Consider the following 70,908-nt stretch of genomic DNA (forward strand, 5'->3'; position numbering starts at 1 on the left):
AAAAACATTCACCCCCAAACTGTAAGTGGAATAATGATAACAATGACTTCTAGAATTATAAAACTAAATTTCTATTTAAAAGCTATTAGATGGTATATTTAACTTACTGAAACACATAATTTTAAATGTTATAAACCTAAATATGTATTGAAAATAAAGTTATTTTATTGGATAAGTAGAACCAGAAAAAGAAGCTTAGGCAATTGTCATGAGGATTTTGAAGAGAACATAAATCCAAGGCATGTATAAACTAGAATACTCTGCAACCAATATTTTCTACATTATTAGAAAAATCTGAAAGACAGCAAAAATAATTTTTTGATCAAAATTATTAAGCCAGTGTGATGCATACAAGGAGTCATCTCTAGAAATATAACATAAATATTTTCCATGCCATTATATGTCAATGTTTAGAAGTCTTTAAAGTCTTTAAAAGTATTCAAGATTTATCCTTATTGTCAACTTAAGTTTTTTTTCTTAAATCTGGCACAGAGACCACTAATCATCTAGACCACTAACTTATCTCCTTTTTAATTTTCCCCTGACTTAAATTTCAGCAAGAAAGAAGGTTCAGGGATCTGTGAAGGAGAAGAGAGAGAAAAGAGTCAAAAATGTATTTGAAGAAATAACAACTGAAATTTTCCCGAACCTGAAGAAGAAAACAGATATCTAGGTACAGGAAGCACAGAGGTCCCAAATAAGATGAACCCAAACAGACCAACACCAAGACATATCATAACTAAAATGGCAAAAGTTAAAGACAGAATTCTAAAGGCAGCAAGAGGAAAACTATGACTCATACACAAGGAAACCCCCATACCAGCTGATTTTTCTGCAGAAACTTTTCAGGCCAGAAGGGAATGACATGATATATTTAAAGTGCTGAGAGGGAAAATCTACAACCTAGGATACTCTACCCAGCAAGATTGCCACTTAGAATTGAAGGAGAGATAAGAAATTTCTCAGACAAGAAAGTTCAAGAACCCCCATGGATGCTATCCAGCGGGATCCTGGATCCGGCAGCTCAGTGACTACTCCACTTTGGAAAGATGCACTATGGCATTTGTACTGCAAACCAGAATTCCTCTGTCTTTAGATTCAGACTGCACCTGGAACTGGGTCAAGACAAGACAAGACTAACTGCCATGATTATAGGGCAGCCACCCCACTGACAGAACCAATGCAGACGATTCTGGGAAGCTCATGAGAACTCTCCCCTCTTTGACTCATGTCCCACCAGCTCCCTTCATCCTCCCACCACAGGAAAAGATGCTTCCCTTTTGTGTCCTGTCAGAACCCTTTCTGCTCTCTGACGGGCACAGAGAGCCAGGCAAGAGCCAAGGGGAGATGCACTTCCCTATGGGTCTCTCCCAAGGAAGGTGGTTCTAGAGCTCAGGCTGACCCAAGACCCCACTGCCCACCAAGACGACCCGGAGGAGTCCCAGGGTGCTTCGGAGGGGCAGGGGGGCTGACAGCCTAGCATGTTCCTGCAAGCCCAGGGTGCACTTGCCCTGCACTTAGCAGGGAGGGTCATAGAACAGTGTCTGAAGCTTCTCTACAGCCTGAAGAGAATGGATTTCAGGTTCTTGAAGGGGCAAGGGGTCCTTTCCACCAGCACAAGGCCTTTCCCTGGCCTTGGAGGACAGGTCTTGCAGAAGTTGGTTTTGAGGGAGACGCCAAGGGATGCCAAGAGATGCCAAGGCAGCAACAGCTGCCCAACCAGTGATCTTAAGTTGAGACATCTGCAAGTTACTCTCAAATGGTGGAGCAAGTCATGTATACAGAGTGAGAAAGCAAACATGGGAAAATGTTAACTATGCATGTTGGAGTATAGAATATATGATGTTAGTATTTCAATTTTTGTGTTATGTTTCAAGTATTTTATGTTTTTGTTTTTTATTGAGTTTTGGGAACTCAAGTTCCAGTTTCTCTTTGGATGAAAGCAAGATATTAAATTTCTGAGATGAAGGAAGAATGAAGGTAAGTGGCTGCTCAACCCTGGCATCTCAGCCCCTCCAGCCTGGGCGACACTAAGGAGCCTGGGGCAGGGCCTCACTATTTCTTCTGACCTGGCTCCAGGAGCCTCTCCTGATAAGCCCACAGGTACTGCCTCCTTTTTGCGCCTCGACAACTCAATTCGTGGAGCCTGAAGTTCTTTATCTACCTATCTTTGGCTCCAGTCCCCAGTGCAGAGTTGGGTTCTGTCTCTTTTGTTATGTCACGCAAATTAAAAAAAAAAAAAATAGGAGTATGGGAGATTGAGATAAGCCAATGCAAACTATAGCAAAGAGTTTGATTTTATTTTAAATGCACTAAGTTCATTCTCATCTCTCCCTAGAATTCCCACTAATATGTAAAATATCTCACCCAGAAAAATAACCTCAGATGTGCAGATGACACCACCCTTATGGCAGAAAGTGAAGAGGAACTAAAAAGCCTCTTGATGAAAGTGAAAGAGGAGAGTGAAAAGGTTGGCTTAAAGCTCAACATTCAGAAAATGAAGATCATGGCATCTGGTCCCATCACTTCATGGGAAATAGATGGGGAAACAGTGGAAACAGTGGTAGACTTTATTTTGGGGGGCTCCAAAATCACTGCAGATGGTGACTGCAGCCATGAAATTAAAAGACGCTTACTCCTTGGAAGGAAAGTTATGACCAATCTAGATAGCATATTCAAAAGCAGAGACATTACTTTGCCAACAAAGGTCCGTCTAGTCAAGGCTATGGTTTTTCCAGTGGTCATGTATGGATGTGAGAGTTGGACTGTGAAGAAGGCTGAGCGCCAAAGAATTGATGCTTTTGAACTGTGGTGTTGGAGAAGACTCTTGAGAGTCCCTTGGACTGCAAGGAGATCCAACCAGTTCATTCTGAAGGAGGTCAGCCCTGGGATTTCTTTGGAAGGAATGATGCTAAAGCTGAAACTCCAGTACTTTGGCCACCTCATTCGAAGAGTTGACTCATTGGAAAAGACTGATGCTGGGAGGGATTGGGGGCAGGAGGAGAAGGGGACAACAGAGGATGAGATGGTTGGATGGCATCACTGACTCGATGGATGTGAGTCTGAGTGGACTCCGGGAGCTGGTGATGGACAGGGAGGCCTGGCGTGCTGCAATTCATGGGGTCGCAAAGAGTAGGACATGACTGAGTGACTGAACTGAACTGAACCCAGAAAACATGTCTATAATGGCACCATTTCATTAGTGGAAGCTCGGAGAAGGCAATGGCACCCCCACTCCAGTACTCTTGCCTAGAAAATCCCATGGACCGAGGAGCCTGGTGGGCTGCAGTCTATGGGGTCACAAAGAGTCAGACACGACTAAGCGACTTCATTTTCACTTTTCACTTTGATGCATTGGAGAAGGAAATGGCAACCCACTCCAGTGTTCTTGCCTGGAGAATCCCAGGGACAGGGGAGCCTGGTTGGCTGCCGTCTATGGGGTCGCACAGAGTTGGACACGACTGAAACAATTTAGCAGCAGCAGCAGAGACTCCTTGACAGCAGGAATTTCACCTTTGGGAGTAGCTTCTGAGCATGCTCAGACTTGGGGCACATCCAATGTTCCCAATGGCCTGGCTCTAGGTTTGTTCACTGTGGGTTCTCCTTCCCTTCTCCAGATCACATTGTGCAGGCAAGTCAGCAGTAAATCCTGCTTTATGGCTGCCAGTAATAATCGCAGCTGGTGCTGGGATTAAAAGCAAACCTAGACTCAGTTCCTGTCAAGTTAGATGGCAGATATTGCAGTTTGGATTGAAGGATTTCAGACACAATGTAGACTCCTAGCCTGGCTGACAGATGGTATGTTTCCTTCAATATTTTGTAGCTTTGTTCTTGGACAGCTTGCTTCCTGACTGGATGCAGTAGGAAGCACAAATGGGATGTGCTGACCTTTTGCAAAAAAGGTTTAGTTTGATCAGAATGTAGAACACTAAACAAGATAATTAGCCTATCTTCTTCAGAAATTCAAAGACATCAGAAACAACAAAAACATACAAGTCAGGAGACAGTTCCAGGTAATAAGGACAAAATTTAGAAACTTTAATTGGAACATGGGGAAATATCAGTACCATAACACACACAATTCTTAACCTCTCTCAAATATGTATAATATAGAGGCATATGTTAAATGTGTCTAATCGCTATATCCATACACATATAAGCATGTAGATATGACAGTTTTTAAACAATGGGAAATTTTATACCTCGAGCATATATGAGGTAATGTTATTGAAATAATGTTAATGTACTTAGATTTGATCATTGATTATGGTTGTATAGGACAATGCCCTTAATATCAGGAAATACATGCTGAAGTGTTTAGCAGTGAAGCAGGCTTTTTGTCTGCATTTAATAAAGTGATATGAGTGTGTGTGTCAGCCCAGACAGAGAAAAGGAGAAAATGACTGTTAATTGCTCTATTTAGATGAACAGAATAGAGATATTTGTTGTATGAGTCTTTCCAATTTTCTGTTGGTTTGAACATTTTCAAGGTAAATAATTGTGGGGGAGAGGGGTCAGAAATGATTATAAAACACAGGAAGCTGCGAAGAGCTGAGCCCTGGACTAAAAATTGGCTCTCAATCGGTCTCTCCCTTGCAGAAGGGTGTGACAATGACCAATGCCACATACTGGTACAAGAAAATGTAAGTCACTGGTGTAGGGTACAAACCCATGTAAAGGTCCCTTCCTGCCACCCAGGATTTGCCCTCCTTAGAAGAATCAGCTTTCTAACCTGGGAATCTGGTAAGTTGGAGGCTATCTTACATGTTTTACAGCTTCTGAATGAGATGTCCTGATTTTATATTGAAAAGTAAAAGACAGACAGAGGGTATGAGAAATTTATTTTCAGAAAAAAAAAAAAAAAACTCCACATGAGAGTGGAGTAATTTGAAAGCTGCCAGTTCCATCTAGGCGGCTTCCCTGGTGGTTCAGGGATGAAGAAGCCGCCTGCAATGCCAGGAAACATGGGTTCAATCCCTGGGTCAGGAAGTTCCCCTGGAGGAGGGTGAGGCAACCCACTCTACTATTCTTGCCGAATCAGATGCGACTGAAGTGACCGAGCAGCAGCAATTCCATCCAGGTATGTTAGATCTCTCTCTGTGGGTCCGAAACACAGACCTCTAGGATGGACTTTTGCTGAAGTACAGCAGTGAACAGCAGACTCTCAGGATCCTTCTCTGTAGAAATACTGGTGGATATGTATAAGACTGCTGCTCTGCTTGCAGATGCCCAACCTGGGGGCAGAAATTTTTGCCTGAGTACCTTGGTTCCCAGACAGTTGGACACAATGAATATTTCCATGTAATATTCAGTTCAGTTCAGTCACTCAGTTGTGTCCAACTCTTTGCGACCCCACGAACTGCAGCACGCCAGGCCTCCCTGTCCATCACCAACTCCTGGAGTTTACCCAAACTCATGTCCATTGAGTCAGTGATGTCATCCAACCATATCATCCTCTGTCATCCCCTTCTCCTCCTACCCTCAATCTTTCCCAGAATCAGGGTCTTTTCAAATAAGTCAGCTCTTTGCATCAACTGGCCAAAGTATTGGAGTTTCAGCTTCATCAGTCCTTCCATGGAACACTCAGAACTGATCTCCTTTAGGATGGACTGGTTGGATCTCCTTGCAGTTCAAGGGACTCTCAAGAGTCTTCTCTAACACCACAGTTCAAAAGCATCAGTTCTTCAGTGCTCAGCCTTCCTTATAGTCTAACTCACATGTAATATTAGGTACTCAATAACTAGGTGCTCAATAATAATTAGGTACACCTAATTAGGTGCTCAATTAGGTGTAATTTTGGAATGAAGTATGCATTCAGCCTTGATTTCTATCACTCTGGGGTATAAATGTAGTGGGCACATTAATGTTTGAGTTCTTTGCTTTAAGCTGAAGAAAAAAAGTTTTATAATTTTGATTTGTATAAAAAGATGATAGCCAACAGAATGCGTATAAAATAAGCTTTATTTTAGGATCTTTATAATCCCACAACCTCCCAGGAAAAGGGACATGTGCTGAAGAGCTGATGAATGGTTTGCAGTGACATTATTCTGACGTATTCTCCATCCAAGTCCTTGCCATTTGCTTCCAACTGCTGCTGACTCTAGTTATCCACAGGAGGGAGATGGGAGGGAAAAGGGTTAGATTTTTCTCAAGATTATCTGTGAATATAGGCATCGGTGTCCCTTGGGCAGTTATATTTGTAGGCTGAAGGGCTGAGACTTCTGCAAACTGGAGTAAAAATCTAAAGTAGTGTGAAATCTTGCTCTTCCTCTCAGATTTGGATTTTTCCTGTTTTGTTGTTTTTCTCATCAACTGGGGACTATGTTCTGTTGAAATAAGACAAAAATTTTCACACAGTTTCAGCATTAGTTGTCACCTGAAACAGAAAACAAAACAAACCATAAAAAAAGTGAGGATTTTCTGTCAGATTCTGCTGATACCTAACTGAGGTTGCAGTGAGAGCTAAGAGAGGAAAGATGCCATGTGCCACCTGAATGTGTTACGAGGATAAACTGTGGCAGTCAGCTACAATCTGGAAAGAGAAAGCTGTGCTAGCAGATGAGAGGAAAGTCCTCTGAAATATACCATCTGCCCTGTGGTGTGGAACATAGGACTCCACCACCCCAAAACATTGATGGCCCTGCTTAAAACTGCTGCATGTGGTTTAGCCAGATCCCTCCCCCCTCCCCCCACCCCTACCCCCATTACCTCCACCCTCCCCACCCCCCACCCCCTCTCACCCTGCTCAGCATCAGTTTACTCTCCATTCTACTCTTGTGGAGAAAAAAGGAAGACCTTTCACACCTCTCAGGAGAGAGGTGCCTAGCTTCAAGCATGCGCATTCAGAAACAGTCTGTTCTAGGACTTCCCTGGTGGCGCAATAGATAAGAATCTGCCTGCCAGTGCACAGGATGTGGGTTCCATCCCTGGTCTGGGATCCATATGCCAGGAAGCAACTGCCCCGTGCACCACAGCTACTGAGCCCATGCTCTAGAGCCCTCAAGCTACAACTACTGCACGCACTAGGGCCCTCGAGCCACAGCTACTGAGCCGCTGTGCTGCAACTCCTGAGGCCCATGTGCCCCAGAGTCAGCAAGCCGCAACTACTGAGCCTGGGTGCTGCAACTATTGATGCCTGTGCTCCTAGAGCCTGTGCTCTGCAACAGGAGAAGCCACTGCAACGAAAAGCCCAGGCACCACAATTAGAGAAAGCCCGCATATAGCAGCGCAGACACAGGGCAGCCATAAATAAATACAGCAGCGTGTACATGTCAAAAAAAAAAACAAAAAAGGCAGCCTGTTCTAGGAAAGAAAGGCTGTTTTAAATAAGAATCTGGCTCCTAAATCCATGCCCTATCCCTTTTAAATAGAAAGGTGGTGCTATTGTGAAACCAGGAGGGTCCTCAGACACTATCAGTGCCTTGTGACTTATAATAAGAAATACATACTTGGTCTTCATCCCTGTTTCTGGCATAGAACTCTGAAAACCCTTGTAATTTCCTAAGCAATGGAGGGATAAAGGTACTTGTGTTTATATTAATAAAGCAACTTTTGGAAGCAAGTATTGCTGGGGGCTTCTTGCCAGGAAGGTCCAACTTGTGATGAGAGGGTTGGAACTTCCGGTCCCAGCCCCTGACCCATGGACGGGGCAAGGGGCTGGAGATTGAGTTCAATCACTGTGGCCAGTGGTTTCATCATTCAGGCCAGTGTAATGAGTTTCCATAAAGTTCAAAGGGTTTTCAGGATTATGAGAGCCTCTGGGTTGGTGACCACACGGAGGTACTAGGAGAGTACTAGGTACTAGGCTTTCTCTGAGAAGGCATGGAGGCTCCACACTTTCCCCCATGCCCTGCCCCTGTGTATCTCTTCCATCTGCTGTTCTGAGTTATATCCTTTTATAATAAACGGATAGTGTAGTAAGTACAATGTTTCTCTGAGTTCTGTAGGAACAACTCTAGGAAATTAATTGAACCTGAGGAGGGGGTGGTGATATCCTGATTTCTAGCCAGTCAGTCAGGAGTTCAGGTAACAATCTGGGCTTTCAACTGCCCTCAGAAATGGACAGGGTGTGGAGGTGTGGGGTTATCTTGTATGACTGAGCCTATGGAATTGGAAATCTCCCTTACTACGTCGGAATCGGTTCCAGAATCTAAATATATTCAAGCATACTTCCTTTGCCCCTGAGGAAACAGTAGGTCAAGAGGTTAAGTAGTAACTAAAGCTACATGACCTGTAAGTTGAGAAACCTAAGACTGGAATTCAGGCTTAAATAATAGAGTGAATTTTGTAATTAAATGGTGGGTTTCCTAGAGCCATTCCTGGAGCCTGGAGTCTGCAGACCTGTAGAGGGAGCATCTTTCTAGATAGAGAAAACTATGAGAATTATGGATTGTGTAATAGTGTTGTTCTCCACATCTTTTGTTTTGATAGCCAGATGTGGCAAGAGAAGAGAGCGATCTGAGGGTGGTCTTTCCTGTGGGTTTTGACCGCTTATCTCTGGAATATGACTCAGGTGAGGTGGAAGGCTCTGATTTTCTCCCCTGATGTCTGTGTGTTCACTGTACAACTGGGCAGTGGATTCCAAGATCTGCCTGTAGAAGTGAGAAGTGCATCCTGTTCCAGGAAATAATTACTGTTGAGTCGAGTTACACACATTTGCTTCCAAGGATGCTCTCTGCAGTTCCTTGTTCTGTGCTTCTGCCTCAGCCCAGAACAAAACCAGGACTCAAGGGTGGGACTTCAGTGTGATGGGGCAGAAGCTTAACTTTCACCACCTGATAGTCTGTACTAAGATGGAACCTTATGGGGAGAGAAGCCACCTGAGGGGGGATGGACACTGGTGCTTAAACTCAGGAGCCATGGGTTCATGAGGAACCTGTCTCGTCTCCTGCATTACTGAGGAACCATGATAAGTGGATCCCTAAAATGGGCAAGACTGATGATATTCTCGGAAAGCCCGAAAAGCCTAACGGGTACCATTTAGAAACTGTAATTAGCTAGAACATTTCAGGAAAACTAAGATGCTTCATCTTAAATAATGAAGTTTATTTGTGCTGAAGCGTGGCAGAAGAGTTTCTCATGATCCCTTCACTCTCTGCACTCTGGTTTGCCCAGGGTTCCTCAGCTTGCATATGCCAGTGGGGGCCAGAGAAAGCGGGGTGAGGTGTGGACCAGGGAGAATGCAAATGAACAGACACACCAGTGACATAAAACTTGGTCCCAGAACTGAATTCAGCCTAATCACTTTTTCAGGGTTAGTTCTTATGGTCTGCCTTCAGAGATGATTTCAATCAGTCTAGACAGAGATGGTGAGCAGGTAGAAGCTACCAGAGCTTTATTATTCAGTCTTCTGGTTGTTGGGGGGTTATTCTCTCGGTATTGGGAATACTCACTGGCTCAGTCTACCTCAGAGCTGGTCCTGCACATCACACACAGAGGCAATGCTGCTGGGAGGCCGGTGGGAGTCATGGTGACTGGAATGTGTCAGATACTTTTCATCTAGTGAGTCCTCCAGGACTTCATTCACTTCTTCTCCCTGGAGCCCCATGCTGAGCCTGAGTAAGGGATGGAGAAAGAGGCAGACAAGACAGGAGATGAAAATAAGGCAACCAGCATCAACCTGACAGCTGGTGCTCATCTGAAGCTCATGGAAGAGGCACCAGAAACCAAAAGACCTATCCTCTCAGAAAAAACATAACAATCCACTTCTAACTGGGATTTCAGTGTGCATAGAATAGGGGTAGGAGACAGAGTAGCATATATTCAGTGCACTGACCTCTAAATGTGGATGAGGAAGGAGACTCAATGACTTCTCTAAAATATACTCTGACACACAGGACACTCAGAGTCCTATAATACAGACATTAAAATGCTGTGGACAAATTTTATTCAAGAGTATGTGAAGGGGTCCATTGAATACTGGCTCCTGAGGGAATGTAACCTCCTAGGACTCTTGTAGCTTTTAGATCTCTCTCTCCATATATATATATATATATATATATATATATATATATATATATGAATGTATATTTATACATATGACGTGATTGGCTTTATTTTTCAAGATATTTCTGGCTATGAAACATTGGCCAACATATCTCAGGGCAAGTGGGCAGAAACAGGCATTTCACTTCAGTTTCTAATCATACGGGTTTTCAGAAAATAGAGACCAGGTTTCTCTGGCTGGTTTATCTTTAGGTCAAAATGACTCAGTTAACTAAACTTGAAGAATTACTAAGAAATGGCAACTAATACAAGAACTTCAATGAGAACAGATAACATGGGTTAAAGGACACATCATTTTATGATGAATGAATGAAATAGGAACAATCAGCAGCTTCTGGTTTCTCCTGGATCTGGGACCTTTGGCCTCTGGGTCTCTTGCTTCTGGACTCCTCTCTAGGTTTCACCACTCCATTATCAGCCCTTCATCACTCAGAGTTACCTGGCTGCCAGTGACTCCTGTCCCTCTTCATCCTTCCTATCATGGTGATTTTCTGTGAACCAAAAATAGAAACAGCTAGTGGGGAATTGAGCAGGTCCCATATCATCCTTACAAATACAAGGGCCTATCTGATCAGAGACACAATACTCTATATGTTTGTTCAGAATGCTCTGGGAGAATTATTCCAGGAGGGCTAAAGTTGTGTCATTAGAGGAGCAGCTTGTCAGGCTTTCCTGAGCAATGGTGAACAATATATTGCTGGTTGGCTGAATCGTCACCAGGACGTCTGCTATTGAGTCAAGGCAAAAAGTTCACAATGTCCTGTTCTCCAGTGCATGGGATACTTGCCTGGCTGTCTTCTGCATTCCTTTAGCTCTAACATTCATTTCCCCCACAAACTTGGTTGATGGACCATGGCTGTGAGTCCCAATACTGCTCTCACACAGATACTCCAGCAACCACAGAGGAGCAAATACAACAGGAGAAACCCCCTGTTCTATCTAAACGACTGGACGGGGGGACCTCTGCTGATAAGTGTAAAGAGACTCTTCCGCATTTCTTTTTTTTTCTCTCCTGACCCTGCCCAGAGACCAGCCCATGTGCAGAACTGTGTTGTTGAGGCAGCTGAGCAGGGCTGTTAACCACAAATGAGAACCTACTGCTCTAGTCCAAAAGGGACTAATTGTCTGAAAAGTGTGAAGAGTGTCCCTTACTTTTTTTTTCTGTCTCAATTTTCTTGCCTTTTTGATCTTAGAGTAGCCCCCTGCAGTTCTGCAGGACAGTGTGACAGGAGAAATGACTGGGAGAACCCAATCTTTCTGAACAGAGGAATGTGGAAGAGGCCCCTTGGGAACTGGAAAGTAGAGAAGAAATGCCAGAGAGAGGAGAGGCTGGGAAACGATTTACAGACTGTCAAAAATATTAGGGTTCATCCCCAAACTCAGCCTGTGTGGAACAGAGACAAGGAATCATGGCAAAGGATTAGAGGACTGAATTACCATATAAACCATCAGCTAGCCCAGACTAAACCTAGTGGCATGCTTGCTGAACTGACCCAAACAACACATCGAAGGCCCTGAACACTAAACTGATGTTGGAACTGCTACCCACAGAACGTAAGACAGAACTTGCAGTCTAAACCTAGAAGTGGTTGATTGCCTGCTAAGAAATAATCCAGAGGGCTTTAATAGGACCCAGTGTCTCACAATATAATATTCAAAATGTCCAGAGTACAATCTAAAAGGACACAACATAAAAAATATGTATATAATCATTTGTTCATATTTTAGATGAACAAAAAGGCATTTGACAAAAACAACATCAATTCAAAATAGAATTCTTAGCAAATAAGGAACTTCCTTAAATAAGTTGGAAGTTTTATTTAGCTGGACCACGGCCTGCTCATATTTGTGTTAGGAGACAAAACTTCTTCTCTATTGTCAGCAGTCACCATCATAAAACAATAAAAAAAGGTTTGCGTGTTCATGGAAATATGAATAAATAAAACAAAGACTAGCTCAACCCGATGAAAGACATTATGATCATTAATTAGAATACCCAATATTATTAAAAATGTCAATTCTCCTTAAACTTTTCACAGATTTAATGCAATGCCACTCAAAATCCCAATAGGATTTTTTTATAGATAATGACAAACTGACTGTAAAATCTATATGGAAAGGCCAAGAACCCTGTTTTAGGCAAAGAGTTCTTAGATAAAACTAGACAATGATGATCCAATAAGTTGGACTTCAACAATATTAAGAAATTCTTCACCCTGAAAGAGAGTTAAGAGGATGAAAAGATAAGCCACAAACTGGGAGAAAATACTGACAAGTCAAATATCCGATAAAGAACTTGTATCCAGAAATATAAAGAACTCTCAAGACTCAATAATATGAAAAACTACTTTAAGATGAACACTATAGTGGACACTCACTTTTCCAAAGATATATGGATGATCAGTAGACATATGAAAAGATCTTAAAAATCGTTAGTCAATAGGAAAATGCAAATTAAAAACCACAATGATAAGCAACCACACACCTATTAAAAGACAAAAAGCCCAGAAACAACAAGCTGATAATGTCAAGAGCTGGTATTGGGAACAACTGCAATCTAACTCATTGCTCAGGGGCATGTGAAATGGTTTTGTCACACTGGAAAACAGTTTGGTAGTTTCTTATAAGTTAAATGTACAATCTTATAATGTACACTTTAAGGATACATACACTCTCTTTAAGCTTCCCTTGGGGCTCAGATAGTAAACAATCTACCTGCAATACAGGACATGGATTTGATCCCTGAGTTGGGAAGATCCCCTGGAGAAGGAAATGGCAACCCACTCCAGTATTCTTGCCTAGAGAATTCCATGGACAGAGGAACCTGGCAGGCTATACAGTCCATGGACTCACAAAGAGTCAGATATAACTGAGTGACTAACACACACACACACACACACACAAACGTACACTCACCATATGACTCTGCAATCCTACTCCAAGATATTTATCTAAGCAAAGTGAAGTGAAAATGTATTGTCACACAAAAATCTGTATGTGAATCTTAACTATGAATCATAATCACCCCAAACTGAAATCCAAATGTCCTTCAGTGGATGACTGGATAAACAAAAAGTGGTGCATCTCTGTCATGGAATAGCAGTCAGCAACAAAAAGGAACAAACTCCTGATACATTCTGGAGATTAAAACAAATATCTAAAGGGACAAAAAACAGATCCAGTGGTTGCAGGGACTTGATCTGGAGGAAGTGGTTGACTACAAAGATGTACGAGGGAACCTTTACAAGTGATGGAACTGTTCTGTATCTGGATTGTGGTGGTACTTTTACATAACACTGTATACATTTTTCAAAACTCACAGAACTGATTCTACAGTGGGTCGGTTTACTGAGTATCAAGTATCTTAAAAACCAAAAATGATTGGATGGCTGCTGCCTCCTGCTCCAAAAGCCTGTGATGATGAAAGCAGTTTTAACAATGTGGTCTCCAGCCCCATATATTTTCCACTGTACTCTCGAGTACCATTGTCATGGTCCCCAGAATACAGGGTGAGAAGCAGGTTTACTGTAAGCACCTGACAGTCCTCTTCTTTTCAAATTGTAACCCAAGTGCTGATATTAGGCTATTGATTCTGAAGGCATCCACTCCAAAGACAGCTGTCTCGAAGGAACACATGGGCAGCTACAGGGCCAGATGAAGAGGCAAGGTGCTCCACTTCTGAAGTTTCTCTTGTTTTAGAGATCCCTGGCTGATTTAGATCATTGATGTCTGACGCCTTGTTTTTCTTTCCTGCACTTTAATCACCAATAAAGAGTGAACCTATGAAATCCTAGGCACCCCACCCTCAACCCAAATTAGGCAGATCCACAGCCCTGTGCTGTCTCCCTCTTTTTACAGGTAAGTGGACCCTAACCTCACTCGGTAGCCCTGGGTGAGCCGTGTACCCTCCAGGAAATGTGAGTGATATACCTCATGTTTTTCAAAGTTCCCTGATGATTGTAGCTGAAGTATATCTTGCAATCATAAGAACCACAAGGGTCAGTCCAGTGACAACATTGGCTCCTTTTTGGAATATATCTGTGGAGGGTCGCCTTGGGCCCAGGGTTGGACTCCCAGGTATTTCTAGCTGATAGCTTCACTCTGGAGTGGGTTGCCACTTCCTTCTCCAGGGGATCCTCCTGACCCAGGAATTGAACCCATGTCTGTATCTCCTGCATTGGCAGGCAGGTTCTTTACCAGCTGAGCCACCAGGGAAGCTGTCCTGTAGCTGAGAACACCACAGAACCACAGGACACCTGGCTGCAACGTCACTGTGGGAGTTGTGAAGGTGTGGCATCTCATGTGAGGCCAGGACCTCTGGAGGAGCTAAGTGTTCTCAGAGCCTATAAGATAACTTACCAGTGGAGAGTTTGCTGGCAAGTCTCTCTGCCATCTGGCTTCCTTGGGCCAAGAGCTCACAGAATCTCTGTCTCTGGTAGTAGGTCATGTCAGTGGTCTTGATGAAACTCTCAAAAGTCTTGATTGTGTTCTTTGCATGCTGTGTGAATAGATGACAGACACCTTCCCCTTCCTGTATCTTCTGTCGTAAGCAGGTCAGTTCTCGGGCCTGAGCCTCAATCAGGGAATCATATCTCCTAACATGGCAAAGAAAAGTAAAATGTAAAAGTGAATGTCATGAATGATAAAGTTATGGAAATTTCAGCAGAGGTGTGTCTTTGATTACTTGTGAGGAATTTCCCAAGTTCAATACTTGCACAGGTTGTGTGACTTGCCTGTAACAGAAGGAATGAGGAAATAGTATTGGATTTGTTTCTCTCTTTTTCATTAACCTCACTTAAAAAAAAAAAAGCCCCTTCAGTTCCTCACTTCAGTCCACATCCATTTTAGTGTCATATGCATCATCAAGCATTATACAGAAAGTGTGGCCAATTGGGGGTGGGGAAGCCAGGTACAGAAGTGTTGGACAGGTACATCTGGGATTAACTGAAAGGATGAAAAGAGAAATCAGTGAGAGGGTCAAGATGAAGAGCATTCCTCTGAATGACATGAAGATAAGCTATTCTAACGGGTAAGGAGGCACTCAAGAGTAATTAAAATTCTGAGTAACAATTACATGACTCTGTCTGGGATTTCACAGTTTTCTAATTTTGTACAAATATTTTTTACAGATTCCCAACTAGAATGTGAGCTCTGTGAGGCTAGAGACAGTCCATATGAACCAGCATACAGTACATAGTAGAGCCTACATACCTGAGTAGGCAATCAGTTAATACTTAAAACCACATAATCCTAATGCTAGACTAGATATTAATAGTCATCTACCCCATCTGATGCTTGAATCTCGTCAATACTAAGTAATCATCCACAGATTGTCTTTCAAAACTCTATTCCTCAGAGTTCCTATAAAGTGTCAGAAGAGTGGAAGGCAGAAGTCAGGGAGAAACAGGGTCTCCAGACCTAGGCCTCCTTCAGTCAAGTATCTCTGCTTTAGTGGCTCTTACACATCTGAGCTTCTCAGATTTCATTTTAACCAAGGTTGAGAAGATGTCTTCAATGCCACAATCTACCCTAACTATGAAAGTCTCTAAGGGTAGGCAATACTGGGCCTTGCAAATTAATAATTCATTTTCCAGGTAACGACTGCTGAATTACCTCTCTACCTAATGGCCCTACCAGCTAACAGTCCACATAGTCTGATACTTTTAGAAATAAATCAATCAATCGAAGGTGGGGAAGAGAAACATTATTATCATGAAAGGCAATTGGGAACATTAGAAATTAGGAGTGTCCCTTCCCAGTCATGGCTAAGCCCCAGCCTAAGGGCAGAGGTCCTCCTGGTCCCCAGGCTGCCAGCTGCCAGGGACCTAGTCTTACAGAGGCCCAGGCCTGAGGCAGCATAACCTGGGGCAGCCAACATCAAGAAACCCCTCTCAAGAGCCAGGGCTCTTTTGCCACCATGGATTCCTCTAGTCAGGACTGTATAACTAAAACAGTTACAGGGTTTTTTTAGCTTACTTCCCAAATGTGACTTGCAGCTTTGTGTCAGCACTTTGTTCTCATGTATGCTCTATAATAAAAACCAAATCTAATATTTATAAAAAGATGATAAGTACTAGGCCTATAAAAAGCAAGAACAGGTATAATAATTACAGCTAATATTGCTGAAAGCTCCACATGTGCGTGAAATGGTTCTAACTGCTGGTCATCATGCATTTAATCTCCATAACCCTCTAAGGCAGACACTGTCAGTATTTTTATTTCACAGATGAGGTTGCTGAGACTCATGGAAAGTTGAGTTCACTTGCCCATTACTAATTCATAAACCACATTTCCAGAATCCCAATACGAGCATGTGAGCTCATTTTATTCATATATTACTTCAGGGAGAATCCAGAGACTTACCTAGTCCTCCATTAGTTCCCACAGCCCCGTAGGCTGTCTTTGTCTAGCTCTGTGCCTGTGTATACATTTCTGCCCTTCTCCCTGCACAAGTTTTCTCTTTATTCTACCTCCCTGGGCTTCCCCACTTGACACACTTCCCACACAGCTTCCTCCTTACCCAAGCCCTGTAGCCAGTCTCCTCTTCTCTGCCAGATTCCCTTCCTCAAAGGGCGCTTCCTCCTCCAGCACAGATTCAATGAGGTCCTTGTACTCTTCACACTCTGGGAAAACAGAGACACTGTCTCAGGGGAAGCTGGCCCTGACGCTGTGGCCCAGCCTTCAAGGGAGGAGGAGGGGCCACCCCAGGACAGATATCACCTGGGTACTGGGCTCCATGCAGGGAATCCCACATCTGATTCCTCAGCCTCCCAGCTACTAGCATTTGATTCCCCCCAAATTAGAGCTGGGGAGAGAGAACCTCATCAGTTCAGTTCAGTTCAGTCGCTCAGTCCTGTCCGACTCTTTGCAACCCCATGAATCGCAGCACTCGAGGCCTTCCTGTCCATCACCAACTCCCAGAGTTCACTCAGACTCACGTCCATCGAGTCAGTGATGCCATCCAGCCATCTCATCTTCTGTCATCCCCTTCTCCTCCTGCCCCCAATCCCTCCCAGCATCAGAGTCTTTTCTAATGAGTCAACTCTTCGCATGGGGTGGCCAAGGTACTGGAGTTTCATAGAGGGTAAAATAACTCAAGATGATTCAATCAGAACAAAGCAAAGTCAGAATTCACATACTCTGAGTTGTGACTCCAAATCTTGGGCCACTTTACCAAACCTTGCAGCCTCTTAAGGAAAATATGAACCTGGGCACACAGTAGGAATTCCCTGTGTGTTTGGGAATCCTCCAAGGACTATAGGGCTGACAGTGCTCCCATGTTGAGAGTTTCGATAATCCCTCAATATTTCCAAGATTTTAAAGTTTATCTAGATACAACTGTGTAAAAACGCACACGAAGGGGAAAAAACCTGAAAGACATGCTCAATGCTAACACGTGCTGCGTTTTGTTGGTGGGAGAACTAATACACAGTGTTTGCTAAGGAAATGGCACCCCACTCCAGTATTCTTGCCTGGAGAATCCCAGGGAGAGGGGAGCCTGGTGGGCTGCCGTCTATGGGGTCACACAGAGTCGGACACGACTGAAGTGACTTAGCAGCAGCAGCCAAGGCCTTGTTCTAACAGATTTTCAAGAATTATCATCCTGAAATCATCACCTCTCTCTGAGGAGGTAGAGACTATTCCTGTTATCGTTACAGATGAGGAAACTGAGGCATGGAGAAGATGAACAACTTGGGTTTGAACCCTGGAAGTCTGGCCTCAGGGCACACACTCTTAATTACTACACTGTGTTACCTATACTGGAGAAGGCAATGGCACCCCACTCAAATACTCTTGCCTGGAAAATCCCATGGACGGAGGAGCTTGGTAGGCTGCAGAACATGGGGTCTCGAAGAGTCGGACACGACTGAGTGACTTCACTTTCACTTTTCCCTTTCATACATTGGAGAAGGACCTGGCAACCCACTCCAGTGTTCTTGCCTGGAGAATCCCAGGGACGGGGGAGCCTGGTGGGCTGCCGTCTATGGGGTCACACAGAGTCGGACACGACTGAAGTGACTTAGCAGCAGCAGAGTTACCTATACATGAAGATGTTGAGTGACATCTTTCTTCTTCTCCAGTTTTAAAAAAAGCTGTATTATGATCATAATAAATGATGTAAACAAACAAACCCTTACATTCTCATACCTGAAAGCTCTTTTCACTTCTTTGATAAATAGGCTTTAATTTTTACTTTTTGATCCATGTCAATCAGTTGGATAGCAAATTTTATCCCCCATTGGTTTATTGAAAACTAATGGTAGAAATTTGAAAGCAAACTCAACTTCTGCGTCAGTAAGCATTCTCCCCTTTTATTCCTGTCCCCCTCTGTCCTCATTCCCATGTTCCTCAGTCACTATAGCTCCACCTCCTCCCTTGCTGTGTGCTATTGATGTTCTCATTTCCAGATCTCTGTGGTTCAGTTGGGAATAGACAGCTTTAAGGACCTTTAAGGCAGGCAGGGTGTCCTGTCGCTTCTTTCTTCCCTAGTGCAGCTAGCACAGTGCTCTGCAAATGGGTGCTCACAAAAGTTTGCATTAAATCCTCAGATGTTTAAGCCAACAAGGATATTATATGTTTATAGAATCTAATATACATTCCTGAGACAGAAAAAAGTCTGGTGCCTGAATGAGATCTTAGCCTCTATTCCTCCCTATACTCTCACTGCAAACTTTACCCCTTTGTTCGTCAGTGTCTCCATCCTCTGAGAAGTGAGAGTTAACTACCTGCTTCCATCTTTCTAGGAGTGTAGTAAGGATGCAATTTATTTTGATGAAGGAGGGAAAAGAATACAGTTTGAGGGCGTTTTGTTTCTTAGAGGGAAGACAATCATTTATCACTATGGTGACTGTGACCCCAAGGACTTACTGTATTTCTGCAGCTGTTTGGCCAGGGAGTAAACAGTAGCTTGGGACGTGAGCAGTTTCTCTGTGAGGTCTCGAAAGTCCTGTTTGCTTTTTTCCAGCTGGGAGTGCAAGTACTGGTTGGTTTCCAAGAGGCCCATTTCTGTCCTCAAACCAGAGAAAATGGTGTGAGATACTGCCATGCTGAAGCTTCGGGTAGAAGAAGCAGAGCCAGAACATGGGGAAAAGAAACCCAGAGAAATAAGAAATTAGAGACAAGTGAATGGATTGTGGTGATGAATGTTCAGCCTGGTAAGTTACTAAAATAATTAAAGTATACAATTATAATGAGTGGGTGAGGATTACAGTATGTAACTTTTGCTTTAATAAGATTTCATTCAGTGGAAACAATGTATTAAACATGTTTTTAAAATGAAGATGCAATTTATTACTTACTTTAGGTCTACTTTGTCAGCATTCCTCAATGATGAGAATCCTTAACTGTAAAAATGAGGCACAAGAAGCCAAAGCTCAGAGCTCAGGCTCTGACAAGAGTGCCAGAGAGAGGACCCAGTGTGCCAGGTAACCACGTGGAGTTGCAATAACAGAACTGGAAGGTGGGGGTGTCATGGAATCTTGGGAGCTCCTGTATTCTAGTTGACTAGGCCAAACTGATACTCAAGGCCACCTGGTCTATTCTGAAGGTTGCCACTGATGGGGACATTCCCTCAGTGGCCAATATTTGTGTACCCTTGTACTGATATTACAGACCTATCTCTTTCTAAACTTTAAAGCTATTTTGTACTTCTATTCTTGCAAGCATAGAAAACATCGAGGAATCATTATTTTCCCAAATTCTTTCATTGTCAAAAGGACTGTCGTGAAGTCACTTTTCCATCAGAAAAATTTTAAACTTTTAGATAGTATTGGTGCTCTTTGTTTCTCTCATTTCTTCCACACCATTTTAATATTGTGGGGGGAAAATCCTGAATTTAATACTGTACTTGGTATGTGAATAATTATAAGGATTGCTGACTAGATTATGTCTTAATTACCTTCTTGGTGGAGACCAGTATTATGGTAGCTTCTTTTCCCTCACTGGGGAAGCACGTGGGCTTCTCATTAAACTTGAAATCAGGTTTGACCCCCCTGCCTCCAGCCCCATCTTCCTCTTCTCCTGTGGGTTGCTTTGTGTTTTAATCTGCATATAAGATTTTGTGCTTGTCACTTGTGAATATCATCCTAACACCACAGGGTTTTTTTCCGACTTGTCAAAGTCACTGAAATAGGTTTTGTTTCTTTTAAAAAAGTATATTTATTTTGAATTTTAAAATTTTATTTATTTTAAATGAAACAAAGATGAATATTTTTAATGATAAAAGGTACACAATTCACAAAGAAGACAGACATCATAAACCATTAGACATCTTAACAACAAAGAAACAAAGATACATAAAGCAAAAATCATAAGAAACATAAGAGAAAAGAAAAAATATATAATCATAGTGAAACATTAACATTTCTGAGAATATTTTATCAAGTGCAGAAAAAATAAGAATAGGAGCATCTTGAATGGTGTCAATAATTTAAATATAATAGATTTATATTTATATTAATCATATCCTACACAAATATATTTAAAATTTTGTATCTCATATGCTGTTATTAGATATCCATAGGACATTTAGAAAAACTAGCAAAAAGATAAACATTATTAAATTTTCAAAAAGTAGAATTCTTTTTTATGTGTGTGCTTCAGTTACAATATACACATATATTATTTTTGAAATTATTTTCCATTAAAGGTTATTACAAGATATTGACTATAGTTCCCAGTGTGTGTCTGCACTCAGTCACTCAGTCATGTCCGACTCTTTGTGACCTGTGGACTGTTGCCCGCCAGACTCCTCTGTCCATGGGACTCTCCAGCCAAGAATACTGGAGTGGGTTGCCATGCCCTCCTCAGGGGATCTTCCTGACACAGGAATCTAACCCATATCTCCCATGTCTCCTGCATTGATGCAGGTTCTTTCCCACTGAGCCACCTGGGAAGCCCATAGTTCCCTGTGCTATAACGTAAAACCTTTGTGGCTTGTTGCATATCCTTTTTTAAATTAGAAATTCAGCATTCTGTTCATACTAAGTCAAACAAGTGGAACCAAAATGTCATAAATTTTAAAAATATTTAGTTTTGGCTGTGCCAGGTCTTTGTTGCTGAAGGGGCTTTCTCTAATTGCGTTGAGCAGGGGCTCCTCTCTAGTTGCAGTGTGCGGGCTTCTCATTGTGGTGGCTGCTCTTGTTGTGGAGCACAGGCTCCAGCGGACAGGCTCAATAGTTGTGGTTCACAGGCTTAGTTGCTCCATGGAATGTGGGATCTTCCAGGACCAGGGATCGAACACGTGTCCTATTGTCCATCGGCAGGCAGACTCGTCATCACTGGACCACCAGGTAAGCCCCACAAATACATCACTTATGTTCAGAGTAGTTTTCATAGAACGCCACTGGTTTGTGTGGATGCAAAGCTATTGACCTGTGGTTGTCTTCTCAGACAGAGCATAGTAAACATTAAGACCATGGGTCTATGGTGGTTGGTGGTGACCTACAGCACTCCTGTGCAGTGGGATTTAGTGACATAGAAGCTGAGGCTTAAAGAGAGGCACAGACAAGCAAGACAGAAAGTCATCCCCTGACCTCTGCTTACTTCCTACATGCCAATTCCTCCCTGGCTTTGGAAGCCTGAGACTAGAGCAGCTTCCCTGAAATACTGTCTCTTCTCTTTAGTTGCCTAGCTTTTCCAGGCTAGTGGCCTACACATGTCTGCCCACTGCCACCTCCCTAAGTGCCCCCGAACATTCATGAGAAAGTGAAGGAAGGACAAGCTACCCAAGCCCCTTGCCACCCTCCTTCTAGACTGTAGCACTGGTATGTGAGATGTCCCAAATTGCATGTGACTTCAACCCTTATAGATGCATTTGACTTATTTTATGGCTTAGTGTATAGTTTCTCCTGGAGAATGTTCTCAGTGTACTTGAGAGAAACTTTAGTCTGCTCTTGTTGGGTGAAATGTCTACAGATGCCTGTAAGGTCCTATTGTTTAAATCTTCTTATTTATCTTCTGCCTAGTTGTTCTATCCATTACTGAAAGTATAGAACTGAAATCTCCAATAATTATTGTTGAATTGTCTATTTCTCCCTTTGGTTCTGTCAGTTTTTCTTCTTGTATTTTGAGACCCTGTTAGATGCATTGTGTTTAAAACGATTTTATCTTCCTGATGGATTAACCCTTTAATCATTATAAAATGTCATTCTTTATCTCTGATAACATTGTATTGTTGTAAAGTCTCCTGACTATTTTTTCTGGTGTTAGTATAGCTACTCCAGCTTCCTTACGGTTGCTATTTGCATAATTATGTTATGTTACCTGGCAAAAGGTACTCTGCAGATGTAATAAATTTGACCTCAAAGTGGGGAGACTATCCAGGTGGACTAACCTAATCACAGGAACCCTTTAAATCTGGGTCAAGAGGTCAGAAGACTAGGTAGGGAGTCAGAGAGAGTTCAAGCTGTCAGCGATTCAGTGAGTCTTTATGGGCTTCGAAGGTGGATGGAGCCAGAGGCAAAGAAACACACTCCTCAGTACTACAGCTTCATAATTATTGCTACCCATATATCCTGACAACTTACAACTGCATTTATTGTGTATGCTGTAAAGATGCAGGATTCCCACTATTTCTGACCATCCTTATCTTCTGCTTGCACATTACTATAGCTCTCTGAACTGGGGGACCAATTGACAGGTTTTGCTCAGTCTCTTCTCTCACACGTGTGTGGCTCTCTGACTCTGTTGCAGGCGGGGTGCTGAGCTCAGGCTCCTGGTGTTATTGGAAGCTCCTGATTGATCTAGACTCTGAGAGTCACTTATCTGGAAAGCCAGAGCACTGTCCTCGAGCTTCCTATCACAAGAGATCAGTACATTAGTATATTGCCCTTCCCCAACCCAAGGCCATCGTCTCTAACATCTTTACCACTTTTTGGTGTATACGACCCACCCCCGGGCTACTCCCCTTCTTAGAAAATCACTTATTCCATTCCTACAGCACTGGGGACACTACCAGGTGACCAGCCCGAGGGTCAGTTTGCAAATCAGGGTGAAACAATGATCTGAGGATGCTTTGTCTAGATCACCAGAGGTGTAGGTGAATATGCCAAGGAGGTTACTTCTAAAGGTTCCACACTGTAGAAACACAGCAGAGTTGACATCCCACCATGGAACACACAACCTGGAGGACCGGTTGTTACACCTCAGGCCAAACACTAATCCCTCCAGGATCACAACCTGATCCCCAAGGCTGCCAAGCTACTGTTTAGACAAACTCTTGAATATCTTTTATTCCAAAATCACTGCTCGGTTCTCCACCATTTCTTCAGTTGACAGCAGCATTGCTTCTGGTTGCTAGATCTCTGCACAGAACAGACTTACCTGTGCCATAACCAATATAGCACAGACAGTAAAAAGGGTGACTCTTCTAATCTTGAATGCACAATAAAGATTCCCACACATGCTCTGCAGAGGCAGAAAATGAACTGTGGCAGAGTGAATAGCAAGCATACACCTTGGTCAGGAGTCAAAACTGGGTGTGTGTGCTCAGCTGGTAAATCCTGTCCGACTCTTTGCGACTCTGTGGACTGTAGCCCTCTAGCTCCTTTATCAATGGAATTTTCCAGGCAAGAATACTGGAGCAGATTGCCATTTTTTCCTTCTGGGGATCTTCCAGACTTTCATATCTCCTGCATTGGCAAGAGGATTCTTAACCTGCCAGGAGTAACCTACCTGGGAGGCGAGGTTCAAATGAAACCACACAGAGTGAATGACTCACACTGACCACAGTGAGTGACACTGCCACTGAGTCACCAATATTCTAAATTCAAGGTTGCTTGGAAAGCTCAGAACACTCCCAATAGGTCAGCTTCTGCAACCACCACATCTGACCTGGGGGACAGCACAGCTAAACTGAGAGCCCTTCAGGTTTGGGAACGTGGTCTGGAAAGAACCAAGTGGAAGAGAACTGCAACTAGGATACAATTCCTCCTTAGGCTACAAATTTCCAGCTGGGTTCTGGAGTCCAAAACAGTTCCTGTGCAAAGGTCTGCGTGCTCCAATGGCACCTCTGAGAACTGACTAAGAATTTCCCAAGACTAAGCTGGGTAACATTTCCTCCATCGAGTTTGCCTGGAGGGATCTTTAGTAGCTCTCATCCAGCTTCTGGAGAACTCAGTTGAATGAATTCAGAAGTCGGAAGTTCAGGCACATCAAAGGACTGCTGCTGGTCAGTTACTCCTCTGATTAGTGTGGTGCAGATGCTTTCAAGACCTTGATACTTGAAAAGGAAGCATCAGAGTGGTGCAAACCTTTGGAATTCTGTCTTCAAAATAAATGCAGCAGGAGGGGAAGACCCTGAGGTGAGATTTGGATTCCCAAACATCGCTAACGAGGATGGATGTGGAAAGGGGACAGCCTTAATGAAAAACACTTCCAAGGAAGGCCCCAGGGCTCCAAACGAAATTCCGAAATTCCAGATCTTTCCCCAGAAACCTGTGGCAAGGGTGCTTTCCCACCTTAGCTGATGCTCTGTTTGCTCAGGGCAAACACACTTCTCTTTGACGCCAGTCTTTCATACCACACTTCCAACTTGTAAGAAAAGCTTATTCTTCAATTGTGTGCTTTGATGCACACAATCTTTTTCGTGTGTGATTTAGGCCCTCAACTCTCCTGATAAAGGCGTGGAGATAAATTCAACTCGCGACGGTCGCTCCATCAAGATTGTGGAGTTTGAGACCTTTAAGCTTGGTCCTGGTTTTGGGCCGTAGTTAGCTCCATGGTCGAAAATCGACCTCTCCTGGACCTGTCCTAGAGGGCCGGGGGCGGGGTCAAGAGCTCCGCACCTCGGGTGGCGCGAACGGAGACGCTTCCGGCGGCGGCTGCGGCTGCGTGGATTCAATTTGCCCAGAGCCCACGAGGCGCAGGTGCGCGGTGCGCGGGGCGACTCCGTGGTTCTCCGGCGCCCACTGCCTGCCTGGTTCTAACCCCGCGGGCAGTAACCGAAAAACGGTCTTGAAGAAAGAGAGGGAGAGGTGGAAATACATTAAGAGAAAATAAGAAATCCTCGGTGATTTCTTCATCTAAAGACACCCTGAAGATGAAGTCGGCGTCCGCAGGGGCTCAGTCCTCCCGGCGCTGGTGAAGGTGAGTGAGTAGACTTCCCAACAGCAGCTGGAGCCAAAGCAGACAACCTGGGCCCGGCAACCAGGGAGTAAGCAGCCCCTTTTCCTCCCCAGAATGGCAGCACTTGAACGTGTGTCTCTCCCTCGGCTTTTGAAGGATTCCCAGGACGCAACAAATAGGATTCTTTTCATTGCCCTTACTAAGGTCGGTAGTGGCTGGTGGCTAGATGGCGCAGCATCTTTTGTTTGCTGCTATGGCAGGCAACCTTTTTCATTCACATCTCTCTCCTCTCACTTCTGATCCTTCCTGTGACTGCAGCCACCGGGATCCCAAGGGCAAGAAAAACTGGGAAATGCTGGTTATGGGGGTCAGCCTGAAGCACACAGATCAGGGGAGAAGGGTAGAGAGGAAATCTGGAAGGGCAGAGAATATTTAGTCCAAATGCAATGTGAAAAAAAACATCCAAAAATGTGCACCTCCTAACGCACGGATCATATGCAAGGAGACGTGTTAAAAAATAATTTCCAGAAAAAGGTAAAATCATAACTTGCATAGTTATAACAAATGAACATGTGTTAAAGAATGTATTTGATTCCTAGGACAGAGGAATATAGGTGTTAAAAATCTGTTCGAAGATAGAGTCAAAGTAACATTTGAAGATAAAGTGAACGAAATTTTTGATGAGTGAAATTGAACTTTCAAAAATTCAATAAATTTCACCGCCGGTCGTGATACTTACTGCGTCTTACTAGACATACACACAATACTACATCACAAAGACAACTGGATTTGAAAGGAACCGGTTTCCCCTGGACTGCTAAATGTTCTGTTCTCCGCATTGAACGCCGTTATTTGAAAAAAGGTGCACAGGCTTCAGCCGACTGCCAGACAGATGCTGGGCAGGACAAAGGTCAGGCAGGCAGCGGAGCGCGCCTGGCCGCAACTCATAGAGGGTGGGAGAACAGGAGCAGGAGGCGGACGTCACTTCCCCTAGAGAGCGCCCGCCCGCCGGTTGGCCGGGCCGGACGCCGTGGGAGGAGGGAGGCGGGGACTAGGGCGGGCGTGGGCTGGAGGGAAGCGCGGATTCCCGTTGACGTCACGGATGGGGCGTGTCGTATGTAGATATCTGAGCGCAGGGGCTACTGGTCCGTCTTCTGGTGCTTAAATACTATATGGTCTCCCGTGGCGTGGAGAGGACTTTTGCTTTGAAGTGCGTGTATCCGCTGTGTGGAAGGTCCAGGAAGGCTCGGGGATGCGGGGAGTGAAGTGAGCATGTCTAAACAGTGTAGGGCATATGAGGTTGAGGTGGGGCGGGCAAAATGCGATGTTATGTATTTGGAAACCAATATAATTGTAAAGGGGGTGATGTCATGTTGATATTAGTAGAATATACTCCCGATTTGTTGATGCTTATGCGATTTTCCCAAATGGGGAATTGAGATACTGGGTGAATATGCATCGCGTTTTCCTTTGGTTTTTTCATGCATACAAAAACAGACTTCATTGATTAATGTTAGCTTTCTATTTTATTTTTATGCAATAAGGTGATTTATCAGTTATCACATAGGTGTGCAGCAGAAGTTTTGTGCTACTGAGAATGTTTTGTGTATGTAAGCTCCTGAGGTTGTAACTGTAATCAGATTTGCAGAGGAGCCAAGAGCCGTAATGTGACCAGTTTTTTCATCTGACGGTGAGAGACTGCAAGTAAACCATTTTTCCTACTGGTTTTCTGTCCTTTAATCTAGGACGTTATTTCTTGAATCGTCAGCTGACTTGCTTTCACATATTACCAAGTTGCTTCGTCCTGGCCTAAACTGATTTAGTGGTGTCTGATTTTTTGCAACCCTATGAACCATAGCCTACGAGGCTGGTTTGTCCAAGAGATTTCTCAAGCAGGAATACTGGAGTGGATTGTCATTTCTTTCTTCAGAGAATTTTTCTCACCCAGGGGTCAAGCTCGGATCTCTTTAAGTCTTCTGCACTGGTAAGTGGTATTTGTTTGTTTGTTTGTTTTTACCGCTAGTGAATTATTGGTAGTGTGTGCCTGCTCAGTCGTGTCCGACTCTTTGCAACTCCATGGACTGTAATCCACCAGACTCCTGTGTCCATAGGATTTTCCAGGCAAGAATTCTGGAGTGGGTTGCCATTTCCTTTCCCAATCATTTCTAGGGAATTCCCTAAGTACCACCCCACTTATCATTTGCACCCCAAGCAGCCTCTTCGTATTTCTAGATCCAGTTCTGTCTTCCCCTCACCTTTTCTCTCAGACTTTCTCTTACTACCTCCCTAGACAGAAAGCAGTAGTTCTCTTTCCTAAGCTTCCAGTGAGCACCTGACATGCTTCAGTAACCTGGCAAATTAGGAAGTTTCCTAAACATCCCTTCTCCTTAAATGGCAGTAAGAATTCTACAGGGCATTTTTTTTATTCAAATATAATCTTAGTTTTTTCCCTATCTGAAAATATTGATCTACAGTTTAGAAGAAAACCTCAGGTCCAGTGTGGCAGATGTGGCCTATTTTGCCAATCCCTTCACTCTCAGTTCTGATCCACAAAGTATTTGCAAGTAGAAACTATGGGGGCGATTCTTACTATTTTAAAAAATTAACTTCTTAAGATATAATTTGAAAATAATGACATTTTTAAAAATTAATTTAAGACATTAAAACTTGGAACGATTCTTATTACTTTAAAAAATTAATTTCTTAAGATATAATTTGAGAATAATGCATCCATTTCAAGTTTGATGACTTTTGACAAATCAATGTACCCAAGGAACCACTACCCTGTTCAAGAAAAAAGAACTTCCCCACTACTCCAAAATGTCCTCCTGTGCTCCTTTGCAGTCAATCTCCCTACCACTCCCTGTCCTAGGTGATCAGTGATCTAGTTCCTGTCACTATGGACCAGTTTTGTCAGTTCTCAAAATTCAGAGTATGTACTTGTTCATCACCCAGCATGACGCTTTTGAGAGCAATCCATATTATTGCCAAGTATCAGGAATTCATTTCATTTTATAGAAGAGTAATATTCCTTTGAATGACTGTATCACAATTATATCCATTCACCTTGTGATGGATATTTGAATGGTTTTCAACTGGGGGGTCTAGAGGGCTTCCCTTGTGGCTCAGACGGTAAAGAATCTGCCTGCAACGCAGGAGACCCAGGTTGAATCCCTGGGTCAGGAAGATCCCCTGGAGAAGGAAATGGTCTGGAGAATTCCAAGAACAGAGGAGCCTGGCGAGCTACAGTCCATGGGGTTGCAGAGAGCTGGACACTGACCAAGTGACTAATGTGAACAAAGCTACATAAAAGCAACCCTTTTTTGTGGGCATATATTTTATAAATTTCATTTAAAATTTTTAATTCTTTAATATGAATTTATTTTGTGAAGGATATTACATTCACAAATACAAAAATTATTCAAATGTCCAAAAGGCTGAATTGTTTCCTATCAAGAGCATATTTAATATAAGCCACACAGTATGTCAGGTGTATTATTAGATTATTTCATTTAATCTGCACAACAACTTTATGAAGTACTTATTATTATTTTCATGTGAAAGTGAAAGTCGCTCAGTCATGTCTGACTCTTTGCGACCCCATGGACCATACAGACCATGGAATTCTCCAGGCCAGAATACTGGAGTGGGTAGCCATTTCCTTCTCCAGGGGAATCTTCCCAACCACACTTGCAAAACTGGCGTTGCCCAAGGTCAAACAGAAGGCGAATAGCAGCAAGTTCCGCCAATCCCACAGCCACACCTCATCAGATTGGGCTCCTAACCACAAACCCACCCTAATGTCATTGTAATAAACTCAGTGTGTCTGACAGACCTGGAAACCAATATCCAAGCAGGCCCTAGTCATGGTGTTATTTCTTGATTGGCTTTTTTTGGTCAAAAACTCATCTGTTGGGAGTGCAGAGCATAATAGCATGGACAGACTTCCTTGAGACTGAGGAAATCTGTTAGAAACTCGAAAAACCCGTTTTCTAATCAGTAAGGCACTGAAAGTTAACTTTGGTCTTGGTTTATATATTTCATATTTGACCAAGGAAACTTCCCACTGTTGGGGATGAGTAGGATGTACAACTTTTACTTTCAATGACCTAGATACTCCATTTGCATATTGTGCTTTTTAATTAGTTTTCTTTGGACCTACCCTTAAACATCATCCCACTCTCCACTCACACTCTCAGTACCCACTCGGATCTCAGAGGCTTCTGGGACTGAACAGATCTATGAATGCCATCCCCGAGGTAGTCAGGAAGGGATGACAGTCCTTCCCTCCATGCTCCTGGCTTTCCTATTTGGCCCCTGTAGTTCCAGGTCTTAATGTCTTAAGTTATGTTTAAATGTCTATTGTTGTTGTTAGCCTTTACAGGGTTCTTTTTTATTTTTTGCTAACTCTAAAATGTTTATTCTCTAAAAAGTTAGTTGCTTTTTATACAGTTGTACAAAATTCTTAATGTTTCTTTGGCAATGGAATATACTGGAATTTTCAGTCAGTTCAGTTCAGTCTCTCAGTCATGTCCGACTCTTTGTGATCCCATGAATCGAAGCACGCCAGGCCTGCCTGTCCATCACCAACTCCAAGAGTCTACCCAAACCCATGTCCATCGAGTCGGTGATGCCATCCAGCCATCTCATCCTCTGTCGTCCCCTTCTCCTTCTGCCCCCAATCCTTCCCAGCATTAGGGTCTTTTCCAATTGGAATTTTACAACTATATAAAAATGTTACCTTTACCTAAGAAAGAGTATTTACTATATGTACATAGTTGACTGACAAAATTCTCTACCATCCAGCACCCTATTTAATTAACAAAATAAGTTGCCTCAAAAGGGATATTATAGGATTTCTAAAAAAGAAAGAAAAAGAAAGATAGACTGACCTCCTTCCTGCCACACACACACACACAACCTTCTGTAGCTCAAAACACAGTATCATCACAGCCCTGCTGTTGTCGTTCAGTTGCTAAGTCATATCTGACTCTGCAACCCCATGGACTGCATCATGCCAGGCCTCCCTGTCCGTCACTATCTTCCAGAGTTTGCCCAGGCTCATGTCCATTGAATCAGTGATGCTATCAATCCATCGCATCCTCTGTCGATCTCTTCTCCTCTCCTCCTGCCTTCAATCTTTCCCAGCATCAGGGTCTTTTCCAATGAGTCAGTTCTTCACATCAAGTAGCCAAAGTATTGGAGTTTCAGCATCATTCCTTCCAATGAGTATTCAGGATTGATTTCCTTTAGGATTGACTGATGTGATCTTACTGTCCAAGAGACTCTCAAGAGTCTTCACCAGTACCACAATTTCAAAGCATCAATTCTTCAGCGCTCAGCCTTCTTTATGGTCCAACTCTTATATCTGTATATGACTACTGGAAAGACCATAGCCTTGACTACATGGACCTTTGATGGTAAGGTGATGTCTTTGCTTTTTAATACACTGTCTAGATTTGTCATAGCTTTCCTTCTAAGAAGCAAGCATCTTCTAATTTCATGCTGCAGTCACCATCCACAGTCATTTTGGAGCCTAAGAAGAGAAAATCTCTCTGCTTCCACCTTTTCCCTGTCTATTTCCCATAAAGTGATGGGACTGGATGCCATGATCTTAGTTTTTCTTGTTGATTTTTAAGCCCGATCTTTCACTCTCTTTCACCTTTATCAGGAGGCTTTTTAGTTCCTCTTCACTTTCTGCCATTAGAGTGGTATCATCTGCATATCTGAGGTTGTTGATATTTCTCCTGGCAGTCTTGATTCCCACTTGTAACTCATCCAGCCTGGCATTTTGCATGGTTTACTCTGCATATAAGTTAAATAAACAGGGTGACAATATACTGCCTTTGTATTCCTTTCCCAATTTCACAGTCCTGTTTGCAGGCAACGTGCAGCAACTGCCAAATACAATTTAGTGATAAGATAGATCCTTTCAGTGATGAAAAAATACTTTCAACTTCCACTGGAGTTCTATACATAAGAAATTACCTAACCTTCTGTTGGGAGAAGGCAATGGCACCCCACTCCAGTACTCTTGCCTGGAAAATCCCATGGATGGAGGAGCCTGGTGGGCTGCAGTCCATGGGGTCATGAAGAGTCGGACACGACTGAGTGACTTCACTTTCACTTTTCACTTTCATGCATTGGAGAGGGAAATGGCAACCCACTCCAGTGTTCTTGCCTGGAGAATGCCAGGGACGGGGGAGCCTGGTGGGCTGCCATCTATGGGGTCGCATAGAGTCGGACATGACTGAAGAGACTTAGCAGCAGTAGCAGCAGCAACCTTCTGTTATACCAGATATATTTAATGCTCATGTTTTAAGATGAGCATTGTATTGTATTGTATCTTTGAAATTAAGCGGGAAAACAAACAACCTAGTGCTAATGACAGATAATACAGCAAATTCTCTTCATTCCTCTCAAAGATTGAAACCAATTCTTAGGACCAAGAAGAACTAGAAATCCATCTATTTCCAAAGACTTGTTTGTAGACTATGCAGCTAGTTTGTTGTCTTTCCTGTATTCAAAATCTGCAAGCTCCTTGCCTTCATGACCTCCTCTCAATCCACCATGAAATCCTTGAGGAGTGGTGAAGGTACCACCTCGACCATTACTACAACTTCAGCCACCACAGAAACCTCTCTTTTATGATAAACAATTTGCTTGAAAGTTCAACTATTTCTTAATTTTTGCATTTTTGATTTTCTTGCATTAAATATGTGTACTATTAAGTGGAATATTTTAAAATAGAAATAGAATCTGTAAGAGCTCATTTTATAAAAGCATATGTAGATGCTTTTCTGTTGATATATGAAAACAACTCTATCAATATTTACCTACATTAACAAAAGTTATTTTTGAATTTAAGAGGTTTCAAAACTTTACATATTTGTTTTTTCTTCAGCATTTGAATTTTATATAATCAGCACATAAAAGTTTTGCAAAAAATGTAAATAACTTAAAAATAGATTTGAAGAAAATACATAAAGATGTTAATAGTAGTTAATTTCAGGAATTGGAACTATGGATGACTGCTTGTTTACTTCTTTATATGTAGTTAACATTTTTTAATTTAGAAAATGAATGACCTGGACGTGAAAGAAGAGAAGAGCTATGAAAGAGGTATGAGGTAGGTGAGAGGAAGAGATGAAGGGGAGAGGAAACCTAGTTCTGGCAGGAATTGTGTTTAAGTTGGAGAATTGGCAGGAACTGCTGTTGGAATGGGTTCACAGGTGGGGCTAGTGGTAAAGAACCTGCTTGTTAATGCAGGAGACATAAGACATGTGGGTTTGATTCCCAAATTGGGAGGATTCCCTGGAGGAGGGCATGGCAACCCACTCCAGTATTCTTGCCTGGAGAATCTCATGGACAGAGGAGCCTGGGGGGCTACAGTCCATAGGGTCACAAGAGCCAGACTCGACTGAAGCAACTTAGCACGCATGCATGCTGTTGGGATAAGAAAGATCTTTGGGAGGCAAGTGGGTCATGAGGATATTTAGTACAGTTTAATGGCTGTTACATGACTCCTCCTTGTTGTTTTACCAAAAGAAATATTCAGGCTTAAATTTCTGTCAAGCATTTTTACCGCTTGTGTTTCTCTTTGATTGGCAGCGTATCTTGTGGACCCAAGTGGGCTTCAGATCAAATTCCTCCTTTCAGATGCTACGCACTGACTGAGCAATTGAACAAGTTCGATAAGCTTTCCATGTCTCAGTTTTCTCATATATGAAATGAGGATGGTGATATGATAGAAGCCTGTTGAAAGGATTAAATAAGTGCACCCATGTAAAACTTGTAGACCATGCCTGGGCACATGGCACTTTGCATGTCATCATTGAGTGTAAGCTTTTACATTTTGGCACAACACTGCATAAAGTCTGGGTGTGGTTTTATTTAAGTTACTGATGGCTTGCAGTGTCTGTGGAGCCTCCAAGAGAGAGTAAAGCAATCCTGTTTGATCAGCAGTAATCGCCTGGACTGGAAGGATCTGAGTTTATCAGCTGATCTGATCAGCTCAACAAAACAGCAATAATGGTCCAACTCCTTGCTTCAAGAATGCTGAACTTAAAAAAAAATCATGGTTTTACACTGGAAAATATTCCCCTACACATGACACGAGACCCAGAATTTTTAAAAAGTGATACATATGTTTAAATTCAAAATACAAGCAATGAACTTTAGAAAATATATATGTAGTACAAAGATACACATGCCCCAAAACAGTAGTCTCTTGATCCCTTCTCATGTTCCTTTTTTCCAGGGATAACCCCTTTCACTGCATGTTTGGCTATATATCTCCTTATCTCTAAATAAATATTGACCTTGCGATTTTCCAGTTTCCCACCCCAGACGCTGCAGACTGGCCTGCAAAGGGGAAAGTGGAGTGTGTGTGTTTCCTGCTCGCCAGTCATCTACAAGGCAACAGCCAAGACTTCCACTCACCTGCAGACCCACACAGCCCACCTCACTGCTCCACACAGAACCGCAAAGGGAACTTTGCCAGAACAAATGCCACTCCAGCAGCTTTGCGATTTGGGGTGAATCGGGTCCTGGGACACTTCAGTAAAGGGTGGGAACACCAGAGTGAGACACTGTGGTCACCCCAACCCAGAGACCACCCACTCCTCTCCCTTCCAATCCCTTTCTCCCTTCTGGCTCATCCTGTGTTCCCTCCTGATCTTTGCCTTCCTCGGATCTTTTCGCCAGCCTCACACCTTTGTTTCTTGTCCTACAATGACAGCTGCGTCATTGAGTCCTTTGTAACCACTGAAAGTTCCAAATTATAAGTATCAGAGTGATGCTTCTTAGCACCTCGAAGGGAAAACTTTAACTAGCTATTCAGGTCCATCACGGGCCTCATCAGTGTTTTTCTCCCGAGCAGTAGAGGACACAAGTGTTTCCATTCGCTCACGTCGTGAGAAATCATCTCAGTGGAGCAGAGTCTCGGCAGAACGAAGGGAACCCAGCCCCCCGCTTCAGACTCCCAACGGCTCATCTCCCCTTCGTCCACGGAGCAGCCTGGCCGGGCGGCCCTGGGTCAGGGACCTGGGTCTCCTCAGACGCCGGAATATGCTACCCTCGCTCCTCTTTCGGTCTGAGCTTGGGACCAAGGCACAGGATTCCATGAGTGAAGGTTCGAATCTTGACTGAACAGCGGCTTTGCATGTCCAACGGAGACTTAAGAGTGAGAAACTCTGAATAAAATCATAATAAACTGAGACTGGGCAAATAAAAATTCGGAAGAGTAGAGAACTTGAATAAAACGCAGTTCTTCCCATTCAGGTATGGAACTCTCCACCCGAAAGCTGTCGGGATTCCCGGCTGATTAGCAACATCGCAGGCCCTCCATGTCACCATTTACTCACAGGGACATTGTTTCTAATTAATCAGAAAGGTCTCACGAGATTTGAACTCGGATCGCTGGATCCAGGGTCCTCACCATTACACCATGGAACCTCTTTGGCAGCTCCCTTCTCTCCCCTGCCAGGGAAAGGGCATCTGCTTCTTCAGCTTCCATATGCCCCATTCCTACTCCCAAAACTTGAACACAGTTGACACTCATCCCTTTGCTTTCTTTCTGCTCCTCTCCTCTGATAGGCTCAGTTCACTCTCACCTCAGAAAATGAGGTAAAATCCACTTTGGGTTTTGTGCCAGGGAAGAGCCCCCTAGCTCTCCATCATCAACCACATATTCTGCCCTGGTTAAGCAGAATGTCCCATCTTGAGGTAAAACTTCTGCAAATAAGAGTGTTATTTGCCTTTTCCTTGCTTTCACTTTTTCTCATTGCTTCAAGAGGGCAGATGGTTGTCAGGGCAGGAGGTGGGATTTCCTGGGTCCCTTAGTTTTCCCATAGTACAGATTACCCTCCAAAACCGCTGCCAGCACCTCTTATCTGTAACATGTAAAGTGTGTCAGCAGTGGAGTGGCAATGGAGGCAGGAGAACTCTCCTTTTCTTCATACATTTCTGATATGGGAGGGGTAAAGTTTTCTCACAGCAAGTGTATATTTGTTAGATTTGCAATATAAGTAAAAATAACCATTTACATCAAACACTCAGACAAACTAGCTATACTCACCTAGAAGTGAAGGGAACTTCGCTCAGTCTTGTTTGACTTTGTGACCCCATGGACTGGAGCATGCCAGGTTCCAAGAGATTCTCTAGGCAAGAATACTGGAGTGGGTGGCCATTCCCTTCTCCAGGGGATCTTCCCAACCCAGGGATTTAACCTGGGTCTCTTGCATTGCAGGCAGATTCTTTACCCGCTGAGCCACTAGGGAAGACCCAAACTCACCTGGGGTGACTCAAAATCAACCACATGTCGAGGAGAACATGAGGCACAGCTCTGACACTTAGGCAGTCACAGACTCTTTGGTCAGGTCGGTCAAGTCAGTTTCTCTCCCATTAACATATCAAACCCAGAAATTGCAGTTTAAAAAAAGGCATACAAATATCAAGGTACCCAAGAGCACTGATTGTTGAATCATAGAGGATGCACATCCAAGTTGTCTTACAGTACAGACAGTACTTATGTACCCAAAATACCACCACGTTAAATATTTGCATGTATAATAGGTATAAATCCTATCAGGGCTCAGACTAATAATCTTTAGTTCTTCATTGTATCCTAAAACTGTTTCCTCCCTAATCCAATACACAGAACAGAAAAAAATAGCACTAGTTTTTGGCCAGCCAAAAAACACAGAAAGATGGCTAGTGTTGCCTGGAGATGTATTTTGTTCCAAAAGACTGGACGGAGAGGTTGACTCGAGGAGGAAGGAGGCAAAGGGGAAGCTCTTATTATGAGGAGGAAGTTCACAGCTCCAGAGTGAAAAGATGAAACTTCTTTTTGAAAATCAAGATGTTGAGTGGTAATAAACAAGACAAAGTACTCCTCCAGGAAAATTGAAGAAAGGTCAAGGTTTATGGGTACAGGACCTGAAATGGACTCTGACTCATAAAGGAAGAAAAGAAATCCATAGAAAGTATGTTGAGAGATCGCAGAATGGCCAGGAAACCTGGAGAACAGGGCTCTCACAAGGGCAAAGAAAGAATCAGGTGAGGTTAGAACTGGGATGGGTGGAGATGTGTGTTCTTCCCTTTTCCTCCAGCCTGCCCATCGGTCCTGATCTGCAAGCAGAGAACTGGCAATGAAAGGTGGTCCAGCTGTATCGGAGCAAACTGCAAGAGCAATCACAGGAGCCTTTGTCTTGATTCCATTTACAGAACTTTCTAGAAGTATCAAGTTAATTTAAGGTGAAATATATAAGGATAGAGTTTGTCAGATTCTAAGAATAGTGACAACAATATGATTTCACAGCTGATAACATGATTCATCCAGTAGTTTCTAAACCCAGGCACATCTGACAACAAATGCTTACATTCCTCCCATTTTAAAGCAGAAAGAAGGGAGGCACAAGAAATTTTCTTTATTTGTCTAAGGCCACATAAGGACAGAACTATTTTTACAACCCAGAATTTGTGCACAGATAGTTGGGTCTCTCTTCTCAGAAGTGGGTGTATCAAGATTTCTCAGTTGTAGGGATGGGAAGAAGACCAAGAAGAGGAGAGAAGGCAAGAGAGGGAGGGGGGAAGGGTAGAAGCACAAATTCTTTTATTCTCTCCTTCCTCCCCTCTCCTTAGGCCTCCTTGATTCTTCCCTGCACCAGCCCTCTCCCTCCTTCCCCACTCTGCTACCTGGAGTGGAGCAATGTTCAGCTCTAAGGATTCCTGCCCAAGTCTCCTGGGAGGTTTCAATGCCTTCCTCCCAAACCAGCCTTCCCAGCTTGGTTTTGACCCTTTCCCACTCCCAGGCGGACCTCACAGAACGCAGCCTACACAGGCTGGGATGCAGGAGCTCCATCCAGCTAGCGCTGCAGATTCCAAAACTGGGATAAAGGCTTTTTAAAAAGAACCATCCACTTCGAAAACTTGTCTGTATTTCCCTTCTCAACGGTCTTCATGGGACGAAGGGCTAAAGAAGACAATGTATTCATCCTAGAGCATCCCAGTGAGTGCCCGACTCTGTCGCTGGCGTGCAGACACAGAGCGACCATCCCCGCGACCTCTGTGCTTAGTCGCTAAGTCCTGTCCGACTCTTTGTCACCCCATGGACTTAGCCCGCCAGGCTCCTTGTCCATGGGGATTCTCTAGGCAAGAATACTGGAGTAGGTTGCATGCCCTCCTCCAGGGGATAGTCCCAAACCAGGGTTTGAACCCGGGTGTCCTGCATTGCAGGCGGATTCTTACCGTCTGAGCCCCAGGGAAGCCCACTCTGGTGGAAATCGCCTGGTGGACACAGGAAACCTAACACAGCCCCGGAGGCCTATGCCAGGGTGGGCAAACTCTGATTCGTTGGGTGTAGGCGAGGACGTGGGAAGAGCCATCATGGGAGCCCACCGTGTGTTCAGCTGTCCTTGGATCTATTTCGGTTCAAGCCCGCAGGATTGGAGCCCTGGCTCCTGGTATCTCTGGGGGCTCTGGCATCTGTGGTCGGTAGAGGGCATGGAAGTGGCACAGTTTCCCTGGGGGCAGGGGTCTTATCCTAGAAAGAAGTGTCAACTCCACAGACTCCAGGAAAGGCCGGTACTGCTGTCTTCCTAGCGCAGTCGACTAGCGCGTTTGGCTGTTAACCGTAAAGGTTGATGGTTCGAGCCCACCCAGGGACGGTGGGGTGGCATTTTAGAGACCACCAAAGAGCCTCCCTTTTGCCAGTAGAACACCAGAAAGTCCAGCGGCGAGCCGGAACGCAGAGAAAGAGCACAGGAGTCAGGTACAAAGGAGCAGCGGAGAGGGCGGGTCCCGGGGGATTGGAAGCATCGATCATTCCTGAGAGCCCAGAGTGCTGACAGCCTGCGCCATGACAAGGGCCACCGCGGCGCGGGACCGCAGAGCGGGAGGGGCGGCGTCCACACTGCTCGGCCACGGAATCTCCTGGCCTCGGACGCATCCACCGTCCCCGCCTCCTGCGGCTTCCGGGAGCTCGGCAATAGGCTGGGGCGACCCCTGAGCTCGGGTGCGGAGTTAAGGGTCTGAGGACTCTGCGTTGGATGCGGGACCCCGAATGCAGCCTGTGGGGGCCCGAGGGTCCTCACTTGAGGGAAGATGAGGAGCCCTAAAGCAGGGCTTCAAGGTTCCTGTTTGAATGTTACCATTTGGTGGTCTGGATGCTGGTGGCAGCATTCGGTATTTCATGGATACAGTGTTAAGTAACGGAGGTGGGCCGGTTTCCGTAGTGTAGTGGTTATCACGTTCGCCTTACACGCGAAAGGTCCCCGGTTCGAAACCGGGCGGAAACAGGTTGCCCTCCCCCCACCTCCCCCAACCCCACCGCCCCACCGCCCCACCGCATTTGCATCGGCAAAGGCGAAAGGCAAGGGGTGAGGCAGCAGACTCAGCTGTAGGCCGCTGAGGTATTTCCTTTTCTGCTTTCTGACGATTCATCTAACACTCATCTTTCTCCTGAGGAAGCGAAATAACCTTTTTCTTCACAGTTCCTTGGTGGTCTAGTGGCAAGGATTCGATGCTCTCAGCGCTGCGGCCCCTAGTTTGATTCCTGGTCAGGGAAAACTTGCTTTCTTCCAGCGTCTGCACTTACACAAGTCACTCTCTTCCTGCCCGGATCGGAACAGTATTTTGCTTAAAGGTCCAGGGCAGAACATTTCTGCACAGAGTTTCTAAATGCCACTGAGTCCGGGCCTCAGGGTCCTGGACCTCAGGCTGGCTGTTGGAGCTGAGATGCCGTGAATAGCCTGTGCTGGCCAGCTCTGGCCTCCACTCTTTTCTCCTGGCATGGTAAACCCAGAGTCTTACTTACAGTTTCCATTCAAAGAGAATGTGGGGCTTCAGTTCCAAAACTTCATTCAAAACCAAAACCAAAAGCTTTTGAAAGATACCAAAAGTTTGCAAGATGGTATATTCTGTACCTACGTGGGCAGTTAACATCATATTCTTTCTTTATGTAAGAGTTATGACATCACTTGATAATAACATGCCAACATCTCAGGATCGTTCCTTTACTTTGGAGTCCCTCTCAAAGCTATCTTCTGTGCGACCTGTCTTCCAAGGACAGGAACAGCTTGGCCGTCCAGAAGAGGGCCCTCTTGCCCCTCAGGAACCTGGAATCTGGTCTCTCTTGGATGTAGAGAGGGTATGTGTGTTAGTCGTTCAGTCGTGTCAGACTTTTTGAGATCCCTTTGGACTGTAGCCCACCATGCTCCTCTGTCCATGGGATTCTCCAGGCAAGACTACTGGAGTGGGTTGTCATTTCCTTCTCCAGGGGATCTTCCCAACCCAGGTCTCCTGTATTGCAGGCAAATTCTTTACCATCTGAGCCACCAGGGAAGCCCCAAACAAAAACGACCGCAATGCATTCACTAGGAATCAAACTGGGTCTCCCGCGTGATAGGCGAGAATTCTACCACTGAACCACCAATGCTCCTACTGAGAGGCTTTTTAAGAGAATAACTTAGATGGTGTTTTATTCACCTCTTTTCCAAGTGCAGGCAGGCCTGTCATGCCCTGTGCTTGTAGGATAGTCTAGGCTTTGATCCTCTGCCCTCTGCAGCACTGGCTGCCCTCTGGCCTCTTACAGGTTGCTTTGGTGGGCAGTCAGTGGTGTTTTGATCAGTCTGATTGGTGGAACCACCTTATCCTCACCCCCACTGGCTCAGTCATGTCCTACTCTGTTCAACCCCATGAACTGTAGCCAGTCAGGCTCCTCTCTGTATGGGATTTCCCCGCTACTTTGCTGGAAATCCATTGTGCCAGGAGCCAGTGTGAGGAACTCCACCTGTGGCAAAGGTCATGAGGAAGGAGGCTTGGCATACGCAAAGGCGGGATGGAACCTCAGGAGTCCCCCTGGAAATTCTCGAGCATCTACCCCCAAAACCAGAGTCTGCCTACTTTACTGCTTTGTGCTCTCACCGACACCGCTGACTTTATGGGGGCTGTCCCCCACCACCATCTCTCTCCTGAATAGGTTCTTCAGGCCACATGTGATTGTTCAGAGCCTCCCAACCATGAGAGGCATGAGATGTTCTAAACTGTCTGAATACAGATTCCTTTGAGCAGTTAAAAGATTGATTAGAAATTGTATTGGTGAAGGGTTTTTCACTTTTTGGGCCAATGTTTGCTGCTAAGTTTCCATATCCCTTACCTACTGTGTCCCTGGCAGTGCGTTGATTAATATAATTGGTGTAAGTAGTAGTGTTAATGTTTGTAACCTTGGACCCTTGAGTTAATTCTTTTTCTTGTTATAGTCCACCACACCTTTGCCCTATAGGAATGCAACTATCTAATGCTTTTGGAGGGTGGCGCCTGACTAACCACCTTTAGAGAAAAATAAGTTTTCTGAAGAAAGGGTCTTAAAATGTTAACAGGCCTCTGGGCCAGAAGATGATGAAAATCACCTAAACTTTTGCATATGATAAGTTTGCAGGAAGAAAGCCTAGATTACTGCATAACTCTACCCCTTCCCCCATTATCCTCTATGCATAACTTAAGGTATAAAAACTACTTCGGAAAATAAAGTGCAGGCCTTGTTCACCGAAACTTGGTCTCCTCATGTCATTCTTTCTCTCACCTTTTGGCTGAATTATTCAGCCTCTTTGCTCCACTGAATTTCCTCACTGAGCGATCCTTATTTAACCACTCTTTATATCCTTAATTAACGTTTATTTAAGCAATTGTTTCCTGATCCTCGCCGACACTGTCCCCGCTTCGAATTCCCTGTATCCACCGGGGCTGGACCCCGGCACCATCGGGTCCGTGCAACTGCCCCCTTCTCTCTTGCCTGGCTCCCTGTGTCCTGCAGGGATCATAAAGTGTTCTGTCAGGACACAGAGGTGAAAAGTCCTTCTCTGTGGCTGGTGGAATAGAGAACCAGATGGGAAACTCGTCCAAGGGAGGGGGAGTATCCTCAAGAGCTTTCCAGGACTGTTGAGTGGGTGCTGTCAGGTGGGTCTAAGCCCCAGGATAATAATGCCTAGTCTTGTGTTGTTCTGGCCTTGACCCAGTCCCAGGTCCAGTCTGAATTCAAGCACAGAGGCATCCAGCTTTACCACACATATTCCACTCTCCCTCTCTCCAAAGTGGGGTAGTGAACCACCTTTTCTATCTCAGTGAATAGAACACATGTGGGTTGTTGGGTTTTTTTTTTTTTTCCCCTTGAACTTTCTGTTTTCCTGAAATGTAACTCAGGAATATAAAAAAACATATAGATTTAGATAAATTAGTGCTCTCCATGCTACATATAAGAAAAAATTTCAAATTGATAGTAAGGATGAATCTTGAATACTTTTAACACTCTGCTGCTACTGCTGCTAAGTCGCTTCAGTCATGTCCGACTCTGTGCGACCCCATAGATGGTAGCCCACCAGGCTCCCCCGTCCCTGGGATTCTCCAGGCAAGAACACTGGAGTGGGTTGCCATTTCCTTCTCCAATGCATGAAAGTGAGAAGTGAAAGTGAAGTCGCTCAGTCGTGTCCGACTCTTAGCAACCCCATGGACTGCAGCCCACCAGGCTCCTCCATCCATGGGATTCTCCAGGCAAGAGTACTGGAGTGGGGTGCCATTGCCTTCTCCTTTTAACACTCTAGATAATTCTAATAATAGATGTATAATTGTATAGAAAATATTTGTCCTGTCATACTCTCAGAGATGACTCCTGGTATACCTTACCCAGCTTTAATAATTTTGGTCTAAAAACTACTTCATGTTGACTTTCAGATTTTCTAAAAATGTGGAAAATATTGGTGCCATATTATTATAGATTGTAGAAGTCTTGCATTTATTTTCTATTCAAAATCCTAATGAAAGTGAACTGCCTAAATTTCCTGTATTGCTTTGATTCCCATAAAGTGAAAGTGAAAGTGAAGTCGCTCAGTCCTGTCCGACTCTTTGCGACCTCATGGGCAGTAGCCTGCACCAGGCTCCTCCGTCCATGGGATTTTCTAGGCAAGAGTACTGGAGTGGGTTGCCGTTTCCTTCTCCAGGGAATCTTCCCGACCCAGGGATCGAACCCAGGTTTCCTGCATTGTAGACAGACGCTTTACCATCTGAGCCACCAGGAAAGTCCTGATTCCCATAAGCAAACTCTAACTCCAAAAAAATATTTACATTTATAATATTCAAATTTATGTGTCACAGAAATTTAAATATACCATATAACATTTTTTCAATGAAGATTAATAAGTATTTTAATTATAGAAATCATAGTTACTTATATTCACCTTTCAACGTGGGGGTAAATGTTTTTAGGTATCATCTAATATGTGAATATCAAACATGGCAGCTCATCCCTGGCACCCATTTACTCACAGGGACAACCGTACAGTTACAAGACGGGCAGTGCGAAGCCCCCTTGCGGGGCAGGACTCCGTGAGCTCAGCCTCTGCCTTTCGCTCCGGAGACCCAGGGGACACGACGAGAGGGAGGCACTGGCTGGGCCGCTGCGCCCCTGGCCGGGGCTTGGAGGGCAGAGGAGGGGCTGGGCTCTGATGGCCAGCGATTGGCAGAGCCGCCCGGGTCCATCGAGGATGCCCCGGGTCAGTCCCACACCTGTCCGCCGTGTCCATGTGAACCACGCCACTAAGGGTTGCGGGAGCCGGAAGGCGGGTCCTATTAGGGGAATAGGGTTCTCTATTAGAAAAAGTGTTCTTTTAACTAGGGTTCCCTATTAGAAAAAGTGTTCTACCTAGGCAGAAAGGTCCCACCGAGATTTGAACTCGGATCACTGGATTCAGAGTCCAGAGTGCTCACCATTACACCATGGAACCCCCTGGGGAGCCACCTGGTCTCCATCTCCACAGAACGATATCCGATTTTTTAGCCTCCATATGTCCCACCCATAACCTCAGGGCAGTTCTCCTAAGGCCCTGAGGAGACTCCAATACGGTTGACTCCCGTGGGTGCTCAACGCTCTTGCTTGCTCTCTGCTCCTCTCCTTTGATCCACTCAGCTCACTCTCACCTCAGAAAATGAGGTGAAATCCACCTTGGATTTTGTGCCAGGGAAGACCCCCTTAGCTCTCTATCACCAACTGCATAGTCTGCCTAGGTTAACCAGAGTGTCCCATCCTGAGGTAAAATTTCTACAAATAAGAGTGTTATTTTCCTTTTCTTTGCCTTCACCCTTTTCCCATAGCCCAGAGAGGGCAGACATTGTCAGGCAGGGCAGGAGGCGGGGTTTCCTGGGTCCCTTAGTTTTCTCACGTCGCTGATCACACTCCTAAGCAGCCACCACCTCTTATGTGTAACATATAAAGTGTGTCAGCGGTGGAGTGGGAATGGAGGCAGAAGAACTCTTCTTTTATTCTTCATATATTTCTGATTTGGAGAGGGATAAGTTATTCTCATTGAGTTAGACAATGAAACTAAGCCATGCCCGTGGGGCAACCCAAGACGGGCGGGTCATGGTGGAGAGATTTGACAGAATATGGTCCACTGGAGAAGGGAATGGCAAACCACTTCAGCATTCTTGCCTTGAGAACCCCATGAACAGTATGAAAAGGCAAAATGATAGGATACTGAAAGAGAAACTCCCCAGGTCAGTAGGTGCCCAATATGCTACTGGAGATCAGTGGAGAAATAACTCCAGAGAGAATGAAGGGATGGAGCCAAAGCAAAAACAATACCCAGCTGTGGATGTGACTGGTGATAGAAGCAAGGTCCGATGCTGTAAAGAGCAATATTGCATAGGAACCTGGAATGTCAGGTCCATGAATCAAGGCAAATTGGAAGTGGTCAAACAAGAGATGGCAAGAGTGAATGTTGACATTCTAGGAATCAGCGAACTGAAATGGACTGGAATGGGTGAATTTAACTCAGATGACCATTATATCTACTACTGCGGGCAGGAATCCCTCAGAAGAAATGGAGTGGCCATAGTGGTCAACAAAAGAGCCCAAAATGCAGTACTTGGATGCAATCTCAAAAACAACAGAATAATCTCTGTTCGTTTCCAAGGCAAACCATTCAATATCACAGTAATCCAAGTCTATGCCCCAACCAGTAATGCTGAAGAAGCTGAAGTTGAACGGTTCAAATGAAGACCTACAAGACCTTTTACAACTAACACCCAAAAAAGATGTCCTTTTCATTATAGGGGACTGGAATGCAAAAGTAGGAAGTCAAGAAACACCTGGAGTAACAGGCAAATTTGGCCTTGAAATACAGAATGAAGCAGGGCAAAGACTAATAGAGTTTTGCCAAGAAAATGCACTGGTCATAACAAACACCCAACAACACAAGAGAAGACTCTATACATGGACATCACCAGATGGTCAACACCGAAATCAGATGGATTATATTCTTTGAAGCCAAAGATGGAGAAGCTCTATACAGTCAGCAAAAACAAGACCAGGAGCTGACTGTGGCTCAGACCATGAACTCCTTATTGCCAAATTCAGACTTAAATTGAAGAAAGTAGGGAAAACCACTAGACCATTCAGGTATGACCTAAATCAAATCCCTTATGATTATACAGTGGAAGTGAGAAATAGATTTAAGGGCCTAGATCTGATAGATAGAGTGCCTGATGAACTATGGAATGAGGTTCGTGACATTGTACAGAAGACAGGGATCAAGACCATTCCCATAGAAAAGAAATGCAAAAAAGCAAAATGGCTATCTGGGGAGGCTTTACAAATAGTTGTGAAAAGAGAAACGAAAAGCAACGGAGAAAAGGAAAGATATAAACATCTGAATGCAGAGTTCCAAAGAATAGCAAGAAGAGATAAGAAAGCCTTCCTCAGTGACCAGTGCAAAGAAATAGAGGAAAACAACAGAATGGGAAAGACTAGGGATCTCTTCAAGAAAATCAGAGATACCAAAGGAACATTTCATGCAAAGATGAGCTTGATAAAGGACAGAAATGGTATGGACCTAACAGAAGCAGAAGATATTAAGAAGAGGTGGCAAGAATACACAGAAGAAATGTACAAAAAAGAGCTTCACGACCCAGATAATCACGATGGTGTGATCACTGATCTAGAGCCAGACATCCTGGAATGTGAAGTCAAGTGGGCCTTAGAAAGCATCACTACGAACAAAGCTAGTGGAGGTGATGGAATTCCAATTGAGCTATTCCAAATCCTGAAAGATGATGCTGTGAAAGTGCTGCACTCAATATGCCAGCAAATTTGGAAAACTCAGCAGTGGCCACAGCACTGGAAAAGGTCAGTTTTCATTCCAATCCCAAAGAAAGGCAATGCCAAAGAATGCTCAAACTACCGCACAGTTGCACTCATCTCACACACTAGTAAAGTAATGCTCAAAATTCTCCAAGCCAGGCTTCAGCAATACGTGAACCGTGAACTTCCAGATGTTCAAGCTGGTTTTAGAAAAGGCAGAGGAACCAGAGATCAAATTGCCAACATCCGCTGGATCATGGAAGAAGCAAGAGAGTTCCGGAAAAACATCTATTTCTGCTTTATTGACTATGCCAAAGCGTTTGACTGTGTGGATCACAATAAACTGTGGAAAATTTTTAAAGAGATGGGAATACCAGACCACCTGATCTGCCTCTTGAGAAATTTGTATGCAGGTCAGGAAGCAATAGTTAGAACTGGACATGGAACAACAGACTGGTTCCAACTAGGAAAAAGAGTTCGTCAAGGCTGTATATTGTCACCCTGTTTATTTAACTTATATGCAGATTACAATCATGAGAAACGCTGGACTGGAAGAAACACAAACTGGAATCAAGATTGCCAGGAAAAATATCAATAACCTCAGATATGCAGATGACACCACCCTTATGGCAGAAAGTGAAGAGGAACTCAAAAGCCTCTTGATGAAAGTGAAAGTGGAGAGTGGAAAAGTTGGCTTAAAGCTCAACATTCAGAAAATGAAGATCATGGCATCTGGTCCCACCACTTCGTGGGAAATAGATGGGGAAACAGTGGAAACAGTGTCAGACTTTATTTTTCTGGGCTCCAAAATCACTACAGATGGTGACTGCAGCCATGAAATTAAAAGACACTTACTCCTTGGAAGGAAAGTTATGACCAACCTAGATAGCATATTCAAAAGCAGAGACATTACTTTGCCAACAAAGGTCCGTCTAGTCAAGGCTATGGTTTTTCCTGTGGTTATGAATGGATATGAGAGTTGTACTGTGAAGAAGGCTGAGCGCCGAAGAATTGATGCTTTTGAACTGTGGTGTTGGAGAAGACTCTTGAGAGTCCCTTGGACTGCAAGGAGATCCAACCAGTTCATTCTGAAGGAGGTCAGCCCTGGGATTTCTTTGGAAGGAATGATGCTAAAGCTGAAACTCCAGTACTTTGGCCACCTCATTCGAAGAGCTGACTCATTGGAAAAGACTCTGATGCTGGGAGGGATTGGGGGCAGGAGGAGAAGGGGACGACAGAGGATGAGATGGCTGGATGGCATCACTGACTCGATGGACGTGAGTCTGGGTGAACTCCGGGAGTTCGTGATGGACAGGGAGGCCTGGCGTGCTGCGATTCATGGGGTTGCAAAGAGTCGGACACGACTGAGCGACTGATCTGATCTGAAGTTATTCTTACAACAAGTGTATATTTGTTGAATTTACAATGTGAATAAAAATAACCATTTAAAGAAAACACTCAAACGAGCTATACTCACTTAAACTGAAGTCAATGTCGTTCAGTCGTGTTCAACTCTTTGTGTCCCTAGGGACTGTAGCCTCCCAGGCTCACCGTCCAATGATTCTCCAGGTAAGAATACTGGAGTGGGTGGCCATTCCCTTCTCCAGGGGATCTTCCAAAATCAGGGATTGAACCAGGGTGTCCTGCATTGTAAACGGATTCTTACCGTCTGAGTCCCCAGGGAAGCCGACTCTGGTGGAAACCGCCTGTTGGACACAGGAAACCGAAGCACAGCCCCGGAGGCCTTTGCCAGGGTGGGCAAACTCTCATTCGTTGGGTGTAGGCGAGGAAACGGGAAGAGCCATCGTGGGAGCAACCCGATGTTTAGCTGTGCTTGGATCTATTTCGGTTTAAGCCCGGAAGTTTCGAGCCCTGGATCCCGGTTTCTCCGTGAGCGCTGGCATTTGTGGCGGGTAGTGGGCAGGGAAACGGCACCGTTTCTCCGGAAGACAGAGCGCTCACCCCGGGAATGAGTGTCTACTCCAGAGAGAGTCCAAAAGAACCCCGTAGTGCTGTCTCTGTGGCGCAATCGGTTAGCGCGTTCGGCTGTTAACCGAAAGGTTGGTGGTTCGAGCCCACCCAGGGACGGTGGGGGTGACATTTTAGGCAACACCAAAGAGAACTCCCTTTTGCCAGGAGGACACCGGAGAAGTGATGCGCCCAACGGACTTTCAGAGAAACACAACAGGAGTCAGGTGCAAAGGAACAGCGGGGAGGGCGCGTCCCGGGTGGATTGGAAGCGTCAGTCATTCCTGAGAGCCCAGAGCGCTGATCGCCGGCGCCGAGAGAAGGACCACCGAGGCGCGGGTCCGCAGCCATGGAGGAGCGGCTTCCACACCGCTGGGTTTCAGGGTCACTGGGCCTCGGGCGCACCCACCGTCCCCGCCTCCTGTGGCTTCCGGGAGCTGGGGAGGTGGCGGGGGCGACCCCTGAACTCAGAGTGCGCAGCTGAGGATCTGAGGATTCTGCGTTGGGTGCGGGGCCCCAAAGGCAACCTGTGGGGGCCCGGGGGTCCTCACTTCAGGGGAGAGGAGGAATCCTAAAGCAGGGCTCACGGGAGCCTCCGTCTCCGCGCCTCAGAGAGCTTGGGGATTCAAGGTTCCTCCTGAGTGTTAAGGTTCCTCTTTGGTTAGTGGTGGCGGGACCTCCGGATTTCACAGACAAAGAGTTCACACATAGAGTTTGTTCCGTTTCCGTAGTGTAGTGGTTATCACGTTCGCCTCACACGCGAAAGGTCCCCGGTTCGAAACCGGGCGGAAACAGGCTGCCTCTTTCTTTTTCCCCTCGGGATGTGCCTCCTCATTGGCAAAACCAACAGGCGCGAAAGGCACGGGGTGAGGCAGGGGACGCAGCTGGAGGAAGACTTGGTGACCACCTGGAAGTCTCTTTATTCAGCGCTAGGAGAGGCCCCGGAGCCACGTCAGAGATCTGGAGGTGGACGGATTCGCTCATCACCCGCCACTCATCACAGAGCCTGACGACAAAGAAAACTGAGGTTCACAAGGAGAGCAAGACATGGACTCGGCAGCACGCAGCGCTACAGCTAGACCAGGAGGGACCCAGTCCGCTACTTTGTGTCCTTGCCTCAGAACAAAAGCGACGCCCAGGAAACGAGACGTGAAGGGCGATGAGCTGCGAGGGCAGGGCTGGGAGCCCTGCACAGCATCACACAGCCCTGGGCCGCTGCGATACTGCTTTTCCAGCTTTCTGACTTTCTGAAGGTATATCTTACACTCATCTTTCACCTGGAGAAACTAAAGAGATATTTTATCTAGAGTCCCTGGTGGTCTAGTGGCTAGGATTCGGGGCTTTCACTGCCACGGCCTGGGTTCAATTCCCCATCAGGGAAAACTTTCTATCTTCTAGAGTCTGCACTCATACAACTCTCTCTTCTTGCCCTGGTCGGAACTGTATTTTGCTTAAAGGTCCAGTGTAGAACATTTCTGCACAGAGTTTCTAAATGCCGCTGGGTCCGGGCCTCTGGGCCCTGGACCTCAGGCTGGCTGTTGGAGCTGAGATGCCGTGAACAGCTTGGGCTGGCCAGCTCTGGCCTCCACTCTTTTCTCCTGGCATGGTAAACCCAGAGTCTTACTTAACAGAGTTTTCATTCAAGGAGAACGTGAGGTCAGTTCCAAAAATTCATTAAAAACCAAAAGATTTTGTAAGATACCAAACGTTTGCAAGAATACAAACATTCTATATTCTGTACCTAAGTGCCCAGTTAACATCATATTCTTTCTTTATGTAAGAGTTATGACGTTACTTGGTACTAAGATGCCGATATCTCGGGATTGTTCCTTTCCTTTGGCGTCCCACTCAAAGCTAACTTCTGTGGGACCTGTCTTCCTAGGCCAGGGAACAGCTTTGCCCTCTGGAAGGGGGCCCTCTTGGCCCTTTAGGAACCTGGAATCCATTCTCTTTAGAATGTAGAGAAGGTATATGTGTGTTAGTCGCGCAGTCCTTTTGGGCTTTTTACCACCAGTTGGACTGCAGCGTTCCTCTGTCTATGGGATTCTCCAGGCAAGAATACTGGGGTGGGTTGTCATTTCCTTCTCCAGGGGATTTCCCAGCCCAGGTCTCCTGTTTTGCAGGCAGATTCATTACCGTCTGAGCCACCAGAGAAGCCCCAAACAAACAAGACCATAATGCATTGCCGGAGTCCAGCTCCAGCAGCCAGGGATTCAACCTGAAGGGATGAGCAGTGTTGGGGAGAAACTGAGGCAACCTCTCATTTTTCTTGGACTGCCTGTTTATTTCAAGCTTATAATTCTCTTTTATACTTTTACAAAAGCATTAGGTTGGAGGTTTGATATTTTTAGTTCCCAGAGACCCAGATTTATTTTTCTCCAAAAATCATTGTTGCCCCTCAAAAGGAGTTCCTTCCTCAGCAATTTTCTTATCTACTTTTTCTCATGTGTCCTTGTGAATACACTGTAACTCATGCTAATGTCTGGGCTGCATACCACATTCCTCAGTTTAATTCTTATCTTTCTAAGTCCTGTTTGCCCCTAGTATCCTAAGCTCACTATTTCTTAGAAAGGGCTTCTTGCTAATAATATCTCTGAAGTCCCTAATTTCTATAAGCTATAATAGAATATGCTAACATTACAGCAATCCTTAAATCTTTAGCTTCTAACTATTTTAATTATTCCTAAGCCCTCAATTCAGCAAACTTCTTAAACACTTTTCTCACAAATGGGCTTCAGATAGCAATCCCTCCCATGGCCTCAAGTTGCGGCCTGTGTGCTCACCCTGGAACACTTTTTTGTAAAAGTCCTTGAACAAATGTCAGTGATTAACTTTATGAATTATTCTTTGAGCACAGCTGCAGAAGGCTTTATGCCTTCTCGTGCTCCTCTCAAAAACAATAAGCACCTTAATATTCTCTTCAGTCAACTCAGCCCAGGAAAGGAAAAAACAAGTCAGAATCACAAGGCCTGACTCCTTCATTCCGGGTCAGTGCATACAGAACAAAGGGAGGGGGTTTAGGGCCGTGCCTCCATTTTGTCAGTAGTGCCTAACGTGGCTCCCAAAACTGCATTGGCTGGGAATTGAACCGGGGTTTCCCGCGTGCGAGGTGAGAATTCTACCACTGAACCACCAATGCCACTATAGAGAGCATATTTGCATGGATAGCCTAGATGGACTTTTATTCAGGTCTTTCTCAAGTGCAGGGCACTCATGCCCTTTGCTTGTAGGACGGTCTAGGCTTTCATTCTCCACCCTCCGCGGCACAGGCTGCCCTCTGCCCTCTGGTCTCCTGCGGGTTGCTTTGGCGGGCACTCAGGTGTGCTTTGGATCCGTCTGAGTGGTGGAACCGCCTGGTGCTTGTGCTCACTGGCTCAGTCTTGTCCCATTCTTTGCGACCCCTTGGACTCTAGCCCACCAGGCTCCTCTGTCCATGGGATTTCCATGCTCCTTTGCTAGAAACCCATCGAGGCAGTACAGCTGCCCCCTTGGCTCCTGCCTGGCTCTCCGCGCCCTGCAGGGAGCATAAAGTGTTCTGTCAGGACACAGAGGTGAAGAATCCTTCCCTGTGGTTGGAGGATGAGAGAACCAGATGGGAAATGCTGCAAAGGGAGGGGAATATTCTCAAAAGCTTCCCAGAACTGCTGTGTGGGCGCTGTCGGTTGGGTGGCTGCCCTATGACAATAATGCTTAGTCTTGTGTTCTGGCCTTGACGCAGTCCCAGATCCAGTCTGAATTCAAGCACAGAGGCACCCTGCTTTCCCACACACATGTCATTCTGCCTCTCTCCAAAGTGGAGTTCTGAACCACCTTCTTTATCTCAGTGAAGAGCAACCATGTGGGTCTTTTTTTTTTTTCCTTTAACTTTGTTTTGCTGAAATGTAACTCAGGAATATAAAAAAGGTTTAGCTTTAGATAAATTAGTGCTCTCCATGCTACAAACAAGAATAAAATTCAAGTTGATAATAAGGATGAATCTCGAATACTTTTAACACTGTAAAGAATTCTAATAATTGATGTGTAATTACATAGAAAACATTTGTCCTGTCATGCTCCCAGAGATGACTCTTGGTATGCACCACACTACTTTAATAATTTTGGTCTAAAAACTACCTCATGGTTACTTTCAGATTTATTATTATTTATAAAATTTTGTGTCCCAGTAAATTAAATATACCATATAATATATTTTAAATTAGGATTAAGTCTTTTGATTTAAGAAATCATAGTGACTTAATTATTCCCCTTTCAATATGGGGTCAGTGTTTTTAGGTATCATCTAATATGTGCTTCTAAGCAGCATTTATGAGCCATGACTGAGTTCAAATTTTAAGATATATCATTAACTTTAAGTTATTTGACTGATATTAAATTGGTTCAATTAATGTATACTCTTTGCCTGGAGAATTTCTAATTAAAATAATACTGCCCATATTTTTATAGGTTATATATAGAAGGGCTCTAGCTTAACAGCTTAAGAGAATGTGTGGATATGTTTAGGAGATATTCCTGAATGTAGCCATAACGTCACTTGAAGAAGAGTACAACACATGGACTAAGTTAAGTAAGGACGTGTTGCTTACCTGATGTACTCCTTTATTTAAAGAAAAAAAAAAATCCTGATTCTTAGTTACCTGCCTTCTAGATCTCAAGTCACCCATTTTCCCATGTGCTAGGTAATTCTTTTTTTACTCATTGCTGGGAGCCTTAGGCGCTGGCAGGCAGATGAACCTGAGAAGAACATGACAGGTTGTTCTCCTGCTGTGATTCTTATTTGTCTTTGTGTGTCTTATTTTTGATGCCTCCTGGTGTGAATGCACCAAGGAGTGGGACCTTGACTTTGCTCCTGATACAGCAGTTTTCCTGGAGAAGGGCCTGGTACCTGGTGAGCACCTAGTAAGTGCTTGCTGACTGAAGGACTCCTAATGCACAGTTCTGGAAAACTGATGAAGAGGACAGAATGTGGGTAAGATCCACAGAGGCCTAGACTATAAGGGACAGAAGGACACAAACTCCAAGAGGGAGAGAGAAGGGCAGAGAGAAATGTCCTAGAACCTAGAGACATCCTCGACTGAGTACGGAAAATCTGAAGAGCTCTTCTTTCTTCATGAACTTCAACCAAGGAATCAGTGGAAAGTGAACCAGGAACTCTTAAGGATCCAGGTTTGTACAAGATGTATTATTGGTGCAGGATTCTGTAGCTTGCAACAATTTGTCTCAAATGAGATAATTTTTGCAGATGTAGCCACGTACTGTCCAGATATCATACAGAGACAGTCTCAGGCTTGCAAATGCACCCACATACCGGAGGGAGACCCCTCATTAGATTGTGTGCATCCAACCAAAGCCAAAATACAACTCATGAAGTGAAGAGGATAAATGTCTGGGACCAGTTGTTTTTTGTTTTTTTTTTTTCTTTTTCAACTCCTGTAATCCATAAGCTGCTCTGCAAGAGGCTCTCCAGAGTCATTCTGGCTGGTCTTGTCTGGACTCAATGACTTGGTCACCAATGAAAACAGTTACAATTCTTAGAATACTTTCCAATCAGCTTGGAAGTTTAGCTGCTGAATAAGTGTAATCTCTGGGAAATCTACACACTGTTTTTTCAATGTACCTCCTGATAGGTTGAGTCAGTAGGGCACAAATTCCTTTGTTAGAGTAACAGACATATGAATTGACAATTTCTTGTGATGCCAAGACCATGAAGAAAAAGACTCTTTCCTTCAGTCGGCAAAATACATTGGAATATAAATTAGCACATCTATTTAGGGAAAACTAAGAACATAAAGAGATGCCTTCAGTTTCCAGCAAAGATGTAGTGACAGAAATCAGATTAACCCTCCTTCCTAAATCTCACTCTCCCCTTTGTCCCACTCTCAAAGGAACAAAAAAGGCAAAAAACATGAAATACTGATTTCTAAGACACTGGAAATCAGGCAGCAAAGGATATAGTAAGCCTTGAGAGGTGACAAACAAACAAGGTGCATCTTGCCATTGGCCCAGCTTCCTGCTTTCAGTGAGTTCCCACGCTGGGCACCAAGAGGAGGATTTCAGGTAGTGTTGGTGGACAGCAAGGCAGCAAGAGTTCACAGGACAAAGATCCAGTGATTCTTATTTGCAAAGCAGAAGCAGAGCAAAGGTATGGATATCAAGGCTGAAAGGGGAGTTGGGGGAATTGGGAAATTAGGATTTACCTATATACACTATTGATGCTATGTATGACACCACCCTTATGGCAGAAAGTGAAAAAGAACTAAAGAGCCTCTTGATGAAATTGAATGAGGAGAGTGAACATGTTACCTTAAAGCTCAACATTCAGAAAACTAAGATCAGGGCATCTGGTCCCACTACTTCCTGGCATATAGATGGGGAGACAGTGGAAACCATGGCAGACTTTATTTTTCTGGGCTCCAAAATCACTGCAGATGGTGACTGCAGCCATGAAATTAAAAGATGCTTACTCCTTGGAAGGAAAGTTATGACCAAGCTAGACAGCATATTAAAAAGCAGAGATATTACTTTGCCAACAAAGGTCCACCTAGTCAAGGCTATGGTTCTTCCAGTGGTCACGTATGGATGTGAGATTTGGACTATAAGGAAAGCTGAGCACAGAAGAATTGATGCTTTTGAACTGTGGTGTTGGAGAAGACTCTTGAGAGTCCCCTGGACTGCAAGGAGATCCAACCAGTCCATCCTAAAGGGGATCAGTCCTGGGTGTTCATTAGAAGGACTGATGTTGAAACAAACTCAAATACTTTGGCCACCTGATTCAAAGAGCTGACTCATTTGAAAAGACCCTGATGCTGGGAAAGATTGAGGGCAGGAGAAGGGGACGACAGAGGATGAGGTGTTTGGATGGCATCACCAACTCAATGGACATGGGTTTGGGTGGACTCCAGGAGTTGGTGATACACAGGGAGGCCTGGCGTGTTATGGTTCATGGGGTCGCAAAGAGTCGAACACGACTGAGCAAGTGAATTGAGCTGAACTGGTACAATAAATAACAAATGAGAACCTATCGTATGGCATAGGGAATTACTGGATCCTCTGTGGTTACCTAAATGAGAAGGAAATCCAAAAAAGAGGGGATATATGTATATGTAGAGCGGATTCATGGTGCTATACACACAACATTGTAATTAACACATCGGAAAACAGCTATACTCAAATAAAAGCTAATAATAAAAAAGAAACATGAAGAAAAGTCCCATGATGAGAGAGAGTGGGAGACAGAGAGAATGCTGGGATATGAAAGGGTCTCCCTCAAGTACTCAGCAGAGTAATGATTGGGGTATCCTTATGAAGAAAGTGCCTGAGGCCAAGGAAAGAACATTTTTAAAAGATCCTGGAACAATTCCTGGTGCTCACACAGGACAAGCAATTGTATGTAAGTGATCTCCCCACTCAGACTGGACTACTTATAACTCATGGGCCATTGGGAAGAATATTCAAAAAACTCTTGTGATGGACAGGGAGGCCTGGCTGTTAAAATACTGCACTCAATATGCCGGTAAATTTGGAAAACTCAGCAGCAGCCACAGGACGGGAAAAGGTCAGTTTTCATTCCAGTCCCAAAGAAGGGCAATGCCAAAGAATGTTCAAACTACTGCACAACTACGCTCATCACACATGTTAGCAAAGTAATGGTCAAAATTCTCACTGTGAGGCTTTCACAGTGTGTAAACTGAGAACGTCCAGATGTGCAAGCTGGATTCAAAAAAAGGCAGAGGAACCAGAGATCAAATTACCAACATCCATTGGTTCATAGTAAAAGCAAGAGAGTTCCAGAAAAACATCTACTTCTGTTTTATTGACTATGCCAAAGACTTGGACTGTGTGGATCACAACAAACTGTGGAAAATTCTTCAAGAGATGGGAATACCAGACCTCCTTACCTGCCTCCTGAGAAATCTGTATGCAGGTCAAGAAGCAATGGTTAGAATCTGACATAAAACAACGGACTGGTTCCAAATTGGGAAAGGAGTATGTCAAGACTGTATGTTGTCACCCTGCTTATTTAACTTCTATGCAAAGTACATCATGTGAAATGCCAGCCTGGTTGAAAAACAAGCTGGATCAATATTTCTGCAAGAAATATCAATAACCTCAGATATGCAGATGACACCACGTTTATGGCAGAAAGCAAAGAGGAAGTAAAGAGCCTCTTGATGAAAGTGAAAAAGGAGAGTGAAAAAGCTGGCTTAATATTCAACATTCAAAAAATTAAGATCATGACATCTGACCCCATCACTACATGGCAAATAGATGGGAAAACAATGGAAACAGTGAGAGACTTTATTTTCTTGGGCTCCAAAATCACTGTAGATGGGGACCACAGCCATGAAATTAATGCTTGCTCCTTGGAAGAAAAGCTATGACTAACCTAGACAGCATATTAAAAAGCAGAGATATTACTGTGCCAACACAGGTCCCGCTAATCAAAGCTATGGTTCCTCCAGTAGTCATGTATGGATGTGAGAGTTGGACTATAAAGGAAACTGAGTACCAAAGAATTGATGCTTTTAAACTGGTGCTCGAGAAGCCTCTTGAGAGTCCCTTGGACTGCAAGGAGATCCAACCAGTCCATCCTAAAGGAAATCAGTCCTGAATATTTATCAGAAGGATTGATGCTGAAGTTGAAGCTCCAATATTTTGGACACCTGATGGGAAGAGCTGACTCAGTATAAAAGTCCCTGATGCTGGGAAAGATTGAAGGCAAGAGGAGAAGTGGGCGGCTGAGAATGAGATGGTTGGGTGGCAACACCGACTCAATGCACATGCATTTGAACAAACTCCAAGGTTTGGTGATGGACTGGGAAGCCTGGCGTGTTGCCATCTTTGGATTGCTACTGAACTGAAGAAATTGGGGAACAGTTCCTTACCACCGGAAAGCTCCATAGGGCCTCCAACCAGCCCATCTTTCTCTGCTCTGAGTCACCTTGTGGAACAAGCCACAGTCAGTGAATCCAAGAGGGCACAGGACAAAGCTGACTGCAGGATACTTTTACCTCCTGATATCCCCTCACCTTTTCACCTGGGCCCTACATCGTCTCTACCCGTGACACCTATTATCTCTCTGAAAACCAAGAAGTTCATCCCTTGTGAAGACACTTCGCTTTCCCTCACCCCAGCACACCTGCGGGACAATCTGATTTGAGTCAGAGAACTAAAGGGAACGAATTCAACTCTACAGCCAAAGACACAACGATGAAGAGGGTTAGGCTCTGCGGATTGAGCTGATACAGGAGGAAAAGCAGCCAGTCCTGGAGCCGCTATCAGGGGAGGCCCCAAAAGCAGGTCAAGATCAGGGAGTAGATGGACCCGCCCATCACCAGCTGAGAACCAAGTGGCCCCTGCTTCACAAGGAAACAGGTTCAGAAAGAGAGCTGGGCCTCTCACCACACCTGGATTCCAGGTCTTCCCTCACGACCTGCAGAGCCTACCTTGTCCAGTTCTTGGATGAGGCTGAGCCTCTGATCCAGGGGTTGGGCGGCGGTCGTTGCACTTTGTCACATCTTCGGGACAGGGGATGGATCCGCGCGCGCCACTCGCCGGCTCTGAAGCCCTGGGCCTACCATTTCTGCTGCAGAGAGCCCTGTGTCTGTGGTCCCTCGGGCATCCACTGTGCGTTCACCCTGACGGGGAGAGGACCACCTCCCCCTCGTCCCGTCCCAGTGGGACGTCAGCATGCCGGACGCGACAGAAAACGATGAATCCGTTCCTCTGTCTGGACGTGGGAGGTGCAAACTAGGACCTGCAGGGGAGGAAAGCAAGGCGAAATCTCAAGAAACGCCCTGATCTAAAGCTATTTTCAAGTCTGCCTCTTTTGCAACTCAGGCCTCTAGCGCGATTGAGGGTGCTGTCGCGCGATCGCACTCTCGACCGCACTCAGAGTCCACGCGGAACCCAGGAGGAGCCCTGCCGCCTGTGGTCTGGTGCGCATGCGGCCCGCGCCTCCCTCTGGGTCTGAGCCCCTGTACCTCAGACGCGAAGGCAACGCCGCACCGAGAAAAGGAGGAAAGCCACTGCTGGAGAAAAGGGCACATGCATTCCCCAAATTGAGAAGCTCTACTGCTAAAGGAAACCAGAGACAGACAGACATACAGACACCATTGCATTAAAACCTTTCAGCGAAAAGAAACTCTGCCTGCTGTGAGGGAAATAGGAAAACCCTTCAAGACACCTGCTTTCTGAAAGAAAAAAAAAAAAAAAAAAAGCCTGTATCTCTGTTAAATTCGCGCTCCACGACCTGTTGAACTGCAAAATTATAAAAGGAAAAGAAGAGGCGTTTCAGACATTGTAAAATGTAAAACAAAGCCGTCCTTCAAGAAGAATCTCAAGTTTGGAATGAAGACATCAGATCTGCGTGGACCGCGCCTGGCTCCTCCGCGGCTTTATGCTGGGCCTGGTAGGCAAAGGAATTCAACAAATGACCCGAGCCTCAGCCTTTGCTGCGGTTCCTGCTAAACGTGAAAGTGTTATGCAAGTCTGGACTGAAACTAGAGGACTAGAATCAGCCACAGACGCAGGAATCTGAGGAACCCCCGGTGCCAGGCGGCGCCGGAGAAGCGCTGCTGTGAAAGGCCTGCGAGAGAGGAGCGCACGGGTCAGGCGGGGCAGAGGGAACGGCGGGTCCTTTGTTTCCCGAGTGGGATTTGAAGCGTCGAGCCTCGTCCCCGCTGGCGCCATGAAAAGGGACTCTAAGGCACTAGATCTGCCTCTGGAAGGGCTGTGTCCACCTTGACGGACGTGGGGCAACCTGAGGCTCAGACGCACCTTACCCACCGCCCCCATCCCTACCCCACCCCACCCATCCCCGCTCCTGAGGCTTCTGAGAACTGGGGAGTCAGCGGGGCGACCTCTGTGCTTGGGCGCAAAGCTGGCACACAGGGACCTCGCCCCGAGAGAGACGAGGAACCCTAAATCAGGCCCTTTCAGGAACTGCAGATCCTTACTTGACGGTTTGCCTGTGTTTCCAGAGTCCTCTTCCTTTGAAAATTTGAAGGTCAAGTGTGTCCAAATATGCAATTCTTGGATATGTCGCTAGACACAACTGGCCGTGTGGTTTCTGTAGTGTAGTGGTTATCACGTTCGCCTAACACGCGAAAGGTCCCCGGTTCGAAACCGGGCGGAAACAACTCCACTTTCTCCCAAAACTTTTAGATTCATGTTTTAAACACAAAAGAGAGGTCTGCCACGTGGAGTGAGGCTTGGAGCTTCAGCTTCCCCATCAGTCCTCCCAAAGAATATTCAGGGTTGATTTCCTTTAGGACTGACTGGTTTGAACTCTCCTTGACCTGCATACAGGTTTTTCAGGAGGCAGGTAAGGTGGTCTGCTATTCCCATCTCTTGAAGAATTTTCCATATTTTGTTGAGATCCACACAGTCAAAGGCTTTAGTGGAGTCAATGAAGCAGAAATAGATGTCTTTCTGGAATTCTCTTGCTTTTTCCATGATACAATGGAGGAAAAATGGAGGAAAAGGATAGAACCAAATTAATTGGAAAAGTATATGGAAAAGGTTAAATAGAGAGTACTACAAACAACGGAGGAAATTTCATTGGTAAAAGGTGTTTACAGGGTGATGATGATGAGCCTACTCTTTTATGCATTCTAGGATTCCCAGTCAACCTGCTTTCCTCCAGAGATCCTCTCTGAGGATCACAGACTACCTGGACCTACGTCCTTGTGTGTGTGTGTGTGTGTGTGTGTGTGTGTGTACAAGACACAGAGGATTAGGGTAGTAGTGGAGCATGGGAGAGGATGCATAGACTAGAAACAATCATACATCATTTACATTGTAAAAGAGTGAGACACGTCCCTGGGTGGGCTCAAACCACGAGCTTTTCGGTTAACAGACGAACGCCCTAACCGATTGTGCCACAAAGTCGGGAGGAGAGTTTAATCCTCACTCCCACAGAAAGCAAGCATACTTACGGAACTGCGAGGAGCCACCTGTTACTCGCAGAATGGCGTTTCCACTTCGGAGCCTTGGACAACCTGAGAGATGGAGTCCACTCGACCTGTTCTTCCCGTCGGGAAGCCGGGAGGTTCCGAGGGCAGAAGGTCTCCTGAGCGTCCTCGCCGCCGCAGATGTCAGCGCCCAAGAGAAGCCCCGAGCTTGAGCCGAGGGGCCCCAGAAAGAAGCTGATGGCTCCTGGTTTGCTCTGCCTTCCTCCGACCATTTGCGCTTCTGGACATCGGTTTAGTAGATGGGGTGCGTGTGGCTGCAGCTGGAAAGAGATCAGTTTATTGTGATCCACTCAATGTAAGGCTTTAGCTGTCTTTTAAGGACCGGAAAGAAAAGGTGTGAAGCGGGCGAGTAGGTCGGAGGAAGGCCAAGGGCAGGAGAGAACAAGAAAATGAGCCAGAGGGAGAAAGGGACTGCAAGAGAGAGGAGGCTAGTATCACGGCGGGGGCCGTCGCTGGGTTGGGGAGATCACAGCGCCTGACTCTGGCGCAGCTCCCAGACTTTACTGAGGTGTCCAGGAATCCGATTCACCCCCAATCGCAAAGCTGCTGGCCCTGCATTTGTTCTGGCAGTTTCCTTTGCTGGTTCCATGAGGAGAGGCAAGGTGGGCTGTGTGGGTTTGCAGGTTAATGCAAGACCTATGGGCTACCTTGGAGATGACTAGTGGGCAAAGAAACACACAAATTCACTTTCCCCTTTGCAGGCTGGTCTTCAGGGTCTGGGTGGGAAACTGGAAAATCTGAGTGCCGATATCAACACTGGTTTTGAGATAAGGAGATCAATAGCCAAGCAGTCAGTGAAAGTGGTTTTGTTGGTGGGGTAGTGGGATTGGGAACCTGACTGGGACCAGTGGAGTACTCTTTGGGGTATATGTAACTTGGTATCATTCACATGTGTGTTTGTGTGTATACAAACATATATACATAGTAAGGAGCATTGCTTATATTTTAACTTTAAATTTTTACATAGTCATCAATAAATATATATCTTATCTAAAATTCTGGGTTTTGTGTCATGTGTAAGAAGGTTTTCCACTTAAAACCTTAATTTTTTTTTTATTGGGGGAATTTTGAAGCAAGGAATTGGACTACTGTTCTTTTGATGAGCTGAGCAGATGAACTAGTAAACTGGCAGATCCCACTAGCCCAGGAGGCTACCACTGCCACTGTAAGGTATCAGGAACTTAAAGCCACACCCAGACTTTATGCAGTGCAGTGCCAAAATGCAAGACCTTACACTCAGTGATGACATGCAAAGTGCCATGTGCTGAGGCACTGTCCACAAGTTTTACATGGGTGTACTCACTTTATTCTTTCAACAGGCTTCTATCATATCATCATCCTCATTTCACATATGAGAAACCTCAGATATGGAAGGTTAAGTAACTTGTCTAGTCACTCAATCAGTGAGTGGGAATTTGAAACCAGCAATTTGAACTGGAAGCCTGCCTGGCTCCACAGGATATGGTGCCCATCAAAGAGGAACACAAATGGTAAAAATGTTTGGCAAGAAATTTAAGACTGTATATTTCTTTCACAAAACACCAAGGAGGAGTCACGTAACATGAATAAAATTGTCTGCAATATTCTCATGAACCACTTGCCCGCCAAACACCTTTCTTATTCTAAGAGCTGCTCCCCTTGAATCCCCAACTTAAACACACCTTCTGCAAGAACTAGATTTTTCCTCCTTTTTATCCTTTCCTCTCACCTTTCTAATACCTCTTCCATAGCTCTTCTGTTCTTTCACTTCCAGGTCATTCATTTTTTTAATTACAAATATTAAATATATCTAAAGAAGGAAATAAGCAGTCATCCATAGTCCCACCTCCTGGAATGGACTCCTGTTTTCATCTTTGCATGTTTTCCTTCAAATCTGTTTTTAAATTATTCTAAGCTGTAGCAAAAGGTGCATGGGTTCATGCTAAGTCATTTCAGTCCTGTCTGACTCTTTTGGACCCCAGTGACTGTAGCCTGCCAGGCTCCTCTGACCGTGAGAGGATTCCAGGCCAGAATATGGAGTGGGTAGCTACGCCCTCCTCCAGGGAATCTTCCTGAACCAGGGATAGACCCCACATCTCTTGTGTCTCTTGCATTGGCAGGTGGGTTCTTTACCATTAGTATCACCTGGGAAGCCCCTAAAGTATATAGGTTTATTTTTAAAATTTCAAATAATGCACAAAATACAAATATGTAAAATTTTGAAACATCTTAAATTCAAAAGTAACTTATGTTAATGTAGGTAAATGCTGCTGGAGTCATTTAGGTATATCAACAGAGAGAAGAATATATATAAATATGCTTTTATATGATTGAGCTCTTATAGATTCTATTCCTATTTTCAAGTATTTCAATTTAATAGTGCATAAATTTAATGAAAAGTTACAAACATGAAGAAACTGTTGTTTACCTTAAGAGATATACATTTCTAAAAAAACCCTCTAATGCTAATAATAATGATTATAATTGAATTAAGTTATTAAAATTTGGAATGATTCTTCTCATTACTTTTTAAAAATCAAATTTCCTAAGAATTAATTTAAAAATAATACAATCTATCCATTTCAAGTTTGATGACTTTTGACAACTGAACATGCCCATGGAACCACTACCATGTTCAAGAACATCTCCAGCACTCCAAAATATCCTCTTGAGCCCCTTTGCCGACAATCACCCTGCCACGCCCTGTCACCCTGTCCCAGGTGCTCAAGGATCTAGTTCTTTTCACTAGGGATTAGGTTGCCTCATCTAGTAATTTGCATAAGTGGATGCACAGAGTATACTCTTTTCATCACTCAGGGTGATGTTTTAATCCATATTGTTGCCATGTATCAGGAATTTGTTTCATTTTATTGAAGAGTAGTATTCCTTTGAGTGAATATATCACCATTATATCTATTCACTTCGTGATGGACATTTGAATGGTTTTCAAATTGGAAACCATTATGAACAAAGCTGATATTAGCAAGTTCCTTTTGCAGGCATATGATTTATAAATTCCATTTAAAACTTTTTATAAGTTCTCAAATTTATTTTGTGAATGTGAATTCATTCACAAATTATGAATAAATTCATAAAACAAAATTTATTGATATGTTTAAAACTGTATTCAAATGTTACAAAAGACTGAAGTACCAGCTTCTCCTCGATTGTTTCCTACCAGAACATCCTTAAGATTAGCCACATGCTCTACCAGCTGTATTATTTGACTATCTCACTTAATCTACACAACAGCTTTATGAAGTACTTATTATTTCTTTAATATGACACTTGCAAAATTGGCCTAGCAAATTGGAGTTGACCCAAGGTCAAAGGGAAAGTAAGTGGTGGCACCAGGACTAAAAGGAGGTCCCCCAGATGTTGGGCTCATTACACTTGGGCTAAATATTCTCCGCCCTTCCTGGTTTGCTGTCTACCTTTCACCCCTGATCTGTGTGCTTGAGGCTGACCCTGGCAACCAGCATTTCCAGGTCTTTTGCCCATGGACTCCAATGGATGCAGCCAAACAAATGAGATCTGAAGGGAGAGGGGAGGAATGTGAATGAAAAAGTTTGCCTGCCATATCAGCAAAGTATGCTGTGCCATCTAGCCACCAGCCACTACCGACCTTAATAAGTGCATTAAGAAGAAATCTATCTGTTGTTGGAGTAGGAAATGCAAGCCACTGCAGTATTCTTACCTGGAAAATCCCATGAAGAGAGGAGTGTGGTGGGCTACAGTTCATGGCGTCCCACAGAGTTGGATATGATTGAGAATGCATGACTGAACACAGACTGTGGGATCTTAGGTCCACAAACCCTGGCCCACAGTTGTGAAAGTACCAAGTTCCAACCACTAGACTGCCAGGGATTTCTTATCACATCTTAAGATGTCAGTTACCTGGGTGTAAACTTTGTCAAAGCACTTCATTATATGTGTATTTGAAAGATGCAAGAGACTGGATCATAAATATTCTCATCACAAAAAAGAAATGAGAATTATGTGATGGGATGGAGCTAGTTAATGCTCTGGTGGGAATCATTTTGCCATATATAACTGTATCCAATCAACATGCTGCACACCCTAAACTCACACAGTGTTATATGTCAATTATATCTCTATAAACCTGGAGAAAAAATTTATAAAAAAAAGAAAGAAACCTATCTCTTGTATCTTTGGAACCCATCAAAAGCCTAGGGAGACACATTCCAGTGCCGCAAGTTCATGTGCTACCCAGCTGGGGAAGAAGAAGGCCTGCTTACTCACTGGCCGCCTAGCCAAGGATGTCTGCTTTGGCTCCAGCTGCTGAGGACAACTCCACCCACCTTCACCGGTGCCAGGAGGGCCTGGTCCCTGCCTATATTCACTTCATCCTCAGGAGTGGTTTAGATGAGGAAATCACCGAGGATTTCTTCTTTTCCCCTAGTCTATTCCCACTCTTTCACTGTGTGTCTTCAAGACCACTGTTGGATGCAGAAAGTACAGGACTTAAAGGAGATGCTGCCCTTGTCCTACTGGTCTCTTCTTGCCTGGACGTTACTGCCCTGGGGTTCAGAACCAGAGCGGCCGGGAGGCCACTGGCTGCCTGAGAACCTCTGTCGCCAGGTGCATCCAAGTGCATTGTGCACCTGTGCCTCTCCAGCTCCCTGCAATTTGAATCTGCTGCCCCCGAGCTTCTCAGGTGGCAAGAGAAGAGTAAAGCAGTCCTCTTTGACCTGCAGTTATCTCCAGGGCTGGGAGGATCTGTGAGTTTATCAGCTCATCTGATCAGATCAACAAAAGAGCAATAATGGTCCAACTCCTTTTTTCCGAAATACTGAACTTCTTTAAAAAAATCATGGTTTGACAGTGGAAAACACTCCCCTGCACATGACAATAGACCCAGAATTTTTAAAGACTGATACTTATGACTACACACAAATTTAAATCCAAAATACAAGCAATGAACTTTTGAAAATATCCTGTATGTAATACAATGTTACACATGCCCCCAGACAGTAGTTTCCTGATCCCTATCCATATTCCTTTTTTCCCAGGGCTAACCACTTTCACTGAGTGCTTGGCTATATATCTCCTTATCTCTAAGCAAATATTGACGCTCGGATTTTCCGGAGCCCGACGCTGCAGACCGGCCTGCAAAGCTGAAAGTGGAGTGTCTGTGTAGTTCCCTGACCGCCAGTCATCTCCAAGGCAGCAGCCACCTGCAGATCTACATAACCCACCTCACCACTCCACACGGAACCCGCAAAGGGAACTTTGTCAGAACTAATGCCAGGCCAGCAGCTTTGCGGTTTGGGGTGAATCGGGTCCCTGGACACCTCAGTAAAGGGTGGGAGCTGCTCGCAGTGAAGCGCTGTGGTCGCCCCAACCCAGCGACGGCCCCGCCGCAGTACCTGCCCGCTCCTCTCTCTTCCAGTCCCTTTCTGCTTCTGGGTCATCCTCTGTTCTCTCCTGATCTTGGCCTTTCCTCGGATGTTTTCGCTAGCCTCATACCTTTCCTTATAACCGCTGAAAGTTTCAGATTATAAACATCAGAGAGATGCTTCTCAGCACCGCGAAAGGAAAACTAGCTATTCAAGTCCATCGCGGGCCTCATCTGTACTTTTCTCCCGAGCAGCAGAGGACACAAATGTTTCCATCCGCGTATGTCGTAAGAAATCATCTCGGTGGAGCAGAGTCGCGGCAGAACGAAGGGAACCCAGCCCTCGGCTCCGGACTCCCAGCGGCTCGTCTCCCCTTCTGCCCCGGAGCAGCCTGGCCGGGCGGCCCTGGGTCAGGGACCCGGGTCTCCTCAGACGCCGAAATCTGCGACCTCTTTCGGTCTGAGCTTGGGACCAAAGGACGAGATTTCCAGAAGTGACGGTTCGAATCTTGACCGAACAGCGGCTTTCCGTGTCCAACGGAGACTTAAGAGCAAGAAACTCTGAATAAAATCATAATAAACTGGGACAGGGCCAATAAAAAGTCGGAAGAATAGAGAACTTGAATAAAACACAGCTCTTCTCATTCAGGTCTGGAACTCTCGAACCTAAAGCTGTCGAGATTCCCGGCTGATTATCGACATCGCAGCCCTTCCACGTTACCATTTAGTCACAGGGACAACTTTTCTAACTAAACAGAAAGGTTCCACGAGATTTGATCTCGGATCGCTGGATCCAGGGTCCTCACTATTACACCATGGAACCTCTTTGGCATCTACCTTCTCTCCGCTGCCAGGGAAAGGGCATCTGCTTCTTCAGCCTCCATATGTCCCATTCCTACTCCCAAGACTTGAACACAGTTGACCCGCGTAGGTGCACATCCCTTTTGCTTTCTTTCTGCTCCTCTCCTCTGATAGGCTCAGTTCACTCTCACCTCAGAAAATGAGGTAAAATCCACTTTGGGTTTTGTGCCAGGGAAGAGCCCCCTAGCTCTCCATCATCAATCACATATTCTGCCCTGGTTAAGCAGAATGTCCCATCTTGAGCTAAAATTTCTGCACATAAGAGTGTTATTTGCCTTTTCCTTGCCTTCACCCTTTTCTCATTGTTCCAGGAAGGCAGATGGTTGTCAGGGCAGGAGGCAGGATTTCCTGGGTCCCTTAGTTTTCCCATAGTACAGATTACCCTCCAAAGCCGCAGCCACCACCTCTTATCTGTAACATGTAAAGTGTGTCAGCAGTGGAGTGGGAATGGAGGCAGGAGAACGCTCCTTTTCTTCATATATTTCTGATTTGGGAGGGGTGAGGTTTTTTCACAGCAAGTGTATATTTGTTAGATTTGCAATATAAGTAAAAATAACCATTTACATCAAACACTCAGACAAACCAGCTATACTCACCTAGAAGTGAAGTGAACCTCGCTCAGTCTAGTCTGACTTTGTGACGCCATGGACTGGAGCATGCCAGGTTCCTCTGTCCAAGAGATTCTCCAGGCAAGAATACTGGAGTGGGCGGCCATTCCCTTCTCCAGGGGATCTTCCCAACCTAGGGATTTAACCTGGGTCTCTTGCATTGCAGGCAATGATTTACCTGCTGAGCCACTAAGAAAGACCCAAACTCACCTGGGGTGACTCAAAATCAACCACATGTCGAGGAGGACATGAGGCACAGCTCTAACACTTAGGCAGTCACAGACTCTTTGGTCAGGTCGGTCAAGTCAGTTTCTCTTCCATTTCTTAACATATCAACTCTAGAAATTGCAGTTTTAAAAAGGGCGTACAAATATAAAGGTACCCAAGAGCACTGATTGTTGAATCATAGAGGATGCACATCCAAGTTGTCTTACAGTACAGACAGTACTTATGTACCCAAAATACCACCACATTAAATATTTGCATGTATATAGGTATAAATCCTATCAGAGCTCAGAATAATAATCTTTACTTCATTGTATCATAAAAGTGTTTCTTCCCTAAGCCAATACACATAACAGAAAAAACAGCACTAGTTTTTGGCGGGTCAAAAGAGTCAGAAAGATGCCTAGTGTTGCCTTGAGACATATTTGTTTCCAGAGACTGGAGAGAGGTTTACTCAAGGAGGAAGGAGGCAAAAGGGAGGCTCTTGTTATGAGGAGGAAGTTCACAGCTCCAGGGTGAGAATATGAATCTTCTTTTTGGAAAATCAAGCTGTTGAGTGGTAACAAACAACATAAAGGCAAGGTTTAGGAGTTCAAGGACCTGAAATGGACTCTGACTCATAAAGGAAGAAAAGAAATCCATAGAAAGTATGTTGAGAGATCCCAGAATGGCCAGGAAACCTGGAGAACAGGGCTCTCACAAGGGACAAGGACAGAATCAGGTGAGGTTAGAACTGGGATGGGTGGAGATGTGTGTTCTTCCCATTTCCTCCAGCCTGCACATCGGTCCTGATCTGCAAGCAGAGAACTGGCAGTGAAGGGTGGTCCAGCTACATGGGAGCAAACTTCAAGAACACTCAGGGAGCAAACTGCAAGAGCAATCAGGGGAGCCATTGTCTTGATTCCAGTTACAGAAATTTCTAGAAGTATCAGGTTAATTCAAGGTGAAATAAATAAGGGTAGAGTTTGTCAAAAGATTCTGAGAATAGTGACAACAATATTTATTTATGATTTCACAGCTGATAACATGATTCATCCAGTAGTTTCTAAACCCAGGCACATCTGACAACAAATGCTTACATTCCTCCCATTTTAAAGCAGAAAGAAGGAAGGCACAAGAAATTTTCTTTATTTGTCTAAAGCCACATAAGGACAGAACTATTTTTACAACCCAGAATTTGTGCACTCAAGCACAGATAGTTGGATCTGTCTTCTCAGAAGTGGGTGTATCAAGATTTCTCAGTTGTAGGGATGGGAAGAAGACCAAGAAGAGGAGAGAAGGCAAGAGAGGGAGGGGGAAGGGTAGAAGCACAAATTCTTTTATTCTCTCCTTCCTCCCCTCTCAGTAGGCCTCCTTGATTCTTGCCTGCACCAGCCCTTTCCCTCCTTCCTCACTCTGCTACCTGGACTGAAGCACTGTTCAGCTCTAAGGATTCCTGCCCAAGCCTCCTGGGAGGTCTCCATGCCTTCCTCCCAAACCAGCCTTCCCAGCTTGGTTTTGACCCTTTCCCGCTCCCAGGTGGACCTCACAGAAGCAGCCTACCCAGGCTGGGATGCAGGAGTTCCAACTTGCTGGGGCAGCTCTGGGGGCCTTTCCGTTGCCAACCCACTGGATGCTGCGGATTCCAAAAACTGGGATAAAGTCTTTTAAAAAAGAACCGTTCACTTCGAAAACTTTTCTGTATTTCCCTTCTCAACGGTCTTCATGGGACGAAGGGCTAAAGACGACAATGTATTCATCCAGGTCTTAGAGCATCCCAGTGAGTGCCCGACTCTGTCGCCGGCATGCAGACACAGAACGACCATCCCGGCGACCTCTGTGCTTAGTCGCTAAGTCCTGTCCGACTCTTTGCCACCCCATGGACTTATCCCGCCAGGCTCCTTGTCCATGGGATTCTCTAGGCAAGAATACTGGAGTGGGTTGCACGCCCTCCTCCAGGGGATAGTCCCAAACCAGGGATTGAACCCGGGTGTCCTGCATTGCAGGCGGATTCTTACCGTCTGGGCCCCAGGGAAGCCCACTCTGGTGGAAATCGCCTGGTGGACACAGGAAACCTAACACAGCCCCGGAGGCCTATGCCAGGGTGGGCAAACTCTGATTCCTTGGGTGTAGGCGAGGACGTGGGAAGAGCCATCATGGGAGCCCCGCCCCCCGCCGTGTGTTAGGCTGTCCTTGGATGTATTTCTGTTCAGGCCCACAGGATTGGAGCCCTGGCTCCTGGTATCTCTGGGGGCTCTGGCATCTGTGGTCGGTAGAGGGCACGGAAGTGGCACCGTTTCCCTGGGGGCAGGGGTCTTATCCTAGGAAGAAGTGTCAACCCCAAAGATTCCAGGAATAGCCAGTACTGCTCTCTCCGTAGCGTTCGGCTGTTAACCCTAAAGGTTTGTGGTTCGAGCCCACCCAGGGACGGTGGGGTGGCATTTTACAGACCAAAGAGACTCCCTTTTGCCAGGAGAACACCAGAGAGTGCAGCGGCGAGCCGGCATGCAAGAGCACAGGAGTCAGGTATAAAAGAGCAGCGGAGAGGGCGGGTCCCCGGGGATTGAAAGCGTCGATCATTCTTGAGAGCCCAGAGTACTGACCGCCGGCGCTGTGAAAGGGCCACCGCGGCGCGCGACTGCAGCGTGGAAGGGGCGGCGTCCACACAGCTGGGCCGTGGAGTCTCCTGGCCTCGGATGCAACCACTGTCCCCGCCTCCTGGGGCTTCCGGGAGCTCGGCAATCGGCTGGGGCCACCCCTGAGCTCGGGTGCGGAGCTAAGGGTCTGAGGCCTCTGCGTTGGGTGCGGGAGCCCGAATGCAGCCTGTGGGGACCCCAGTGTCCTCACTTGAGGGGTGATGAGGAACTCTAAAGCAGGTCTCTCGGGAACTGGCGTCTCCGCGTCTGAGCGAGCTTGGGGCTTCAAGGTTCCTGTTTGAGTGTTAAAATTAGGTGGTCTAGATGCTGGTGGCAGCATTCGGGATTTCATAAATACAGTGTTAAGTACTGGAGGGTGTCCCGTTTCCGTAGTGTAGTGGTTATCACGTTCGCCTTACACGCGAAAGGTCCCCGGTTCGAAACCGGGCGGAAACAGGTTGCTCTCCCCCGCTACCCCACCGCGGAGATTTCTGATTGGTGGAACCACCTGGTTCTCACCCCCACTGGCTGAGTCAAGTCCTACTCTTTTCCACCCCTTGAACTGTAGCCAGTCAGGCTCCTCTTTCTATGGGATTTTCCCGCTACTTTGCTAGAAGCCCATCGGGTCAGTGCAGCTGCCCCCTTCACTCTTGCCTGGCTCCCTGTGTCCTGCAGGGATCAAAAAGTGTTCTGTCAGGACACAGAGGTGAAAAGTCCTTCTCTGTAGCTGGTGGAATAGAGAACCAGATGGGAAATGCGTCCACGGGAGGGGAAGTATCCTCAAGAGCTTTCCAGGACTGTTGAGTGGGTGCTGTCAGGTGGTCTAAGCCCCAGGATGATAATGCCTAGTCTTGTGTTGTTCTGGCCTTGACCCAGTCCCAGGTCCAGTCCGAATTCAAGCACAGAGGCATCCAGCTTTACCACACATATTCCACTCTCCCTCTCTCCAAAGTGGGGTAGTGAACCACCTTTTCTGTCTCAGTGCATAGAACCCATATGGGTTGGGCTTCCCCCCCCCACCCCCACCTTGAACTTTCTGGTTTGCTGAAATGTAACTCAGGAGTATAAAAAACATTTAGTGACGTGAAAGTGAAATCGCTAAGTCGTGTCCGACTCTTTGCGACCCCGTGGACTGTAACCTACCAGGCTCCTCCGTCCGTGGGATTCTCCAGGCAAGAATACTGGAGTGGGTTGCCATTTCCTTCTCCAGGGGATCTTCCCGACCCAGGGATTGAACCTGGGTCTCCAGCCTTGCAGGCAGACGCTTTAACCTCTGAGCCACCAGGAAGCATTAGTGCTCTCCATGCTACGTACAAGAAAAAAATTCAAATTGATAATAAGGATGAATCTTGAATACTTTTAACACTCTAGATAATTCTAATAATTGATATATAATTGCATAGAAAATGCCCTGCCATACTCTCAGAGATGACTCCTGGTATGCCTTACCTAGCTTTAATAATTTTGGTCTAAAACCTATTCATGTTGACTTTCTGATTTTCTAAAAATGTGGTAAAATATTGGTACCATACTATTCTAGGTTGTAGAAGTCTTATATTTATTTTCTATTCAAATCCTAATGAAAGTGAACTGCCTAAATTTCCTGTATTGCTTTGATTCCCTTAAGCAAACTCTAATTCCAAAAATATTTCCATTTATAAAATTCAAAATTATGTGCCACAGAAAATTAAATATACCATATAATATTTTTCAACGAAGATTAAGTCGTATAATTATAGAAATCATAGTTACTTATATTCCCCTTTCAACGTGGGGTAAATGTTTTTAGGTATCATCTAATATGTGAATATCTGACATGGCAACTCATACCGGCAACCATTTTATCCACAGGGACACCCGTGCAGTTACAAGATGGCAGTGGCGAAGCCCCCTCGCGGGGCAGGAACCCATGAGCACAGGCCTCTGCGTTTTACTCGAGAGACCCAGGGTACCGACGAGGGGAAGGGCACTGGCTGGGCCGCTGTGCCCCTGGCAGGGGCTTGGAGGGCACAGATGGGCAGAGCCGCCCGGGTCCAGCGAGGACGCCCCGGATCGGTCCCACACCTGTCCGCCGTGTCCGTGTCAACCAGGCCGCTGAGGGTCGCGGGAGACCTCAGGC

The 70,908-nt window shown here is 45.0% G+C and overlaps 1 protein-coding gene, 1 long non-coding RNA gene and 6 other non-coding genes across 18 annotated transcripts; 6 read left to right on the forward strand and 2 right to left on the reverse strand.

Moving 5' to 3' along the window:
- Positions 1-5,943: 5,943 nt before the first annotated feature.
- On the reverse strand, positions 5,944-26,275 carry MGC134040 (Neuroblastoma breakpoint family member 6-like protein). Of its 6 annotated transcripts, none has more exons than XM_059884906.1 (7): positions 25,811-26,275; positions 18,874-19,016; positions 16,526-16,628; positions 14,365-14,600; positions 10,445-10,496; positions 9,393-9,554; positions 5,944-6,376 (listed from the first exon to the last, which is right to left on the reverse strand). In XM_059884906.1, exons 1-6 carry the CDS (start codon positions 25,825-25,827, stop codon positions 9,407-9,409), a joined length of 699 nt encoding a protein of 232 aa, XP_059740889.1. In that variant the 5' UTR covers positions 25,828-26,275; the 3' UTR covers positions 5,944-6,376; positions 9,393-9,406.
- On the forward strand, positions 26,249-34,348 carry LOC101907327 (uncharacterized). Of its 6 annotated transcripts, none has more exons than XR_009493865.1 (3): positions 26,249-26,337; positions 26,817-32,200; positions 32,683-34,348. It is a non-coding gene; the product is annotated as an uncharacterized lncRNA (long non-coding RNA). The 6 variants fall into 6 exon arrangements; XR_009493864.1 differs by lacking the exon at positions 26,249-26,337 and having other exon boundaries at positions 26,367-32,200; positions 32,683-33,608; positions 33,953-34,348; XR_009493866.1 differs by lacking the exon at positions 26,249-26,337 and having other exon boundaries at positions 26,367-32,200; positions 32,683-32,911; positions 33,408-34,348.
- A 3,948-nt stretch (positions 34,349-38,296) lies between these two features.
- On the forward strand, positions 38,297-38,369 carry TRNAV-UAC (transfer RNA valine (anticodon UAC)). The gene has a single exon. It is a non-coding gene; the product is annotated as a tRNA-Val (tRNA).
- A 4,407-nt stretch (positions 38,370-42,776) lies between these two features.
- On the reverse strand, positions 42,777-42,848 carry TRNAQ-CUG (transfer RNA glutamine (anticodon CUG)). Its single transcript has one exon. It is a non-coding gene; the product is annotated as a tRNA-Gln (tRNA).
- Positions 42,849-47,216: 4,368 nt separating this feature from the next.
- TRNAN-GUU (transfer RNA asparagine (anticodon GUU)) lies at positions 47,217-47,290 on the forward strand. Its single transcript has one exon. It is a non-coding gene; the product is annotated as a tRNA-Asn (tRNA).
- A 601-nt stretch (positions 47,291-47,891) lies between these two features.
- On the forward strand, positions 47,892-47,964 carry TRNAV-CAC (transfer RNA valine (anticodon CAC)). Its single transcript has one exon. It is a non-coding gene; the product is annotated as a tRNA-Val (tRNA).
- Positions 47,965-58,234: 10,270 nt separating this feature from the next.
- Positions 58,235-58,307, forward strand: TRNAV-AAC (transfer RNA valine (anticodon AAC)). Its single transcript has one exon. It is a non-coding gene; the product is annotated as a tRNA-Val (tRNA).
- Positions 58,308-69,172: 10,865 nt separating this feature from the next.
- Positions 69,173-69,245, forward strand: TRNAV-UAC (transfer RNA valine (anticodon UAC)). The gene has a single exon. It is a non-coding gene; the product is annotated as a tRNA-Val (tRNA).
- Positions 69,246-70,908: the final 1,663 nt, after the last annotated feature.

The sequence above is a fragment of the Bos taurus genome, chromosome 3 (assembly GCF_002263795.3).
Source record: "Bos taurus isolate L1 Dominette 01449 registration number 42190680 breed Hereford chromosome 3, ARS-UCD2.0, whole genome shotgun sequence".
NCBI lineage: Eukaryota > Metazoa > Chordata > Mammalia > Artiodactyla > Bovidae > Bos > Bos taurus.

What these genes read in the sequence shown, in the direction of transcription:
- MGC134040 (XM_024989757.2), bottom strand. An exon ending in CAAACAGCTGCAGAAATACA is followed by an intron (nt 16,629 to 18,873) that starts GTAAGTCCTTGG and finishes CTGTTTTCCCAG; the next exon opens with AGTGTGAAGAGTACAAGGAC. An exon ending in AGACTGGCTACAGGGCTTGG is followed by an intron (nt 14,601 to 16,525) that starts GTAAGGAGGAAG and finishes TTGCCATGTTAG; the next exon opens with GAGATATGATTCCCTGATTG.